We start from the raw sequence: 72,089 nt of genomic DNA, 5'->3' as shown, positions 1-72,089 counted from the left end.
TTCTGCCTCTTTCTTGCCTCTACATGTGAAGAACAGGGTGCTTGTGAGCATATTGTGCAGTTTCACGCAGGTAGCTGGCTTGGAACGGGACCGGTGGGGCAGAGCAATCCTAGCGGCTCGCCCGAGCAGTGGAAGCCGGCGAGGGTGCGCGTTCAGCCGGATGAATGGGGCGCTGTCAGGGCCCCTCTCGTGGAGGATAAAAATCATGCTTTTTCCCTCATTACACATCCCATGCGAGCTTGTAATGATAAAACCTCATCCAAATCACACATTGCAGCTCAATATTCAGTGAGGACAGGGCCTTTTTAAGTCGAAATGTGCAAAAAAGCATCCTATCGCTCTGAAACGGCTGTTTTGCACTCCACCACATTTACTGTCAGACTGGCCGAATTAGACCGATTCTGCCTCTTTCTTGCCTCTACATGTGAAGAACAGGGTGCTTGTGAGCATATTGTGCAGTTTCACGCAGGTAGCTGGCTTGGAACGGGACCGGTGGGGCAGAGCAATCCTAGCGGCTCGCCCGAGCAGTGGAAGCCGGCGAGGGTGCGCGTTCAGCCGGATGAATGGGGCGCTGTCAGGGCCCCTCTCGTGGAGGATAAAAATCATGCTTTTTCCCTCATTACACATCCATTGCGAGCTTGTAATGATAAAACCTCATCCAAATCACACATTGCAGCTCAATATTCAGTGAGGACAGGGCCTTTTTAAGTCGAAATGTGCAAAAAAGCATCCTATCGCTCTGAAACGGCTGTTTTGCTCTCCACCACATTTACTGTCAGACTGGCCGAATTAGACCGATTCTGCCTCTTTCTTGCCTCTACATGTGAAGAACAGGGTGCTTGTGAGCATATTGTGCAGTTTCACGCAGGTAGCTGGCTTGGAACGGGACCGGTGGGGCAGAGCAATCCTAGCGGCTCGCCCGAGCAGTGGAAGCCGGCGAGGGTGCGCGTTCAGCCGGATGAATGGGGCGCTGTCAGGGCCCCTCTCGTGGAGGATAAAAATCATGCTTTTTCCCTCATTACACATCCCATGCGAGCTTGTAATGATAAAACCTCATCCAAATCACACATTGCAGCTCAATATTCAGTGAGGACAGGGCCTTTTTAAGTCGAAATGTGCAAAAAAGCATCCTATCGCTCTGAAACGGCTGTTTTGCTCTCCACCACATTTACTGTCAGACTGGCCGAATTAGACCGATTCTGCCTCTTTCTTGCCTCTGCATGTGAAGAACAGGGTGCTTGTGAGCATATTGTGCAGTTTCACGCAGGTAGCTGCCTTGGAACGGGACCGGTGGGGCAGAGCAATCCTAGCGGCTCGCCCGAGCAGTGGAAGCCGGCGAGGGTGCGCGTTCAGCCGGATGAATGGGGCGCTGTCAGGGCCCCTCTCGTGGAGGATAAAAATCATGCTTTTTCCCTCATTACACATCCCATGCGAGCTTGTAATGATAAAACCTCATCCAAATCACACATTGCAGCTCAATATTCAGTGAGGACAGGGCCTTTTTAAGTCGAAATGTGCAAAAAAGCATCCTATCGCTCTGAAACGGCTGTTTTGCTCTCCACCACATTTACTGTCAGACTGGCCGAATTAGACCGATTCTGCCTCTTTCTTGCCTCTGCATGTGAAGAACAGGGTGCTTGTGAGCATATTGTGCAGTTTCACGCAGGTAGCTGCCTTGGAACGGGACCGGTGGGGCAGAGCAATCCTAGCGGCTCGCCCGAGCAGTGGAAGCCGGCGAGGGTGCGCGTTCAGCCGGATGAATGGGGCGCTGTCAGGGCCCCTCTCGTGGAGGATAAAAATCATGCTTTTTCCCTCATTACACATCCCATGCGAGCTTGTAATGATAAAACCTCATCCAAATCACACATTGCAGCTCAATATTCAGTGAGGACAGGGCCTTTTTAAGTCGAAATGTGCAAAAAAGCATCCTATCGCTCTGAAACGGCTGTTTTGCACTCCACCACATTTACTGTCAGACTGGCCGAATTAGACCGATTCTGCCTCTTTCTTGCCTCTACATGTGAAGAACAGGGTGCTTGTGAGCATATTGTGCAGTTTCAAGCAGGTGGCTGGCTTGGAACGGGACCGGTGGGGCAGAGCAATCCTAGCGGCTCGCCCGAGCAGTGGAAGCCGGCGAGGGTGCGCGTTCAGCCGGATGAATGGGGCGCTGTCAGGGCCCCTCTCGTGGAGGATAAAAATCATGCTTTTTCCCTCATTACACATCCCATGCGAGCTTGTAATGATAAAACCTCATCCAAATCACACATTGCAGCTCAATATTCAGTGAGGACAGGGCCTTTTTAAGTCGAAATGTGCAAAAAAGCATCCTATCGCTCTGAAACGGCTGTTTTGCACTCCACCACATTTACTGTCAGACTGGCCGAATTAGACCGATTCTGCCTCTTTCTTGCCTCTACATGTGAAGAACAGGGTGCTTGTGAGCATATTGTGCAGTTTCAAGCAGGTAGCTGGCTTGGAACGGGACCGGTGGGGCAGAGCAATCCTAGCGGCTCGCCCGAGCAGTGGAAGCCGGCGAGGGTGCGCGTTCAGCCGGATGAATGGGGCGCTGTCAGGGCCCCTCTCGTGGAGGATAAAAATCATGCTTTTTCCCTCATTACACATCCCATGCGAGCTTTTAATGATAAAACCTCATCCAAATCACACATTGCAGCTCAATATTCAGTGAGGACAGGGCCTTTTTAAGTCGAAATGTGCAAAAAAGCATCCTATCGCTCTGAAACGGCTGTTTTGCACTCCACCACATTTACTGTCAGACTGGCCGAATTAGACCGATTCTGCCTCTTTCTTGCCTCTACATGTGAAGAACAGGGTGCTTGTGAGCATATTGTGCAGTTTCAAGCAGGTAGCTGGCTTGGAACGGGACCGGTGGGGCAGAGCAATCCTAGCGGCTCGCCCGAGCAGTGGAAGCCGGCGAGGGTGCGCGTTCAGCCGGATGAATGGGGCGCTGTCAGGGCCCCTCTCGTGGAGGATAAAAATCATGCTTTTTCCCTCATTACACATCCCATGCGAGCTTGTAATGATAAAACCTCATCCAAATCACACATTGCAGCTCAATATTCAGTGAGGACAGGGCCTTTTTAAGTCGAAATGTGCAAAAAAGCATCCTATCGCTCTGAAACTGCTGTTTTGCACTCCACCACATTTACTGTCAGACTGGCCGAATTAGACCGATTCTGCCTCTTTCTTGCCTCTACATGTGAAGAACAGGGTGCTTGTGAGCATATTGTGCAGTTTCAAGCAGGTAGCTGGCTTGGAACGGGACCGGTGGGGCAGAGCAATCCTAGCGGCTCGCCCGAGCAGTGGAAGCCGGCGAGGGTGCGCGTTCAGCCGGATGAATGGGGCGCTGTCAGGGCCCCTCTCGTGGAGGATAAAAATCATGCTTTTTCCCTCATTACACATCCCATGCGAGCTTGTAATGATAAAACCTCATCCAAATCACACATTGCAGCTCAATATTCAGTGAGGACAGGGCCTTTTTAAGTCGAAATGTGCAAAAAAGCATCCTATCGCTCTGAAACGGCTGTTTTGCACTCCACCACATTTACTGTCAGACTGGCCGAATTAGACCGATTCTGCCTCTTTCTTGCCTCTACATGTGAAGAACAGGGTGCTTGTGAGCATATTGTGCAGTTTCACGCAGGTAGCTGGCTTGGAACGGGACCGGTGGGGCAGAGCAATCCTAGCGGCTCGCCCGAGCAGTGGAAGCCGGCGAGGGTGCGCGTTCAGCCGGATGAATGGGGCGCTGTCAGGGCCCCTCTCGTGGAGGATAAAAATCATGCTTTTTCCCTCATTACACATCCATTGCGAGCTTGTAATGATAAAACCTCATCCAAATCACACATTGCAGCTCAATATTCAGTGAGGACAGGGCCTTTTTAAGTCGAAATGTGCAAAAAAGCATCCTATCGCTCTGAAACGGCTGTTTTGCTCTCCACCACATTTACTGTCAGACTGGCCGAATTAGACCGATTCTGCCTCTTTCTTGCCTCTACATGTGAAGAACAGGGTGCTTGTGAGCATATTGTGCAGTTTCACGCAGGTAGCTGGCTTGGAACGGGACCGGTGGGGCAGAGCAATCCTAGCGGCTCGCCCGAGCAGTGGAAGCCGGCGAGGGTGCGCGTTCAGCCGGATGAATGGGGCGCTGTCAGGGCCCCTCTCGTGGAGGATAAAAATCATGCTTTTTCCCTCATTACACATCCCATGCGAGCTTGTAATGATAAAACCTCATCCAAATCACACATTGCAGCTCAATATTCAGTGAGGACAGGGCCTTTTTAAGTCGAAATGTGCAAAAAAGCATCCTATCGCTCTGAAACGGCTGTTTTGCTCTCCACCACATTTACTGTCAGACTGGCCGAATTAGACCGATTCTGCCTCTTTCTTGCCTCTGCATGTGAAGAACAGGGTGCTTGTGAGCATATTGTGCAGTTTCACGCAGGTAGCTGCCTTGGAACGGGACCGGTGGGGCAGAGCAATCCTAGCGGCTCGCCCGAGCAGTGGAAGCCGGCGAGGGTGCGCGTTCAGCCGGATGAATGGGGCGCTGTCAGGGCCCCTCTCGTGGAGGATAAAAATCATGCTTTTTCCCTCATTACACATCCCATGCGAGCTTGTAATGATAAAACCTCATCCAAATCACACATTGCAGCTCAATATTCAGTGAGGACAGGGCCTTTTTAAGTCGAAATGTGCAAAAAAGCATCCTATCGCTCTGAAACGGCTGTTTTGCACTCCACCACATTTACTGTCAGACTGGCCGAATTAGACCGATTCTGCCTCTTTCTTGCCTCTACATGTGAAGAACAGGGTGCTTGTGAGCATATTGTGCAGTTTCAAGCAGGTGGCTGGCTTGGAACGGGACCGGTGGGGCAGAGCAATCCTAGCGGCTCGCCCGAGCAGTGGAAGCCGGCGAGGGTGCGCGTTCAGCCGGATGAATGGGGCGCTGTCAGGGCCCCTCTCGTGGAGGATAAAAATCATGCTTTTTCCCTCATTACACATCCCATGCGAGCTTGTAATGATAAAACCTCATCCAAATCACACATTGCAGCTCAATATTCAGTGAGGACAGGGCCTTTTTAAGTCGAAATGTGCAAAAAAGCATCCTATCGCTCTGAAACGGCAGTTTTGCACTCCACCACATTTACTGTCAGACTGGCCGAATTAGACCGATTCTGCCTCTTTCTTGCCTCTACATGTGAAGAACAGGGTGCTTGTGAGCATATTGTGCAGTTTCAAGCAGGTAGCTGGCTTGGAACGGGACCGGTGGGGCAGAGCAATCCTAGCGGCTCGCCCGAGCAGTGGAAGCCGGCGAGGGTGCGCGTTCAGCCGGATGAATGGGGCGCTGTCAGGGCCCCTCTCGTGGAGGATAAAAATCATGCTTTTTCCCTCATTACACATCCCATGCGAGCTTTTAATGATAAAACCTCATCCAAATCACACATTGCAGCTCAATATTCAGTGAGGACAGGGCCTTTTTAAGTCGAAATGTGCAAAAAAGCATCCTATCGCTCTGAAACGGCTGTTTTGCACTCCACCACATTTACTGTCAGACTGGCCGAATTAGACCGATTCTGCCTCTTTCTTGCCTCTACATGTGAAGAACAGGGTGCTTGTGAGCATATTGTGCAGTTTCAAGCAGGTAGCTGGCTTGGAACGGGACCGGTGGGGCAGAGCAATCCTAGCGGCTCGCCCGAGCAGTGGAAGCCGGCGAGGGTGCGCGTTCAGCCGGATGAATGGGGCGCTGTCAGGGCCCCTCTCGTGGAGGATAAAAATCATGCTTTTTCCCTCATTACACATCCCATGCGAGCTTGTAATGATAAAACCTCATCCAAATCACACATTGCAGCTCAATATTCAGTGAGGACAGGGCCTTTTTAAGTCGAAATGTGCAAAAAAGCATCCTATCGCTCTGAAACGGCTGTTTTGCTCTCCACCACATTTACTGTCAGACTGGCCGAATTAGACCGATTCTGCCTCTTTCTTGCCTCTACATGTGAAGAACAGGGTGCTTGTGAGCATATTGTGCAGTTTCACGCAGGTAGCTGGCTTGGAACGGGACCGGTGGGGCAGAGCAATCCTAGCGGCTCGCCCGAGCAGTGGAAGCCGGCGAGGGTGCGCGTTCAGCCGGATGAATGGGGCGCTGTCAGGGCCCCTCTCGTGGAGGATAAAAATCATGCTTTTTCCCTCATTACACATCCCATGCGAGCTTGTAATGATAAAACCTCATCCAAATCACACATTGCAGCTCAATATTCAGTGAGGACAGGGCCTTTTTAAGTCGAAATGTGCAAAAAAGCATCCTATCGCTCTGAAACGGCTGTTTTGCTCTCCACCACATTTACTGTCAGACTGGCCGAATTAGACCGATTCTGCCTCTTTCTTGCCTCTACATGTGAAGAACAGGGTGCTTGTGAGCATATTGTGCAGTTTCACGCAGGTAGCTGCCTTGGAACGGGACCGGTGGGGCAGAGCAATCCTAGCGGCTCGCCCGAGCAGTGGAAGCCGGCGAGGGTGCGCGTTCAGCCGGATGAATGGGGCGCTGTCAGGGCCCCTCTCGTGGAGGATAAAAATCATGCTTTTTCCCTCATTACACATCCCATGCGAGCTTGTAATGATAAAACCTCATCCAAATCACACATTGCAGCTCAATATTCAGTGAGGACAGGGCCTTTTTAAGTCGAAATGTGCAAAAAAGCATCCTATCGCTCTGAAACGGCTGTTTTGCACTCCACCACATTTACTGTCAGACTGGCCGAATTAGACCGATTCTGCCTCTTTCTTGCCTCTACATGTGAAGAACAGGGTGCTTGTGAGCATATTGTGCAGTTTCAAGCAGGTGGCTGGCTTGGAACGGGACCGGTGGGGCAGAGCAATCCTAGCGGCTCGCCCGAGCAGTGGAAGCCGGCGAGGGTGCGCGTTCAGCCGGATGAATGGGGCGCTGTCAGGGCCCCTCTCGTGGAGGATAAAAATCATGCTTTTTCCCTCATTACACATCCCATGCGAGCTTGTAATGATAAAACCTCATCCAAATCACACATTGCAGCTCAATATTCAGTGAGGACAGGGCCTTTTTAAGTCGAAATGTGCAAAAAAGCATCCTATCGCTCTGAAACGGCTGTTTTGCACTCCACCACATTTACTGTCAGACTGGCCGAATTAGACCGATTCTGCCTCTTTCTTGCCTCTACATGTGAAGAACAGGGTGCTTGTGAGCATATTGTGCAGTTTCAAGCAGGTGGCTGGCTTGGAACGGGACCGGTGGGGCAGAGCAATCCTAGCGGCTCGCCCGAGCAGTGGAAGCCGGCGAGGGTGCGCGTTCAGCCGGATGAATGGGGCGCTGTCAGGGCCCCTCTCGTGGAGGATAAAAATCATGCTTTTTCCCTCATTACACATCCCATGCGAGCTTGTAATGATAAAACCTCATCCAAATCACACATTGCAGCTCAATATTCAGTGAGGACAGGGCCTTTTTAAGTCGAAATGTGCAAAAAAGCATCCTATCGCTCTGAAACGGCAGTTTTGCACTCCACCACATTTACTGTCAGACTGGCCGAATTAGACCGATTCTGCCTCTTTCTTGCCTCTACATGTGAAGAACAGGGTGCTTGTGAGCATATTGTGCAGTTTCAAGCAGGTAGCTGGCTTGGAACGGGACCGGTGGGGCAGAGCAATCCTAGCGGCTCGCCCGAGCAGTGGAAGCCGGCGAGGGTGCGCGTTCAGCCGGATGAATGGGGCGCTGTCAGGGCCCCTCTCGTGGAGGATAAAAATCATGCTTTTTCCCTCATTACACATCCCATGCGAGCTTTTAATGATAAAACCTCATCCAAATCACACATTGCAGCTCAATATTCAGTGAGGACAGGGCCTTTTTAAGTCGAAATGTGCAAAAAAGCATCCTATCGCTCTGAAACGGCTGTTTTGCACTCCACCACATTTACTGTCAGACTGGCCGAATTAGACCGATTCTGCCTCTTTCTTGCCTCTACATGTGAAGAACAGGGTGCTTGTGAGCATATTGTGCAGTTTCAAGCAGGTAGCTGGCTTGGAACGGGACCGGTGGGGCAGAGCAATCCTAGCGGCTCGCCCGAGCAGTGGAAGCCGGCGAGGGTGCGCGTTCAGCCGGATGAATGGGGCGCTGTCAGGGCCCCTCTCGTGGAGGATAAAAATCATGCTTTTTCCCTCATTACACATCCCATGCGAGCTTGTAATGATAAAACCTCATCCAAATCACACATTGCAGCTCAATATTCAGTGAGGACAGGGCCTTTTTAAGTCGAAATGTGCAAAAAAGCATCCTATCGCTCTGAAACGGCTGTTTTGCTCTCCACCACATTTACTGTCAGACTGGCCGAATTAGACCGATTCTGCCTCTTTCTTGCCTCTACATGTGAAGAACAGGGTGCTTGTGAGCATATTGTGCAGTTTCACGCAGGTAGCTGGCTTGGAACGGGACCGGTGGGGCAGAGCAATCCTAGCGGCTCGCCCGAGCAGTGGAAGCCGGCGAGGGTGCGCGTTCAGCCGGATGAATGGGGCGCTGTCAGGGCCCCTCTCGTGGAGGATAAAAATCATGCTTTTTCCCTCATTACACATCCCATGCGAGCTTGTAATGATAAAACCTCATCCAAATCACACATTGCAGCTCAATATTCAGTGAGGACAGGGCCTTTTTAAGTCGAAATGTGCAAAAAAGCATCCTATCGCTCTGAAACGGCTGTTTTGCTCTCCACCACATTTACTGTCAGACTGGCCGAATTAGACCGATTCTGCCTCTTTCTTGCCTCTACATGTGAAGAACAGGGTGCTTGTGAGCATATTGTGCAGTTTCACGCAGGTAGCTGCCTTGGAACGGGACCGGTGGGGCAGAGCAATCCTAGCGTCTCGCCCGAGCAGTGGAAGCCGGCGAGGGTGCGCGTTCAGCCGGATGAATGGGGCGCTGTCAGGGCCCCTCTCGTGGAGGATAAAAATCATGCTTTTTCCCTCATTACACATCCCATGCGAGCTTGTAATGATAAAACCTCATCCAAATCACACATTGCAGCTCAATATTCAGTGAGGACAGGGCCTTTTTAAGTCGAAATGTGCAAAAAAGCATCCTATCGCTCTGAAACGGCTGTTTTGCTCTCCACCACATTTACTGTCAGACTGGCCGAATTAGACCGATTCTGCCTCTTTCTTGCCTCTGCATGTGAAGAACAGGGTGCTTGTGAGCATATTGTGCAGTTTCAAGCAGGTGGCTGGCTTGGAACGGGACCGGTGGGGCAGAGCAATCCTAGCGGCTCGCCCGAGCAGTGGAAGCCGGCGAGGGTGCGCGTTCAGCCGGATGAATGGGGCGCTGTCAGGGCCCCTCTCGTGGAGGATAAAAATCATGCTTTTTCCCTCATTACACATCCCATGCGAGCTTGTAATGATAAAACCTCATCCAAATCACACATTGCAGCTCAATATTCAGTGAGGACAGGGCCTTTTTAAGTCGAAATGTGCAAAAAAGCATCCTATCGCTCTGAAACGGCAGTTTTGCACTCCACCACATTTACTGTCAGACTGGCCGAATTAGACCGATTCTGCCTCTTTCTTGCCTCTACATGTGAAGAACAGGGTGCTTGTGAGCATATTGTGCAGTTTCAAGCAGGTAGCTGGCTTGGAACGGGACCGGTGGGGCAGAGCAATCCTAGCGGCTCGCCCGAGCAGTGGAAGCCGGCGAGGGTGCGCGTTCAGCCGGATGAATGGGGCGCTGTCAGGGCCCCTCTCGTGGAGGATAAAAATCATGCTTTTTCCCTCATTACACATCCCATGCGAGCTTTTAATGATAAAACCTCATCCAAATCACACATTGCAGCTCAATATTCAGTGAGGACAGGGCCTTTTTAAGTCGAAATGTGCAAAAAAGCATCCTATCGCTCTGAAACGGCTGTTTTGCACTCCACCACATTTACTGTCAGACTGGCCGAATTAGACCGATTCTGCCTCTTTCTTGCCTCTACATGTGAAGAACAGGGTGCTTGTGAGCATATTGTGCAGTTTCAAGCAGGTAGCTGGCTTGGAACGGGACCGGTGGGGCAGAGCAATCCTAGCGGCTCGCCCGAGCAGTGGAAGCCGGCGAGGGTGCGCGTTCAGCCGGATGAATGGGGCGCTGTCAGGGCCCCTCTCGTGGAGGATAAAAATCATGCTTTTTCCCTCATTACACATCCCATGCGAGCTTGTAATGATAAAACCTCATCCAAATCACACATTGCAGCTCAATATTCAGTGAGGACAGGGCCTTTTTAAGTCGAAATGTGCAAAAAAGCATCCTATCGCTCTGAAACGGCTGTTTTGCTCTCCACCACATTTACTGTCAGACTGGCCGAATTAGACCGATTCTGCCTCTTTCTTGCCTCTACATGTGAAGAACAGGGTGCTTGTGAGCATATTGTGCAGTTTCACGCAGGTAGCTGGCTTGGAACGGGACCGGTGGGGCAGAGCAATCCTAGCGGCTCGCCCGAGCAGTGGAAGCCGGCGAGGGTGCGCGTTCAGCCGGATGAATGGGGCGCTGTCAGGGCCCCTCTCGTGGAGGATAAAAATCATGCTTTTTCCCTCATTACACATCCCATGCGAGCTTGTAATGATAAAACCTCATCCAAATCACACATTGCAGCTCAATATTCAGTGAGGACAGGGCCTTTTTAAGTCGAAATGTGCAAAAAAGCATCCTATCGCTCTGAAACGGCTGTTTTGCTCTCCACCACATTTACTGTCAGACTGGCCGAATTAGACCGATTCTGCCTCTTTCTTGCCTCTACATGTGAAGAACAGGGTGCTTGTGAGCATATTGTGCAGTTTCACGCAGGTAGCTGCCTTGGAACGGGACCGGTGGGGCAGAGCAATCCTAGCGTCTCGCCCGAGCAGTGGAAGCCGGCGAGGGTGCGCGTTCAGCCGGATGAATGGGGCGCTGTCAGGGCCCCTCTCGTGGAGGATAAAAATCATGCTTTTTCCCTCATTACACATCCCATGCGAGCTTGTAATGATAAAACCTCATCCAAATCACACATTGCAGCTCAATATTCAGTGAGGACAGGGCCTTTTTAAGTCGAAATGTGCAAAAAAGCATCCTATCGCTCTGAAACGGCTGTTTTGCTCTCCACCACATTTACTGTCAGACTGGCCGAATTAGACCGATTCTGCCTCTTTCTTGCCTCTGCATGTGAAGAACAGGGTGCTTGTGAGCATATTGTGCAGTTTCACGCAGGTAGCTGCCTTGTAACGGGACCGGTGGGGCAGAGCAATCCTAGCGGCTCGCCCGAGCAGTGGAAGCCGGCGAGGGTGCGCGTTCAGCCGGATGAATGGGGCGCTGTCAGTGCCCCTCTCGTGGAGGATAAAAATCATGCTTTTTCCCTCATTACACATCCCATGCGAGCTTGTAATGATAAAACCTCATCCAAATCACACATTGCAGCTCAATATTCAGTGAGGACAGGGCCTTTTTAAGTCGAAATGTGCAAAAAAGCATCCTATCGCTCTGAAACGGCTGTTTTGCACTCCACCACATTTACTGTCAGACTGGTCGAATTAGACCGATTCTGCCTCTTTCTTGCCTCTACATGTGAAGAACAGGGTGCTTGTGAGCATATTGTGCAGTTTCAAGCAGGTGGCTGGCTTGGAACGGGACCGGTGGGGCAGAGCAATCCTAGCGGCTCGCCCGAGCAGTGGAAGCCGGCGAGGGTGCGCGTTCAGCCGGATGAATGGGGCGCTGTCAGGGCCCCTCTCGTGGAGGATAAAAATCATGCTTTTTCCCTCATTACACATCCCATGCGAGCTTGTAATGATAAAACCTCATCCAAATCACACATTGCAGCTCAATATTCAGTGAGGACAGGGCCTTTTTAAGTCGAAATGTGCAAAAAAGCATCCTATCGCTCTGAAACGGCTGTTTTGCACTCCACCACATTTACTGTCAGACTGGCCGAATTAGACCGATTCTGCCTCTTTCTTGCCTCTACATGTGAAGAACAGGGTGCTTGTGAGCATATTGTGCAGTTTCAAGCAGGTGGCTGGCTTGGAACGGGACCGGTGGGGCAGAGCAATCCTAGCGGCTCGCCCGAGCAGTGGAAGCCGGCGAGGGTGCGCGTTCAGCCGGATGAATGGGGCGCTGTCAGGGCCCCTCTCGTGGAGGATAAAAATCATGCTTTTTCCCTCATTACACATCCCATGCGAGCTTGTAATGATAAAACCTCATCCAAATCACACATTGCAGCTCAATATTCAGTGAGGACAGGGCCTTTTTAAGTCGAAATGTGCAAAAAAGCATCCTATCGCTCTGAAACGGCTGTTTTGCACTCCACCACATTTACTGTCAGACTGGCCGAATTAGACCGATTCTGCCTCTTTCTTGCCTCTACATGTGAAGAACAGGGTGCTTGTGAGCATATTGTGCAGTTTCAAGCAGGTAGCTGGCTTGGAACGGGACCGGTGGGGCAGAGCAATCCTAGCGGCTCGCCCGAGCAGTGGAAGCCGGCGAGGGTGCGCGTTCAGCCGGATGAATGGGGCGCTGTCAGGGCCCCTCTCGTGGAGGATAAAAATCATGCTTTTTCCCTCATTACACATCCCATGCGAGCTTGTAATGATAAAACCTCATCCAAATCACACATTGCAGCTCAATATTCAGTGAGGACAGGGCCTTTTTAAGTCGAAATGTGCAAAAAAGCATCCTATCGCTCTGAAACGGCTGTTTTGCACTCCACCACATTTACTGTCAGACTGGCCGAATTAGACCGATTCTGCCTCTTTCTTGCCTCTACATGTGAAGAACAGGGTGCTTGTGAGCATATTGTGCAGTTTCAAGCAGGTAGCTGGCTTGGAACGGGACCGGTGGGGCAGAGCAATCCTAGCGGCTCGCCCGAGCAGTGGAAGCCGGCGAGGGTGCGCGTTCAGCCGGATGAATGGGGCGCTGTCAGGGCCCCTCTCGTGGAGGATAAAAATCATGCTTTTTCCCTCATTACACATCCCATGCGAGCTTGTAATGATAAAACCTCATCCAAATCACACATTGCAGCTCAATATTCAGTGAGGACAGGGCCTTTTTAAGTCGAAATGTGCAAAAAAGCATCCTATCGCTCTGAAACGGCTGTTTTGCTCTCCACCACATTTACTGTCAGACTGGCCGAATTAGACCGATTCTGCCTCTTTCTTGCCTCTACATGTGAAGAACAGGGTGCTTGTGAGCATATTGTGCAGTTTCACGCAGGTAGCTGGCTTGGAACGGGACCGGTGGGGCAGAGCAATCCTAGCGGCTCGCCCGAGCAGTGGAAGCCGGCGAGGGTGCGCGTTCAGCCGGATGAATGGGGCGCTGTCAGGGCCCCTCTCGTGGAGGATAAAAATCATGCTTTTTCCCTCATTACACATCCCATGCGAGCTTGTAATGATAAACCCTCATCCAAATCACACATTGCAGCTCAATATTCAGTGAGGACAGGGCCTTTTTAAGTCGAAATGTGCAAAAAAGCATCCTATCGCTCTGAAACGGCTGTTTTGCTCTCCACCACATTTACTGTCAGACTGGCCGAATTAGACCGATTCTGCCTCTTTCTTGCCTCTACATGTGAAGAACAGGGTGCTTGTGAGCATATTGTGCAGTTTCACGCAGGTAGCTGCCTTGGAACGGGACCGGTGGGGCAGAGCAATCCTAGCGGCTCGCCCGAGCAGTGGAAGCCGGCGAGGGTGCGCGTTCAGCCGGATGAATGGGGCGCTGTCAGGGCCCCTCTCGTGGAGGATAAAAATCATGCTTTTTCCCTCATTACACATCCCATGCGAGCTTGTAATGATAAAACCTCATCCAAATCACACATTGCAGCTCAATATTCAGTGAGGACAGGGCCTTTTTAAGTCGAAATGTGCAAAAAAGCATCCTATCGCTCTGAAACGGCTGTTTTGCTCTCCACCACATTTACTGTCAGACTGGCCGAATTAGACCGATTCTGCCTCTTTCTTGCCTCTGCATGTGAAGAACAGGGTGCTTGTGAGCATATTGTGCAGTTTCACGCAGGTAGCTGCCTTGGAACGGGACCGGTGGGGCAGAGCAATCCTAGCGGCTCGCCCGAGCAGTGGAAGCCGGCGAGGGTGCGCGTTCAGCCGGATGAATGGGGCGCTGTCAGTGCCCCTCTCGTGGAGGATAAAAATCATGCTTTTTCCCTCATTACACATCCCATGCGAGCTTGTAATGATAAAACCTCATCCAAATCACACATTGCAGCTCAATATTCAGTGAGGACAGGGCCTTTTTAAGTCGAAATGTGCAAAAAAGCATCCTATCGCTCTGAAACGGCTGTTTTGCACTCCACCACATTTACTGTCAGACTGGCCGAATTAGACCGATTCTGCCTCTTTCTTGCCTCTACATGTGAAGAACAGGGTGCTTGTGAGCATATTGTGCAGTTTCAAGCAGGTGGCTGGCTTGGAACGGGACCGGTGGGGCAGAGCAATCCTAGCGGCTCGCCCGAGCAGTGGAAGCCGGCGAGGGTGCGCGTTCAGCCGGATGAATGGGGCGCTGTCAGGGCCCCTCTCGTGGAGGATAAAAATCATGCTTTTTCCCTCATTACACATCCCATGCGAGCTTGTAATGATAAAACCTCATCCAAATCACACATTGCAGCTCAATATTCAGTGAGGACAGGGCCTTTTTAAGTCGAAATGTGCAAAAAAGCATCCTATCGCTCTGAAACGGCTGTTTTGCTCTCCACCACATTTACTGTCAGACTGGCCGAATTAGACCGATTCTGCCTCTTTCTTGCCTCTGCATGTGAAGAACAGGGTGCTTGTGAGCATATTGTGCAGTTTCACGCAGGTAGCTGCCTTGGAACGGGACCGGTGGGGCAGAGCAATCCTAGCGGCTCGCCCGAGCAGTGGAAGCCGGCGAGGGTGCGCGTTCAGCCGGATGAATGGGGCGCTGTCAGGGCCCCTCTCTTGGAGGATAAAAATCATGCTTTTTCCCTCATTACACATCCCATGCGAGCTTGTAATGATAAAACCTCATCCAAATCACACATTGCAGCTCAATATTCAGTGAGGACAGGGCCTTTTTAAGTCGAAATGTGCAAAAAAGCATCCTATCGCTCTGAAACGGCTGTTTTGCTCTCCACCACATTTACTGTCAGACTGGCCGAATTAGACCGATTCTGCCTCTTTCTTGCCTCTACATGTGAAGAACAGGGTGCTTGTGAGCATATTGTGCAGTTTCACGCAGGTAGCTGGCTTGGAACGGGACCGGTGGGGCAGAGCAATCCTAGCGGCTCGCCCGAGCAGTGGAAGCCGGCGAGGGTGCGCGTTCAGCCGGATGAATGGGGCGCTGTCAGGGCCCCTCTCGTGGAGGATAAAAATCATGCTTTTTCCCTCATTACACATCCCATGCGAGCTTGTAATGATAAAACCTCATCCAAATCACACATTGCAGCTCAATATTCAGTGAGGACAGGGCCTTTTTAAGTCGAAATGTGCAAAAAAGCATCCTATCGCTCTGAAACGGCTGTTTTGCTCTCCACCACATTTACTGTCAGACTGGCCGAATTAGACCGATTCTGCCTCTTTCTTGCCTCTGCATGTGAAGAACAGGGTGCTTGTGAGCATATTGTGCAGTTTCACGCAGGTAGCTGCCTTGGAACGGGACCGGTGGGGCAGAGCAATCCTAGCGGCTCGCCCGAGCAGTGGAAGCCGGCGAGGGTGCGCGTTCAGCCGGATGAATGGGGCGCTGTCAGGGCCCCTCTCGTGGAGGATAAAAATCATGCTTTTTCCCTCATTACGCATCCCATGCGAGCTTGTAATGATAAAACCTCATCCAAATCACACATTGCAGCTCAATATTCAGTGAGGACAGGGCCTTTTTAAGTCGAAATGTGCAAAAAAGCATCCTATCGCTCTGAAACGGCTGTTTTGCACTCCACCACATTTACTGTCAGACTGGCCGAATTAGACCGATTCTGCCTCTTTCTTGCCTCTACATGTGAAGAACAGGGTGCTTGTGAGCATATTGTGCAGTTTCAAGCAGGTAGCTGGCTTGGAACGGGACCGGTGGGGCAGAGCAATCCTAGCGGCTCGCCCGAGCAGTGGAAGCCGGCGAGGGTGCGCGTTCAGCCGGATGAATGGGGCGCTGTCAGGGCCCCTCTCGTGGAGGATAAAAATCATGCTTTTTCCCTCATTACACATCCCATGCGAGCTTGTAATGATAAAACCTCATCCAAATCACACATTGCAGCTCAATATTCAGTGAGGACAGGGCCTTTTTAAGTCGAAATGTGCAAAAAAGCATCCTATCGCTCTGAAACGGCTGTTTTGCTCTCCACCACATTTACTGTCAGACTGGCCGAATTAGACCGATTCTGCCTCTTTCTTGCCTCTACATGTGAAGAACAGGGTGCTTGTGAGCATATTGTGCAGTTTCACGCAGGTAGCTGGCTTGGAACGGGACCGGTGGGGCAGAGCAATCCTAGCGGCTCGCCCGAGCAGTGGAAGCCGGCGAGGGTGCGCGTTCAGCCGGATGAATGGGGCGCTGTCAGGGCCCCTCTCGTGGAGGATAAAAATCATGCTTTTTCCCTCATTACACATCCCATGCGAGCTTGTAATGATAAAACCTCATCCAAATCACACATTGCAGCTCAATATTCAGTGAGGACAGGGCCTTTTTAAGTCGAAATGTGCAAAAAAGCATCCTATCGCTCTGAAACGGCTGTTTTGCTCTCCACCACATTTACTGTCAGACTGGCCGAATTAGACCGATTCTGCCTCTTTCTTGCCTCTGCATGTGAAGAACAGGGTGCTTGTGAGCATATTGTGCAGTTTCACGCAGGTAGCTGCCTTGGAACGGGACCGGTGGGGCAGAGCAATCCTAGCGGCTCGCCCGAGCAGTGGAAGCCGGCGAGGGTGCGCGTTCAGCCGGATGAATGGGGCGCTGTCAGGGCCCCTCTCGTGGAGGATAAAAATCATGCTTTTTCCCTCATTACGCATCCCATGCGAGCTTGTAATGATAAAACCTCATCCAAATCACACATTGCAGCTCAATATTCAGTGAGGACAGGGCCTTTTTAAGTCGAAATGTGCAAAAAAGCATCCTATCGCTCTGAAACGGCTGTTTTGCACTCCACCACATTTACTGTCAGACTGGCCGAATTAGACCGATTCTGCCTCTTTCTTGCCTCTACATGTGAAGAACAGGGTGCTTGTGAGCATATTGTGCAGTTTCAAGCAGGTAGCTGGCTTGGAACGGGACCGGTGGGGCAGAGCAATCCTAGCGGCTCGCCCGAGCAGTGGAAGCCGGCGAGGGTGCGCGTTCAGCCGGATGAATGGGGCGCTGTCAGGGCCCCTCTCGTGGAGGATAAAAATCATGCTTTTTCCCTCATTACACATCCCATGCGAGCTTGTAATGATAAAACCTCATCCAAATCACACATTGCAGCTCAATATTCAGTGAGGACAGGGCCTTTTTAAGTCGAAATGTGCAAAAAAGCATCCTATCGCTCTGAAACGGCTGTTTTGCACTCCACCACATTTACTGTCAGACTGGCCGAATTAGACCGATTCTGCCTCTTTCTTGCCTCTACATGTGAAGAACAGGGTGCTTGTGAGCATATTGTGCAGTTTCACGCAGGTAGCTGGCTTGGAACGGGACCGGTGGGGCAGAGCAATCCTAGCGGCTCGCCCGAGCAGTGGAAGCCGGCGAGGGTGCGCGTTCAGCCGGATGAATGGGGCGCTGTCAGGGCCCCTCTCGTGGAGGATAAAAATCATGCTTTTTCCCTCATTACACATCCATTGCGAGCTTGTAATGATAAAACCTCATCCAAATCACACATTGCAGCTCAATATTCAGTGAGGACAGGGCCTTTTTAAGTCGAAATGTGCAAAAAAGCATCCTATCGCTCTGAAACGGCTGTTTTGCTCTCCACCACATTTACTGTCAGACTGGCCGAATTGGACCGATTCTGCCTCTTTCTTGCCTCTACATGTGAAGAACAGGGTGCTTGTGAGCATATTGTGCAGTTTCACGCAGGTAGCTGGCTTGGAACGGGACCGGTGGGGCAGAGCAATCCTAGCGGCTCGCCCGAGCAGTGGAAGCCGGCGAGGGTGCGCGTTCAGCCGGATGAATGGGGCGCTGTCAGGGCCCCTCTCGTGGAGGATAAAAATCATGCTTTTTCCCTCATTACACATCCCATGCGAGCTTGTAATGATAAAACCTCATCCAAATCACACATTGCAGCTCAATATTCAGTGAGGACAGGGCCTTTTTAAGTCGAAATGTGCAAAAAAGCATCCTATCGCTCTGAAACGGCTGTTTTGCTCTCCACCACATTTACTGTCAGACTGGCCGAATTAGACCGATTCTGCCTCTTTCTTGCCTCTGCATGTGAAGAACAGGGTGCTTGTGAGCATATTGTGCAGTTTCACGCAGGTAGCTGCCTTGGAACGGGACCGGTGGGGCAGAGCAATCCTAGCGGCTCGCCCGAGCAGTGGAAGCCGGCGAGGGTGCGCGTTCAGCCGGATGAATGGGGCGCTGTCAGGGCCCCTCTCGTGGAGGATAAAAATCATGCTTTTTCCCTCATTACACATCCCATGCGAGCTTGTAATGATAAAACCTCATCCAAATCACACATTGCAGCTCAATATTCAGTGAGGACAGGGCCTTTTTAAGTCGAAATGTGCAAAAAAGCATCCTATCGCTCTGAAACGGCTGTTTTGCACTCCACCACATTTACTGTCAGACTGGCCGAATTAGACCGATTCTGCCTCTTTCTTGCCTCTACATGTGAAGAACAGGGTGCTTGTGAGCATATTGTGCAGTTTCAAGCAGGTGGCTGGCTTGGAACGGGACCGGTGGGGCAGAGCAATCCTAGCGGCTCGCCCGAGCAGTGGAAGCCGGCGAGGGTGCGCGTTCAGCCGGATGAATGGGGCGCTGTCAGGGCCCCTCTCGTGGAGGATAAAAATCATGCTTTTTCCCTCATTACACATCCCATGCGAGCTTGTAATGATAAAACCTCATCCAAATCACACATTGCAGCTCAATATTCAGTGAGGACAGGGCCTTTTTAAGTCGAAATGTGCAAAAAAGCATCCTATCGCTCTGAAACGGCTGTTTTGCACTCCACCACATTTACTGTCAGACTGGCCGAATTAGACCGATTCTGCCTCTTTCTTGCCTCTACATGTGAAGAACAGGGTGCTTGTGAGCATATTGTGCAGTTTCAAGCAGGTAGCTGGCTAGGAACGGGACCGGTGGGGCAGAGCAATCCTAGCGGCTCGCCCGAGCAGTGGAAGCCGGCGAGGGTGCGCGTTCAGCCGGATGAATGGGGCGCTGTCAGGGCCCCTCTCGTGGAGGATAAAAATCATGCTTTTTCCCTCATTACACATCCCATGCGAGCTTGTAATGATAAAACCTCATCCAAATCACACATTGCAGCTCAATATTCAGTGAGGACAGGGCCTTTTTAAGTCGAAATGTGCAAAAAAGCATCCTATCGCTCTGAAACGGCTGTTTTGCACTCCACCACATTTACTGTCAGACTGGCCGAATTAGACCGATTCTGCCTCTTTCTTGCCTCTACATGTGAAGAACAGGGTGCTTGTGAGCATATTGTGCAGTTTCACGCAGGTAGCTGGCTTGGAACGGGACCGGTGGGGCAGAGCAATCCTAGCGGCTCGCCCGAGCAGTGGAAGCCGGCGAGGGTGCGCGTTCAGCCGGATGAATGGGGCGCTGTCAGGGCCCCTCTCGTGGAGGATAAAAATCATGCTTTTTCCCTCATTACACATCCCATGCGAGCTTGTAATGATAAAACCTCATCCAAATCACACATTGCAGCTCAATATTCAGTGAGGACAGGGCCTTTTTAAGTCGAAATGTGCAAAAAAGCATCCTATCGCTCTGAAACGGCTGTTTTGCTCTCCACCACATTTACTGTCAGACTGGCCGAATTAGACCGATTCTGCCTCTTTCTTGCCTCTGCATGTGAAGAACAGGGTGCTTGTGAGCATATTGTGCAGTTTCACGCAGGTAGCTGCCTTGGAACGGGACCGGTGGGGCAGAGCAATCCTAGCGGCTCGCCCGAGCAGTGGAAGCCGGCGAGGGTGCGCGTTCAGCCGGATGAATGGGGCGCTGTCAGGGCCCCTCTCGTGGAGGATAAAAATCATGCTTTTTCCCTCATTACACATCCCATGCGAGCTTGTAATGATAAAACCTCATCCAAATCACACATTGCAGCTCAATATTCAGTGAGGACAGGGCCTTTTTAAGTCGAAATGTGCAAAAAAGCATCCTATCGCTCTGAAACGGCTGTTTTGCACTCCACCACATTTACTGTCAGACTGGCCGAATTAGACCGATTCTGCCTCTTTCTTGCCTCTACATGTGAAGAACAGGGTGCTTGTGAGCATATTGTGCAGTTTCAAGCAGGTGGCTGGCTTGGAACGGGACCGGTGGGGCAGAGCAATCCTAGCGGCTCGCCCGAGCAGTGGAAGCCGGCGAGGGTGCGCGTTCAGCCGGATGAATGGGGCGCTGTCAGGGCCCCTCTCGTGGAGGATAAAAATCATGCTTTTTCCCTCATTACACATCCCATGCGAGCTTGTAATGATAAAACCTCATCCAAATCACACATTGCAGCTCAATATTCAGTGAGGACAGGGCCTTTTTAAGTCGAAATGTGCAAAAAAGCATCCTATCGCTCTGAAACGGCTGTTTTGCACTCCACCACATTTACTGTCAGACTGGCCGAATTAGACCGATTCTGCCTCTTTCTTGCCTCTACATGTGAAGAACAGGGTGCTTGTGAGCATATTGTGCAGTTTCAAGCAGGTGGCTGGCTTGGAACGGGACCGGTGGGGCAGAGCAATCCTAGCGGCTCGCCCGAGCAGTGGAAGCCGGCGAGGGTGCGCGTTCAGCCGGATGAATGGGGCGCTGTCAGGGCCCCTCTCGTGGAGGATAAAAATCATGCTTTTTCCCTCATTACACATCCCATGCGAGCTTGTAATGATAAAACCTCATCCAAATCACACATTGCAGCTCAATATTCAGTGAGGACAGGGCCTTTTTAAGTCGAAATGTGCAAAAAAGCATCCTATCGCTCTGAAACGGCTGTTTTGCACTCCACCACATTTACTGTCAGACTGGCCGAATTAGACCGATTCTGCCTCTTTCTTGCCTCTACATGTGAAGAACAGGGTGCTTGTGAGCATATTGTGCAGTTTCACGCAGGTAGCTGGCTTGGAACGGGACCGGTGGGGCAGAGCAATCCTAGCGGCTCGCCCGAGCAGTGGAAGCCGGCGAGGGTGCGCGTTCAGCCGGATGAATGGGGCGCTGTCAGGGCCCCTCTCGTGGAGGATAAAAATCATGCTTTTTCCCTCATTACACATCCCATGCGAGCTTGTAATGATAAAACCTCATCCAAATCACACATTGCAGCTCAATATTCAGTGAGGACAGGGCCTTTTTAAGTCGAAATGTGCAAAAAAGCATCCTATCGCTCTGAAACGGCTGTTTTGCTCTCCACCACATTTACTGTCAGACTGGCCGAATTAGACCGATTCTGCCTCTTTCTTGCCTCTGCATGTGAAGAACAGGGTGCTTGTGAGCATATTGTGCAGTTTCACGCAGGTAGCTGCCTTGGAACGGGACCGGTGGGGCAGAGCAATCCTAGCGGCTCGCCCGAGCAGTGGAAGCCGGCGAGGGTGCGCGTTCAGCCGGATGAATGGGGCGCTGTCAGTGCCCCTCTCGTGGAGGATAAAAATCATGCTTTTTCCCTCATTACACATCCCATGCGAGCTTGTAATGATAAAACCTCATCCAAATCACACATTGCAGCTCAATATTCAGTGAGGACAGGGCCTTTTTAAGTCGAAATGTGCAAAAAAGCATCCTATCGCTCTGAAACGGCTGTTTTGCACTCCACCACATTTACTGTCAGACTGGCCGAATTAGACCGATTCTGCCTCTTTCTTGCCTCTACATGTGAAGAACAGGGTGCTTGTGAGCATATTGTGCAGTTTCAAGCAGGTGGCTGGCTTGGAACGGGACCGGTGGGGCAGAGCAATCCTAGCGGCTCGCCCGAGCAGTGGAAGCCGGCGAGGGTGCGCGTTCAGCCGGATGAATGGGGCGCTGTCAGGGCCCCTCTCGTGGAGGATAAAAATCATGCTTTTTCCCTCATTACACATCCCATGCGAGCTTGTAATGATAAAACCTCATCCAAATCACACATTGCAGCTCAATATTCAGTGAGGACAGGGCCTTTTTAAGTCGAAATGTGCAAAAAAGCATCCTATCGCTCTGAAACGGCTGTTTTGCACTCCACCACATTTACTGTCAGACTGGCCGAATTAGACCGATTCTGCCTCTTTCTTGCCTCTACATGTGAAGAACAGGGTGCTTGTGAGCATATTGTGCAGTTTCAAGCAGGTAGCTGGCTAGGAACGGGACCGGTGGGGCAGAGCAATCCTAGCGGCTCGCCCGAGCAGTGGAAGCCGGCGAGGGTGCGCGTTCAGCCGGATGAATGGGGCGCTGTCAGGGCCCCTCTCGTGGAGGATAAAAATCATGCTTTTTCCCTCATTACACATCCCATGCGAGCTTGTAATGATAAAACCTCATCCAAATCACACATTGCAGCTCAATATTCAGTGAGGACAGGGCCTTTTTAAGTCGAAATGTGCAAAAAAGCATCCTATCGCTCTGAAACGGCTGTTTTGCACTCCACCACATTTACTGTCAGACTGGCCGAATTAGACCGATTCTGCCTCTTTCTTGCCTCTACATGTGAAGAACAGGGTGCTTGTGAGCATATTGTGCAGTTTCACGCAGGTAGCTGGCTTGGAACGGGACCGGTGGGGCAGAGCAATCCTAGCGGCTCGCCCGAGCAGTGGAAGCCGGCGAGGGTGCGCGTTCAGCCGGATGAATGGGGCGCTGTCAGGGCCCCTCTCGTGGAGGATAAAAATCATGCTTTTTCCCTCATTACACATCCATTGCGAGCTTGTAATGATAAAACCTCATCCAAATCACACATTGCAGCTCAATATTCAGTGAGGACAGGGCCTTTTTAAGTCGAAATGTGCAAAAAAGCATCCTATCGCTCTGAAACGGCTGTTTTGCACTCCACCACATTTACTGTCAGACTGGCCGAATTAGACCGATTCTGCCTCTTTCTTGCCTCTACATGTGAAGAACAGGGTGCTTGTGAGCATATTGTGCAGTTTCAAGCAGGTAGCTGGCTTGGAACGGGACCCGGTGGGGCAGAGCAATCCTAGCGGCTCGCCCGAGCAGTGGAAGCCGGCGAGGGTGCGCGTTCAGCCGGATGAATGGGGCGCTGTCAGGGCCCCTCTCGTGGAGGATAAAAATCATGCTTTTTCCCTCATTACACATCCCATGCGAGCTTGTAATGATAAAACCTCATCCAAATCACACATTGCAGCTCAATATTCAGTGAGGACAGGGCCTTTTTAAGTCGAAATGTGCAAAAAAGCATCCTATCGCTCTGAAACGGCTGTTTTGCTCTCCACCACATTTACTGTCAGACTGGCCGAATTAGACCGATTCTGCCTCTTTCTTGCCTCTACATGTGAAGAACAGGGTGCTTGTGAGCATATTGTGCAGTTTCACGCAGGTAGCTGGCTTGGAACGGGACCGGTGGGGCAGAGCAATCCTAGCGGCTCGCCCGAGCAGTGGAAGCCGGCGAGGGTGCGCGTTCAGCCGGATGAATGGGGCGCTGTCAGGGCCCCTCTCGTGGAGGATAAAAATCATGCTTTTTCCCTCATTACACATCCCATGCGAGCTTGTAATGATAAAACCTCATCCAAATCACACATTGCAGCTCAATATTCAGTGAGGACAGGGCCTTTTTAAGTCGAAATGTGCAAAAAAGCATCCTATCGCTCTGAAACGGCTGTTTTGCACTCCACCACATTTACTGTCAGACTGGCCGAATTAGACCGATTCTGCCTCTTTCTTGACTCTACATGTGAAGAACAGGGTGCTTGTGAGCATATTGTGCAGTTTCAAGCAGGTAGCTGGCTTGGAACGGGACCGGTGGGGCAGAGCAATCCTAGCGGCTCGCCCGAGCAGTGGAAGCCGGCGAGGGTGCGCGTTCAGCCGGATGAATGGGGCGCTGTCAGGGCCCCTCTCGTGGAGGATAAAAATCATGCTTTTTCCCTCATTACACATCCCATGCGAGCTTGTAATGATAAAACCTCATCCAAATCACACATTGCAGCTCAATATTCAGTGAGGACAGGGCCTTTTTAAGTCGAAATGTGCAAGAAAGCATCCTATCGCTCTGAAACGGCTGTTTTGCACTCCACCACATTTACTGTCAGACTGGCCGAATTAGACCGATTCTGCCTCTTCTTGCCTCTACATGTGAAGAACAGGGTGCTTGTGAGCATATTGTGCAGTTTCAAGCAGGTGGCTGGCTTGGAACGGGACCGGTGGGGCAGAGCAATCCTAGCGGCTCGCCCGAGCAGTGGAAGCCGGCGAGGGTGCGCGTTCAGCCGGATGAATGGGGCGCTGTCAGGGCCCCTCTCGTGGAGGATAAAAATCATGCTTTTTCCCTCATTACACATCCCATGCGAGCTTGTAATGATAAAACCTCATCCAAATCACACATTGCAGCTCAATATTCAGTGAGGACAGGGCCTTTTTAAGTCGAAATGTGCAAAAAAGCATCCTATCGCTCTGAAACGGCTGTTTTGCACTCCACCACATTTACTGTCAGACTGGCCGAATTAGACCGATTCTGCCTCTTTCTTGCCTCTACATGTGAAGAACAGGGTGCTTGTGAGCATATTGTGCAGTTTCAAGCAGGTAGCTGGCTTGGAACGGGACCGGTGGGGCAGAGCAATCCTAGCGGCTCGCCCGAGCAGTGGAAGCCGGCGAGGGTGCGCGTTCAGCCGGATGAATGGGGCGCTGTCAGGGCCCCTCTCGTGGAGGATAAAAATCATGCTTTTTCCCTCATTACACATCCCATGCGAGCTTGTAATGATAAAACCTCATCCAAATCACACATTGCAGCTCAATATTCAGTGAGGACAGGGCCTTTTTAAGTCGAAATGTGCAAAAAAGCATCCTATCGCTCTGAAACGGCTGTTTTGCTCTCCACCACATTTACTGTCAGACTGGCCGAATTAGACCGATTCTGCCTCTTTCTTGCCTCTACATGTGAAGAACAGGGTGCTTGTGAGCATATTGTGCAGTTTCACGCAGGTAGCTGGCTTGGAACGGGACCGGTGGGGCAGAGCAATCCTAGCGGGCTCGCCCGAGCAGTGGAAGCCGGCGAGGGTGCGCGTTCAGCCGGATGAATGGGGCGCTGTCAGGGCCCCTCTCGTGGAGGATAAAAATCATGCTTTTTCCCTCATTACACATCCCATGCGAGCTTGTAATGATAAAACCTCATCCAAATCACACATTGCAGCTCAATATTCAGTGAGGACAGGGCCTTTTTAAGTCGAAATGTGCAAAAAAGCATCCTATCGCTCTGAAACGGCTGTTTTGCACTCCACCACATTTACTGTCAGACTGGCCGAATTAGACCGATTCTGCCTCTTTCTTGACTCTACATGTGAAGAACAGGGTGCTTGTGAGCATATTGTGCAGTTTCAAGCAGGTAGCTGGCTTGGAACGGGACCGGTGGGGCAGAGCAATCCTAGCGGCTCGCCCGAGCAGTGGAAGCGGCGAGGGTGCGCGTTCAGCCGGATGAATGGGGCGCTGTCAGGGCCCCTCTCGTGGAGGATAAAAATCATGCTTTTTCCCTCATTACACATCCCATGCGAGCTTGTAATGATAAAACCTCATCCAAATCACACATTGCAGCTCAATATTCAGTGAGGACAGGGCCTTTTTAAGTCGAAATGTGCAAAAAAGCATCCTATCGCTCTGAAACGGCTGTTTTGCACTCCACCACATTTACTGTCAGACTGGCCGAATTAGACCGATTCTGCCTCTTTCTTGCCTCTACATGTGAAGAACAGGGTGCTTGTGAGCATATTGTGCAGTTTCAAGCAGGTAGCTGGCTTGGAACGGGACCGGTGGGGCAGAGCAATCCTAGCGGCTCGCCCGAGCAGTGGAAGCCGGCGAGGGTGCGCGTTCAGCCGGATGAATGGGGCGCTGTCAGGGCCCCTCTCGTGGAGGATAAAAATCATGCTTTTTCCCTCATTACACATCCCATGCGAGCTTGTAATGATAAAACCTCATCCAAATCACACATTGCAGCTCAATATTCAGTGAGGACAGGGCCTTTTTAAGTCGAAATGTGCAAAAAAGCATCCTATCGCTCTGAAACGGCTGTTTTGCACTCCACCACATTTACTGTCAGACTGGCCGAATTAGACCGATTCTGCCTCTTTCTTGCCTCTACATGTGAAGAACAGGGTGCTTGTGAGCATATTGTGCAGTTTCACGCAGGTAGCTGGCTTGGAACGGGACCGGTGGGGCAGAGCAATCCTAGCGGCTCGCCCGAGCAGTGGAAGCCGGCGAGGGTGCGCGTTCAGCCGGATGAATGGGGCGCTGTCAGGGCCCCTCTCGTGGAGGATAAAAATCATGCTTTTTCCCTCATTACACATCCCATGCGAGCTTGTAATGATAAAACCTCATCCAAATCACACATTGCAGCTCAATATTCAGTGAGGACAGGGCCTTTTTAAGTCGAAATGTGCAAAAAAGCATCCTATCGCTCTGAAACGGCTGTTTTGCTCTCCACCACATTTACTGTCAGACTGGCCGAATTAGACCGATTCTGCCTCTTTCTTGCCTCTGCATGTGAAGAACAGGGTGCTTGTGAGCATATTGTGCAGTTTCACGCAGGTAGCTGCCTTGGAACGGGACCGGTGGGGCAGAGCAATCCTAGCGGCTCGCCCGAGCAGTGGAAGCCGGCGAGGGTGCGCGTTCAGCCGGATGAATGGGGCGCTGTCAGGGCCCCTCTCGTGGAGGATAAAAATCATGCTTTTTCCCTCATTACACATCCCATGCGAGCTTGTAATGATAAAACCTCATCCAAATCACACATTGCAGCTCAATATTCAGTGAGGACAGGGCCTTTTTAAGTCGAAATGTGCAAAAAAGCATCCTATCGCTCTGAAACGGCTGTTTTGCACTCCACCACATTTACTGTCAGACTGGCCGAATTAGACCGATTCTGCCTCTTTCTTGCCTCTACATGTGAAGAACAGGGTGCTTGTGAGCATATTGTGCAGTTTCAAGCAGGTGGCTGGCTTGGAACGGGACCGGTGGGGCAGAGCAATCCTAGCGGCTCGCCCGAGCAGTGGAAGCCGGCGAGGGTGCGCGTTCAGCCGGATGAATGGGGCGCTGTCAGGGCCCCTCTCGTGGAGGATAAAAATCATGCTTTTTCCCTCATTACACATCCCATGCGAGCTTGTAATGATAAAACCTCATCCAAATCACACATTGCAGCTCAATATTCAGTGAGGACAGGGCCTTTTTAAGTCGAAATGTGCAAAAAAGCATCCTATCGCTCTGAAACGGCTGTTTTGCTCTCCACCACATTTACTGTCAGACTGGCCGAATTAGACCGATTCTGCCTCTTTCTTGCCTCTGCATGTGAAGAACAGGGTGCTTGTGAGCATATTGTGCAGTTTCACGCAGGTGGCTGCCTTGGAACGGGACCGGTGGGGCAGAGCAATCCTAGCGGCTCGCCCGAGCAGTGGAAGCCGGCGAGGGTGCGCGTTCAGCCGGATGAATGGGGCGCTGTCAGGGCCCCTCTCGTGGAGGATAAAAATCATGCTTTTTCCCTCATTACACATCCCATGCGAGCTTGTAATGATAAAACCTCATCCAAATCACACATTGCAGCTCAATATTCAGTGAGGACAGGGCCTTTTTAAGTCGAAATGTGCAAAAAAGCATCCTATCGCTCTGAAACGGCTGTTTTGCACTCCACCACATTTACTGTCAGACTGGCCGAATTAGACCGATTCTGCCTCTTTCTTGCCTCTACATGTGAAGAACAGGGTGCTTGTGAGCATATTGTGCAGTTTCAAGCAGGTGGCTGGCTTGGAACGGGACCGGTGGGGCAGAGCAATCCTAGCGGCTCGCCCGAGCAGTGGAAGCCGGCGAGGGTGCGCGTTCAGCCGGATGAATGGGGCGCTGTCAGGGCCCCTCTCGTGGAGGATAAAAATCATGCTTTTTCCCTCATTACACATCCCATGCGAGCTTGTAATGATAAAACCTCATCCAAATCACACATTGCAGCTCAATATTCAGTGAGGACAGGGCCTTTTTAAGTCGAAATGTGCAAAAAAGCATCCTATCGCTCTGAAACGGCTGTTTTGCACTCCACCACATTTACTGTCAGACTGGCCGAATTAGACCGATTCTGCCTCTTTCTTGCCTCTACATGTGAAGAACAGGGTGCTTGTGAGCATATTGTGCAGTTTCAAGCAGGTAGCTGGCTTGGAACGGGACCGGTGGGGCAGAGCAATCCTAGCGGCTCGCCCGAGCAGTGGAAGCCGGCGAGGGTGCGCGTTCAGCCGGATGAATGGGGCGCTGTCAGGGCCCCTCTCGTGGAGGATAAAAATCATGCTTTTTCCCTCATTACACATCCCATGCGAGCTTGTAATGATAAAACCTCATCCAAATCACACATTGCAGCTCAATATTCAGTGAGGACAGGGCCTTTTTAAGTCGAAATGTGCAAAAAAGCATCCTATCGCTCTGAAACGGCTGTTTTGCACTCCACCACATTTACTGTCAGACTGGCCGAATTAGACCGATTCTGCCTCTTTCTTGCCTCTACATGTGAAGAACAGGGTGCTTGTGAGCATATTGTGCAGTTTCACGCAGGTAGCTGGCTTGGAACGGGACCGGTGGGGCAGAGCAATCCTAGCGGCTCGCCCGAGCAGTGGAAGCCGGCGAGGGTGCGCGTTCAGCCGGATGAATGGGGCGCTGTCAGGGCCCCTCTCGTGGAGGATAAAAATCATGCTTTTTCCCTCATTACACATCCCATGCGAGCTTGTAATGATAAAACCTCATCCAAATCACACATTGCAGCTCAATATTCAGTGAGGACAGGGCCTTTTTAAGTCGAAATGTGCAAAAAAGCATCCTATCGCTCTGAAACGGCTGTTTTGCACTCCACCACATTTACTGTCAGACTGGCCGAATTAGACCGATTCTGCCTCTTTCTTGACTCTACATGTGAAGAACAGGGTGCTTGTGAGCATATTGTGCAGTTTCAAGCAGGTAGCTGGCTTGGAACGGGACCGGTGGGGCAGAGCAATCCTAGCGGCTCGCCCGAGCAGTGGAAGCCGGCGAGGGTGCGCGTTCAGCCGGATGAATGGGGCGCTGTCAGGGCCCCTCTCGTGGAGGATAAAAATCATGCTTTTTCCCTCATTACACATCCCATGCGAGCTTGTAATGATAAAACCTCATCCAAATCACACATTGCAGCTCAATATTCAGTGAGGACAGGGCCTTTTTAAGTCGAAATGTGCAAGAAAGCATCCTATCGCTCTGAAACGGCTGTTTTGCACTCCACCACATTTACTGTCAGACTGGCCGAATTAGACCGATTCTGCCTCTTTCTTGCCTCTACATGTGAAGAACAGGGTGCTTGTGAGCATATTGTGCAGTTTCAAGCAGGTGGCTGGCTTGGAACGGGACCGGTGGGGCAGAGCAATCCTAGCGGCTCGCCCGAGCAGTGGAAGCCGGCGAGGGTGCGCGTTCAGCCGGATGAATGGGGCGCTGTCAGGGCCCCTCTCGTGGAGGATAAAAATCATGCTTTTTCCCTCATTACACATCCCATGCGAGCTTGTAATGATAAAACCTCATCCAAATCACACATTGCAGCTCAATATTCAGTGAGGACAGGGCCTTTTTAAGTCGAAATGTGCAAAAAAGCATCCTATCGCTCTGAAACGGCTGTTTTGCACTCCACCACATTTACTGTCAGACTGGCCGAATTAGACCGATTCTGCCTCTTTCTTGCCTCTACATGTGAAGAACAGGGTGCTTGTGAGCATATTGTGCAGTTTCAAGCAGGTAGCTGGCTTGGAACGGGACCGGTGGGGCAGAGCAATCCTAGCGGCTCGCCCGAGCAGTGGAAGCCGGCGAGGGTGCGCGTTCAGCCGGATGAATGGGGCGCTGTCAGGGCCCCTCTCGTGGAGGATAAAAATCATGCTTTTTCCCTCATTACACATCCCATGCGAGCTTGTAATGATAAAACCTCATCCAAATCACACATTGCAGCTCAATATTCAGTGAGGACAGGGCCTTTTTAAGTCGAAATGTGCAAAAAAGCATCCTATCGCTCTGAAACGGCTGTTTTGCTCTCCACCACATTTACTGTCAGACTGGCCGAATTAGACCGATTCTGCCTCTTTCTTGCCTCTACATGTGAAGAACAGGGTGCTTGTGAGCATATTGTGCAGTTTCACGCAGGTAGCTGGCTTGGAACGGGACCGGTGGGGCAGAGCAATCCTAGCGGCTCGCCCGAGCAGTGGAAGCCGGCGAGGGTGCGCGTTCAGCCGGATGAATGGGGCGCTGTCAGGGCCCCTCTCGTGGAGGATAAAAATCATGCTTTTTCCCTCATTACACATCCCATGCGAGCTTGTAATGATAAAACCTCATCCAAATCACACATTGCAGCTCAATATTCAGTGAGGACAGGGCCTTTTTAAGTCGAAATGTGCAAAAAAGCATCCTATCGCTCTGAAACGGCTGTTTTGCACTCCACCACATTTACTGTCAGACTGGCCGAATTAGACCGATTCTGCCTCTTTCTTGACTCTACATGTGAAGAACAGGGTGCTTGTGAGCATATTGTGCAGTTTCAAGCAGGTAGCTGGCTTGGAACGGGACCGGTGGGGCAGAGCAATCCTAGCGGCTCGCCCGAGCAGTGGAAGCCGGCGAGGGTGCGCGTTCAGCCGGATGAATGGGGCGCTGTCAGGGCCCCTCTCGTGGAGGATAAAAATCATGCTTTTTCCCTCATTACACATCCCATGCGAGCTTGTAATGATAAAACCTCATCCAAATCACACATTGCAGCTCAATATTCAGTGAGGACAGGGCCTTTTTAAGTCGAAATGTGCAAAAAAGCATCCTATCGCTCTGAAACGGCTGTTTTGCACTCCACCACATTTACTGTCAGACTGGCCGAATTAGACCGATTCTGCCTCTTTCTTGCCTCTACATGTGAAGAACAGGGTGCTTGTGAGCATATTGTGCAGTTTCAAGCAGGTGGCTGGCTTGGAACGGGACCGGTGGGGCAGAGCAATCCTAGCGGCTCGCCCGAGCAGTGGAAGCCGGCGAGGGTGCGCGTTCAGCCGGATGAATGGGGCGCTGTCAGGGCCCCTCTCGTGGAGGATAAAAATCATGCTTTTTCCCTCATTACACATCCCATGCGAGCTTGTAATGATAAAACCTCATCCAAATCACACATTGCAGCTCAATATTCAGTGAGGACAGGGCCTTTTTAAGTCGAAATGTGCAAAAAAGCATCCTATCGCTCTGAAACGGCTGTTTTGCTCTCCACCACATTTACTGTCAGACTGGCCGAATTAGACCGATTCTGCCTCTTTCTTGCCTCTACATGTGAAGAACAGGGTGCTTGTGAGCATATTGTGCAGTTTCACGCAGATAGCTGGCTTGGAACGGGACCGGTGGGGCAGAGCAATCCTAGCGGCTCGCACGAGCAGTGGAAGCCGGCGAGGGTGCGCGTTCAGCCGGATGAATGGGGCGCTGTCAGGGCCCCTCTCGTGGAGGATAAAAATCATGCTTTTTCCCTCATTACACATCCCATGCGAGCTTGTAATGATAAAACCTCATCCAAATCACACATTGCAGCTCAATATTCAGTGAGGACAGGGCCTTTTTAAGTCGAAATGTGCAAAAATGCATCCTATCGCTCTGAAACGGCTGTTTTGCTCTCCACCACATTTACTGTCAGACTGGCCGAATTAGACCGATTCTGCCTCTTTCTTGCCTCTACATGTGAAGAACAGGGTGCTTGTGAGCATATTGTGCAGTTTCAAGCAGGTAGCTGGCTTGGAACGGGACCGGTGGGGCAGAGCAATCCTAGCGGCTCGCCCGAGCAGTGGAAGCCGGCGAGGGTGCGCGTTCAGCCGGATGAATGGGGCGCTGTCAGGGCCCCTCTCGTGGAGGATAAAAATCATGCTTTTTCCCTCATTACACATCCCATGCGAGCTTGTAATGATAAAACCTCATCCAAATCACACATTGCAGCTCAATATTCAGTGAGGACAGGGCCTTTTTAAGTCGAAATGTGCAAAAAAGCATCCTATCGCTCTGAAACGGCTGTTTTGCTCTCCACCACATTTACTGTCAGACTGGCCGAATTAGACCGATTCTGCCTCTTTCTTGCCTCTACATGTGAAGAACAGGGTGCTTGTGAGCATATTGTGCAGTTTCACGCAGGTAGCTGGCTTGGAACGGGACCGGTGGGGCAGAGCAATCCTAGCGGCTCGCCCGAGCAGTGGAAGCCGGCGAGGGTGCGCGTTCAGCCGGATGAATGGGGCGCTGTCAGGGCCCCTCTCGTGGAGGATAAAAATCATGCTTTTTCCCTCATTACACATCCCATGCGAGCTTGTAATGATAAAACCTCATCCAAATCACACATTGCAGCTCAATATTCAGTGAGGACAGGGCCTTTTTAAGTCGAAATGTGCAAAAAAGCATCCTATCGCTCTGAAACGGCTGTTTTGCACTCCACCACATTTACTGTCAGACTGGCCGAATTAGACCGATTCTGCCTCTTTCTTGCCTCTACATGTGAAGAACAGGGTGCTTGTGAGCATATTGTGCAGTTTCAAGCAGGTAGCTGGCTTGGAACGGGACCGGTGGGGCAGAGCAATCCTAGCGGCTCGCCCGAGCAGTGGAAGCCGGCGAGGGTGCGCGTTCAGCCGGATGAATGGGGCGCTGTCAGGGCCCCTCTCGTGGAGGATAAAAATCATGCTTTTTCCCTCATTACACATCCCATGCGAGCTTGTAATGATAAAACCTCATCCAAATCACACATTGCAGCTCAATATTCAGTGAGGACAGGGCCTTTTTAAGTCGAAATGTGCAAAAATGCATCCTATCGCTCTGAAACGGCTGTTTTGCTCTCCACCACATTTACTGTCAGACTGGCCGAATTAGACCGATTCTGCCTCTTTCTTGCCTCTACATGTGAAGAACAGGGTGCTTGTGAGCATATTGTGCAGTTTCAAGCAGGTAGCTGGCTTGGAACGGGACCGGTGGGGCAGAGCAATCCTAGCGGCTCGCCCGAGCAGTGGAAGCCGGCGAGGGTGCGCGTTCAGCCGGATGAATGGGGCGCTGTCAGGGCCCCTCTCGTGGAGGATAAAAATCATGCTTTTTCCCTCATTACACATCCCATGCGAGCTTGTAATGATAAAACCTCATCCAAATCACACATTGCAGCTCAATATTCAGTGAGGACAGGGCCTTTTTAAGTCGAAATGTGCAAAAAAGCATCCTATCGCTCTGAAACGGCTGTTTTGCACTCCACCACATTTACTGTCAGACTGGCCGAATTAGACCGATTCTGCCTCTTTCTTGCCTCTACATGTGAAGAACAGGGTGCTTGTGAGCATATTGTGCAGTTTCAAGCAGGTAGCTGGCTTGGAACGGGACCGGTGGGACAGAGCAATCCTAGCGGCTCGCCCGAGCAGTGGAAGCCGGCGAGGGTGCGCGTTCAGCCGGATGAATGGGGCGCTGTCAGGGCCCCTCTCGTGGAGGATAAAAATCATGCTTTTTCCCTCATTACACATCCCATGCGAGCTTGTAATGATAAAACCTCATCCAAATCACACATTGCAGCTCAATATTCAGTGAGGACAGGGCCTTTTTAAGTCGAAATGTGCAAAAAAGCATCCTATCGCTCTGAAACGGCTGTTTTGCTCTCCACTACATTTACTGTCAGACTGGCCGAATTAGACCGATTCTGCCTCTTTCTTGCCTCTACATGTGAAGAACAGGGTGCTTGTGAGCATATTGTGCAGTTTCACGCAGGTAGCTGGCTTGGAACGGGACCGGTGGGGCAGAGCAATCCTAGCGGCTCGCCCGGCAGTGGAAGCCGGCGAGGGTGCGCGTTCAGCCGGATGAATGGGGCGCTGTCAGGGCCCCTCTCGTGGAGGATAAAAATCATGCTTTTTCCCTCATTACACATCCCATGCGAGCTTGTAATGATAAAACCTCATCCAAATCACACATTGCAGCTCAATATTCAGTGAGGACAGGGCCTTTTTAAGTCGAAATGTGCAAAAAAGCATCCTATCGCTCTGAAACGGCTGTTTTGCACTCCACCACATTTACTGTCAGACTGGCCGAATTAGACCGATTCTGCCTCTTTCTTGCCTCTACATGTGAAGAACAGGGTGCTTGTGAGCATATTGTGCAGTTTCACGCAGGTAGCTGGCTTGGAACGGGACCGGTGGGGCAGAGCAATCCTAGCGGCTCGCCCGAGCAGTGGAAGCCGGCGAGGGTGCGCGTTCAGCCCAATGAATGGGGCGCTGTCAGGGCCCCTCTCGTGGAGGATAAAAATCATGCTTTTTCCCTCATTACACATCCCATGCGAGCTTGTAATGATAAAACCTCATCCAAATCACACATTGCAGCTCAATATTCAGTGAGGACAGGGCCTTTTTAAGTCGAAATGTGCAAAAAAGCATCCTATCGCTCTGAAACGGCTGTTTTGCTCTCCACCACATTTACTGTCAGACTGGCCGAATTAGACCGATTCTGCCTCTTTCTTGCCTCTGCATGTGAAGAACAGGGTGCTTGTGAGCATATTGTGCAGTTTCACGCAGGTAGCTGCCTTGGAACGGGACCGGTGGGGCAGAGCAATCCTAGCGGCTCGCCCGAGCAGTGGAAGCCGGCGAGGGTGCGCGTTCAGCCGGATGAATGGGGCGCTGTCAGGGCCCCTCTCGTGGAGGATAAAAATCATGCTTTTTCCCTCATTACACATCCCATGCGAGCTTGTAATGATAAAACCTCATCCAAATCACACATTGCAGCTCAATATTCAGTGAGGACAGGGCCTTTTTAAGTCGAAATGTGCAAAAAAGCATCCTATCGCTCTGAAACGGCTGTTTTGCACTCCACCACATTTACTGTCAGACTGGCCGAATTAGACCGATTCTGCCTCTTTCTTGCCTCTACATGTGAAGAACAGGGTGCTTGTGAGCATATTGTGCAGTTTCAAGCAGGTGGCTGGCTTGGAACGGGACCGGTGGGGCAGAGCAATCCTAGCGGCTCGCCCGAGCAGTGGAAGCCGGCGAGGGTGCGCGTTCAGCCGGATGAATGGGGCGCTGTCAGGGCCCCTCTCGTGGAGGATAAAAATCATGCTTTTTCCCTCATTACACATCCCATGCGAGCTTGTAATGATAAAACCTCATCCAAATCACACATTGCAGCTCAATATTCAGTGAGGACAGGGCCTTTTTAAGTCGAAATGTGCAAAAAAGCATCCTATCGCTCTGAAACGGCTGTTTTGCACTCCACCACATTTACTGTCAGACTGGCCGAATTAGACCGATTCTGCCTCTTTCTTGCCTCTACATGTGAAGAACAGGGTGCTTGTGAGCATATTGTGCAGTTTCACGCAGGTAGCTGGCTTGGAACGGGACCGGTGGGGCAGAGCAATCCTAGCGGCTCGCCCGAGCAGTGGAAGCCGGCGAGGGTGCGCGTTCAGCCGGATGAATGGGGCGCTGTCAGGGCCCCTCTCGTGGAGGATAAAAATCATGCTTTTTCCCTCATTACACATCCCATGCGAGCTTGTAATGATAAAACCTCATCCAAATCACACATTGCAGCTCAATATTCAGTGAGGACAGGGCCTTTTTAAGTCGAAATGTGCAAAAAAGCATCCTATCGCTCTGAAACGGCTGTTTTGCACTCCACCACATTTACTGTCAGACTGGCCGAATTAGACCGATTCTGCCTCTTTCTTGCCTCTACATGTGAAGAACAGGGTGCTTGTGAGCATATTGTGCAGTTTCACGCAGGTAGCTGGCTTGGAACGGGACCGGTGGGGCAGAGCAATCCTAGCGGCTCGCCCGAGCAGTGGAAGCCGGCGAGGGTGCGCGTTCAGCCGGATGAATGGGGCTCTGTCAGGGCCCCTCTCGTGGAGGATAAAAATCATGCTTTTTCCCTCATTACACATCCCATGCGAGCTTGTAATGATAAAACCTCATCCAAATCACACATTGCAGCTCAATATTCAGTGAGGACAGGGCCTTTTTAAGTCGAAATGTGCAAAAAAGCATCCTATCGCTCTGAAACGGCTGTTTTGCACTCCACCACATTTACTGTCAGACTGGCCGAATTAGACCGATTCTGCCTCTTTCTTGCCTCTACATGTGAAGAACAGGGTGCTTGTGAGCATATTGTGCAGTTTCAAGCAGGTGGCTGGCTTGGAACGGGACCGGTGGGGCAGAGCAATCCTAGCGGCTCGCCCGAGCAGTGGAAGCCGGCGAGGGTGCGCGTTCAGCCGGATGAATGGGGCGCTGTCAGGGCCCCTCTCGTGGAGGATAAAAATCATGCTTTTTCCCTCATTACACATCCCATGCGAGCTTGTAATGATAAAACCTCATCCAAATCACACATTGCAGCTCAATATTCAGTGAGGACAGGGCCTTTTTAAGTCGAAATGTGCAAAAAAGCATCCTATCGCTCTGAAACGGCTGTTTTGCACTCCACCACATTTACTGTCAGACTGGCCGAATTAGACCGATTCTGCCTCTTTCTTGCCTCTACATGTGAAGAACAGGGTGCTTGTGAGCATATTGTGCAGTTTCAAGCAGGTAGCTGGCTAGGAACGGGACCGGTGGGGCAGAGCAATCCTAGCGGCTCGCCCGAGCAGTGGAAGCCGGCGAGGGTGCGCGTTCAGCCGGATGAATGGGGCGCTGTCAGGGCCCCTCTCGTGGAGGATAAAAATCATGCTTTTTCCCTCATTACACATCCCATGCGAGCTTGTAATGATAAAACCTCATCCAAATCACACATTGCAGCTCAATATTCAGTGAGGACAGGGCCTTTTTAAGTCGAAATGTGCAAAAAAGCATCCTATCGCTCTGAAACGGCTGTTTTGCACTCCACCACATTTACTGTCAGACTGGCCGAATTAGACCGATTCTGCCTCTTTCTTGCCTCTACATGTGAAGAACAGGGTGCTTGTGAGCATATTGTGCAGTTTCACGCAGGTAGCTGGCTAGGAACGGGACCGGTGGGGCAGAGCAATCCTAGCGGCTCGCCCGAGCAGTGGAAGCCGGCGAGGGTGCGCGTTCAGCCGGATGAATGGGGCGCTGTCAGGGCCCCTCTCGTGGAGGATAAAAATCATGCTTTTTCCCTCATTACACATCCCATGCGAGCTTGTAATGATAAAACCTCATCCAAATCACACATTGCAGCTCAATATTCAGTGAGGACAGGGCCTTTTTAAGTCGAAATGTGCAAAAAAGCATCCTATCGCTCTGAAACGGCTGTTTTACACTCCACCACATTTACTGTCAGACTGGCCGAATTAGACCGATTCTGCCTCTTTCTTGCCTCTACATGTGAAGAACAGGGTGCTTGTGAGTATATTGTGCAGTTTCAAGCAGGTAGCTGGCTTGGAACGGGACCGGTGGGGCAGAGCAATCCTAGCGGCTCGCCCGAGCAGTGGAAGCCGGCGAGGGTGCGCGTTCAGCTGGATGAATGGGGCGCTGTCAGGGCCCCTCTCGTGGAGGATAAAAATCATGCTTTTTCCCTCATTACACATCCCATGCGAGCTTGTAATGATAAAACCTCATCCAAATCACACATTGCAGCTCAATATTCAGTGAGGACAGGGCCTTTTTAAGTCGAAATGTGCAAAAAAGCATCCTATCGCTCTGAAACGGCTGTTTTGCTCTCCACCACATTTACTGTCAGACTGGCCGAATTAGACCGATTCTGCCTCTTTCTTGCCTCTACATGTGAAGAACAGGGTGCTTGTGAGCATATTGTGCAGTTTCACGCAGGTAGCTGCCTTGGAACGGGACCGGTGGGGCAGAGCAATCCTAGCGGCTCGCCCGAGCAGTGGAAGCCGGCGAGGGTGCGCGTTCAGCCGGATGAATGGGGCGCTGTCAGGGCCCCTCTCGTGGAGGATAAAAATCATGCTTTTTCCCTCATTACACATCCCATGCGAGCTTGTAATGATAAAACCTCATCCAAATCACACATTGCAGCTCAATATTCAGTGAGGACAGGGCCTTTTTAAGTCGAAATGTGCAAAAAAGCATCCTATCGCTCTGAAACGGCTGTTTTGCTCTCCACCACATTTACTGTCAGACTGGCCGAATTAGACCGATTCTGCCTCTTTCTTGCCTCTGCATGTGAAGAACAGGGTGCTTGTGAGCATATTGTGCAGTTTCACGCAGGTGGCTGCCTTGGAACGGGACCGGTGGGGCAGAGCAATCCTAGCGGCTCGCCCGAGCAGTGGAAGCCGGCGAGGGTGCGCGTTCAGCCGGATGAATGGGGCGCTGTCAGGGCCCCTCTCGTGGAGGATAAAAATCATGCTTTTTCCCTCATTACACATCCCATGCGAGCTTGTAATGATAAAACCTCATCCAAATCACACATTGCAGCTCAATATTCAGTGAGGACAGGGCCTTTTTAAGTCGAAATGTGCAAAAAAGCATCCTATCGCTCTGAAACGGCTGTTTTGCACTCCACCACATTTACTGTCAGACTGGCCGAATTAGACCGATTCTGCCTCTTTCTTGCCTCTACATGTGAAGAACAGGGTGCTTGTGAGCATATTGTGCAGTTTCAAGCAGGTGGCTGGCTTGGAACGGGACCGGTGGGGCAGAGCAATCCTAGCGGCTCGCCCGAGCAGTGGAAGCCGGCGAGGGTGCGCGTTCAGCCGGATGAATGGGGCGCTGTCAGGGCCCCTCTCGTGGAGGATAAAAATCATGCTTTTTCCCTCATTACACATCCCATGCGAGCTTGTAATGATAAAACCTCATCCAAATCACACATTGCAGCTCAATATTCAGTGAGGACAGGGCCTTTTTAAGTCGAAATGTGCAAAAAAGCATCCTATCGCTCTGAAACGGCTGTTTTGCACTCCACCACATTTACTGTCAGACTGGCCGAATTAGACCGATTCTGCCTCTTTCTTGCCTCTACATGTGAAGAACAGGGTGCTTGTGAGCATATTGTGCAGTTTCAAGCAGGTGGCTGGCTTGGAACGGGACCGGTGGGGCAGAGCAATCCTAGCGGCTCGCCCGAGCAGTGGAAGCCGGCGAGGGTGCGCGTTCAGCCGGATGAATGGGGCGCTGTCAGGGCCCCTCTCGTGGAGGATAAAAATCATGCTTTTTCCCTCATTACACATCCCATGCGAGCTTGTAATGATAAAACCTCATCCAAATCACACATTGCAGCTCAATATTCAGTGAGGACAGGGCCTTTTTAAGTCGAAATGTGCAAAAAAGCATCCTATCGCTCTGAAACGGCTGTTTTGCTCTCCACCACATTTACTGTCAGACTGGCCGAATTAGACCGATTCTGCCTCTTTCTTGCCTCTACATGTGAAGAACAGGGTGCTTGTGAGCATATTGTGCAGTTTCACGCAGGTAGCTGGCTTGGAACGGGACCGGTGGGGCAGAGCAATCCTAGCGGCTCGCCCGAGCAGTGGAAGCCGGCGAGGGTGCGCGTTCAGCCGGATGAATGGGGCGCTGTCAGGGCCCCTCTCGTGGAGGATAAAAATCATGCTTTTTCCCTCATTACACATCCCATGCGAGCTTGTAATGATAAAACCTCATCCAAATCACACATTGCAGCTCAATATTCAGTGAGGACAGGGCCTTTTTAAGTCGAAATGTGCAAAAAAGCATCCTATCGCTCTGAAACGGCTGTTTTGCACTCCACCACATTTACTGTCAGACTGGCCGAATTAGACCGATTCTGCCTCTTTCTTGACTCTACATGTGAAGAACAGGGTGCTTGTGAGCATATTGTGCAGTTTCAAGCAGGTAGCTGGCTTGGAACGGGACCGGTGGGGCAGAGCAATCCTAGCGGCTCGCCCGAGCAGTGGAAGCCGGCGAGGGTGCGCGTTCAGCCGGATGAATGGGGCGCTGTCAGGGCCCCTCTCGTGGAGGATAAAAATCATGCTTTTTCCCTCATTACACATCCCATGCGAGCTTGTAATGATAAAACCTCATCCAAATCACACATTGCAGCTCAATATTCAGTGAGGACAGGGCCTTTTTAAGTCGAAATGTGCAAAAAAGCATCCTATCGCTCTGAAACGGCTGTTTTGCACTCCACCACATTTACTGTCAGACTGGCCGAATTAGACCGATTCTGCCTCTTTCTTGCCTCTACATGTGAAGAACAGGGTGCTTGTGAGCATATTGTGCAGTTTCACGCAGGTAGCTGGCTTGGAACGGGACCGGTGGGGCAGAGCAATCCTAGCGGCTCGCCCGAGCAGTGGAAGCCGGCGAGGGTGCGCGTTCAGCCGGATGAATGGGGCGCTGTCAGGGCCCCTCTCGTGGAGGATAAAAATCATGCTTTTTCCCTCATTACACATCCCATGCGAGCTTGTAATGATAAAACCTCATCCAAATCACACATTGCAGCTCAATATTCAGTGAGGACAGGGCCTTTTTAAGTCGAAATGTGCAAAAAAGCATCCTATCGCTCTGAAACGGCTGTTTTGCTCTCCACCACATTTACTGTCAGACTGGCCGAATTAGACCGATTCTGCCTCTTTCTTGCCTCTGCATGTGAAGAACAGGGTGCTTGTGAGCATATTGTGCAGTTTCACGCAGGTAGCTGCCTTGGAACGGGACCGGTGGGGCAGAGCAATCCTAGCGGCTCGCCCGAGCAGTGGAAGCCGGCGAGGGTGCGCGTTCAGCCGGATGAATGGGGCGCTGTCAGGGCCCCTCTCGTGGAGGATAAAAATCATGCTTTTTCCCTCATTACACATCCCATGCGAGCTTGTAATGATAAAACCTCATCCAAATCACACATTGCAGCTCAATATTCAGTGAGGACAGGGCCTTTTTAAGTCGAAATGTGCAAAAAAGCATCCTATCGCTCTGAAACGGCTGTTTTGCACTCCACCACATTTACTGTCAGACTGGCCGAATTAGACCGATTCTGCCTCTTTCTTGCCTCTACATGTGAAGAACAGGGTGCTTGTGAGCATATTGTGCAGTTTCAAGCAGGTGGCTGGCTTGGAACGGGACCGGTGGGGCAGAGCAATCCTAGCGGCTCGCCCGAGCAGTGGAAGCCGGCGAGGGTGCGCGTTCAGCCGGATGAATGGGGCGCTGTCAGGGCCCCTCTCGTGGAGGATAAAAATCATGCTTTTTCCCTCATTACACATCCCATGCGAGCTTGTAATGATAAAACCTCATCCAAATCACACATTGCAGCTCAATATTCAGTGAGGACAGGGCCTTTTTAAGTCGAAATGTGCAAAAAAGCATCCTATCGCTCTGAAACGGCTGTTTTGCTCTCCACCACATTTACTGTCAGACTGGCCGAATTAGACCGATTCTGCCTCTTTCTTGCCTCTGCATGTGAAGAACAGGGTGCTTGTGAGCATATTGTGCAGTTTCACGCAGGTGGCTGCCTTGGAACGGGACCGGTGGGGCAGAGCAATCCTAGCGGCTCGCCCGAGCAGTGGAAGCCGGCGAGGGTGCGCGTTCAGCCGGATGAATGGGGCGCTGTCAGGGCCCCTCTCGTGGAGGATAAAAATCATGCTTTTTCCCTCATTACACATCCCATGCGAGCTTGTAATGATAAAACCTCATCCAAATCACACATTGCAGCTCAATATTCAGTGAGGACAGGGCCTTTTTAAGTCGAAATGTGCAAAAAAGCATCCTATCGCTCTGAAACGGCTGTTTTGCACTCCACCACATTTACTGTCAGACTGGCCGAATTAGACCGATTCTGCCTCTTTCTTGCCTCTACATGTGAAGAACAGGGTGCTTGTGAGCATATTGTGCAGTTTCAAGCAGGTGGCTGGCTTGGAACGGGACCGGTGGGGCAGAGCAATCCTAGCGGCTCGCCCGAGCAGTGGAAGCCGGCGAGGGTGCGCGTTCAGCCGGATGAATGGGGCGCTGTCAGGGCCCCTCTCGTGGAGGATAAAAATCATGCTTTTTCCCTCATTACACATCCCATGCGAGCTTGTAATGATAAAACCTCATCCAAATCACACATTGCAGCTCAATATTCAGTGAGGACAGGGCCTTTTTAAGTCGAAATGTGCAAAAAAGCATCCTATCGCTCTGAAACGGCTGTTTTGCACTCCACCACATTTACTGTCAGACTGGCCGAATTAGACCGATTCTGCCTCTTTCTTGCCTCTACATGTGAAGAACAGGGTGCTTGTGAGCATATTGTGCAGTTTCAAGCAGGTAGCTGGCTTGGAACGGGACCGGTGGGGCAGAGCAATCCTAGCGGCTCGCCCGAGCAGTGGAAGCCGGCGAGGGTGCGCGTTCAGCCGGATGAATGGGGCGCTGTCAGGGCCCCTCTCGTGGAGGATAAAAATCATGCTTTTTCCCTCATTACACATCCCATGCGAGCTTGTAATGATAAAACCTCATCCAAATCACACATTGCAGCTCAATATTCAGTGAGGACAGGGCCTTTTTAAGTCGAAATGTGCAAAAAAGCATCCTATCGCTCTGAAACGGCTGTTTTGCTCTCCACCACATTTACTGTCAGACTGGCCGAATTAGACCGATTCTGCCTCTTTCTTGCCTCTACATGTGAAGAACAGGGTGCTTGTGAGCATATTGTGCAGTTTCACGCAGGTAGCTGGCTTGGAACGGGACCGGTGGGGCAGAGCAATCCTAGCGGCTCGCCCGAGCAGTGGAAGCCGGCGAGGGTGCGCGTTCAGCCGGATGAATGGGGCGCTGTCAGGGCCCCTCTCGTGGAGGATAAAAATCATGCTTTTTCCCTCATTACACATCCCATGCGAGCTTGTAATGATAAAACCTCATCCAAATCACACATTGCAGCTCAATATTCAGTGAGGACAGGGCCTTTTTAAGTCGAAATGTGCAAAAAAGCATCCTATCGCTCTGAAACGGCTGTTTTGCACTCCACCACATTTACTGTCAGACTGGCCGAATTAGACCGATTCTGCCTCTTTCTTGACTCTACATGTGAAGAACAGGGTGCTTGTGAGCATATTGTGCAGTTTCAAGCAGGTAGCTGGCTTGGAACGGGACCGGTGGGGCAGAGCAATCCTAGCGGCTCGCCCGAGCAGTGGAAGCCGGCGAGGGTGCGCGTTCAGCCGGATGAATGGGGCGCTGTCAGGGCCCCTCTCGTGGAGGATAAAAATCATGCTTTTTCCCTCATTACACATCCCATGCGAGCTTGTAATGATAAAACCTCATCCAAATCACACATTGCAGCTCAATATTCAGTGAGGACAGGGCCTTTTTAAGTCGAAATGTGCAAGAAAGCATCCTATCGCTCTGAAACGGCTGTTTTGCACTCCACCACATTTACTGTCAGACTGGCCGAATTAGACCGATTCTGCCTCTTTCTTGCCTCTACATGTGAAGAACAGGGTGCTTGTGAGCATATTGTGCAGTTTCAAGCAGGTGGCTGGCTTGGAACGGGACCGGTGGGGCAGAGCAATCCTAGCGGCTCGCCCGAGCAGTGGAAGCCGGCGAGGGTGCGCGTTCAGCCGGATGAATGGGGCGCTGTCAGGGCCCCTCTCGTGGAGGATAAAAATCATGCTTTTTCCCTCATTACACATCCCATGCGAGCTTGTAATGATAAAACCTCATCCAAATCACACATTGCAGCTCAATATTCAGTGAGGACAGGGCCTTTTTAAGTCGAAATGTGCAAAAAAGCATCCTATCGCTCTGAAACGGCTGTTTTGCACTCCACCACATTTACTGTCAGACTGGCCGAATTAGACCGATTCTGCCTCTTTCTTGCCTCTACATGTGAAGAACAGGGTGCTTGTGAGCATATTGTGCAGTTTCAAGCAGGTAGCTGGCTTGGAACGGGACCGGTGGGGCAGAGCAATCCTAGCGGCTCGCCCGAGCAGTGGAAGCCGGCGAGGGTGCGCGTTCAGCCGGATGAATGGGGCGCTGTCAGGGCCCCTCTCGTGGAGGATAAAAATCATGCTTTTTCCCTCATTACACATCCCATGCGAGCTTGTAATGATAAAACCTCATCCAAATCACACATTGCAGCTCAATATTCAGTGAGGACAGGGCCTTTTTAAGTCGAAATGTGCAAAAAAGCATCCTATCGCTCTGAAACGGCTGTTTTGCACTCCACCACATTTACTGTCAGACTGGCCGAATTAGACCGATTCTGCCTCTTTCTTGCCTCTACATGTGAAGAACAGGGTGCTTGTGAGCATATTGTGCAGTTTCAAGCAGGTGGCTGGCTTGGAACGGGACCGGTGGGGCAGAGCAATCCTAGCGGCTCGCCCGAGCAGTGGAAGCCGGCGAGGGTGCGCGTTCAGCCGGATGAATGGGGCGCTGTCAGGGCCCCTCTCGTGGAGGATAAAAATCATGCTTTTTCCCTCATTACACATCCCATGCGAGCTTGTAATGATAAAACCTCATCCAAATCACACATTGCAGCTCAATATTCAGTGAGGACAGGGCCTTTTTAAGTCGAAATGTGCAAAAAAGCATCCTATCGCTCTGAAACGGCTGTTTTGCTCTCCACCACATTTACTGTCAGACTGGCCGAATTAGACCGATTCTGCCTCTTTCTTGCCTCTACATGTGAAGAACAGGGTGCTTGTGAGCATATTGTGCAGTTTCACGCAGATAGCTGGCTTGGAACGGGACCGGTGGGGCAGAGCAATCCTAGCGGCTCGCACGAGCAGTGGAAGCCGGCGAGGGTGCGCGTTCAGCCGGATGAATGGGGCGCTGTCAGGGCCCCTCTCGTGGAGGATAAAAATCATGCTTTTTCCCTCATTACACATCCCATGCGAGCTTGTAATGATAAAACCTCATCCAAATCACACATTGCAGCTCAATATTCAGTGAGGACAGGGCCTTTTTAAGTCGAAATGTGCAAAAATGCATCCTATCGCTCTGAAACGGCTGTTTTGCTCTCCACCACATTTACTGTCAGACTGGCCGAATTAGACCGATTCTGCCTCTTTCTTGCCTCTACATGTGAAGAACAGGGTGCTTGTGAGCATATTGTGCAGTTTCAAGCAGGTAGCTGGCTTGGAACGGGACCGGTGGGGCAGAGCAATCCTAGCGGCTCGCCCGAGCAGTGGAAGCCGGCGAGGGTGCGCGTTCAGCCGGATGAATGGGGCGCTGTCAGGGCCCCTCTCGTGGAGGATAAAAATCATGCTTTTTCCCTCATTACACATCCCATGCGAGCTTGTAATGATAAAACCTCATCCAAATCACACATTGCAGCTCAATATTCAGTGAGGACAGGGCCTTTTTAAGTCGAAATGTGCAAAAAAGCATCCTATCGCTCTGAAACGGCTGTTTTGCTCTCCACCACATTTACTGTCAGACTGGCCGAATTAGACCGATTCTGCCTCTTTCTTGCCTCTACATGTGAAGAACAGGGTGCTTGTGAGCATATTATGCAGTTTCACGCAGGTAGCTGGCTTGGAACGGGACCGGTGGGGCAGAGCAATCCTAGCGGCTCGCCCGAGCAGTGGAAGCCGGCGAGGGTGCGCGTTCAGCCGGATGAATGGGGCGCTGTCAGGGCCCCTCTCGTGGAGGATAAAAATCATGCTTTTTCCCTCATTACACATCCCATGCGAGCTTGTAATGATAAAACCTCATCCAAATCACACATTGCAGCCTAATATTCAGTGAGGACAGGGCCTTTTTAAGTCGAAATGTGCAAGAAAGCATCCTATCGCTCTGAAACGGCTGTTTTGCACTCCACCACATTTACTGTCAGACTGGCCGAATTAGACCGATTCTGCCTCTTTCTTGCCTCTACATGTGAAGAACAGGGTGCTTGTGAGCATATTGTGCAGTTTCAAGCAGGTGGCTGGCTTGGAACGGGACCGGTGGGGCAGAGCAATCCTAGCGGCTCGCCCGAGCAGTGGAAGCCGGCGAGGGTGCGCGTTCAGCCGGATGAATGGGGCGCTGTCAGGGCCCCTCTCGTGGAGGATAAAAATCATGCTTTTTCCCTCATTACACATCCCATGCGAGCTTGTAATGATAAAACCTCATCCAAATCACACATTGCAGCTCAATATTCAGTGAGGACAGGGCCTTTTTAAGTCGAAATGTGCAAAAAAGCATCCTATCGCTCTGAAACGGCTGTTTTGCACTCCACCACATTTACTGTCAGACTGGCCGAATTAGACCGATTCTGCCTCTTTCTTGCCTCTACATGTGAAGAACAGGGTGCTTGTGAGCATATTGTGCAGTTTCAAGCAGGTAGCTGGCTTGGAACGGGACCGGTGGGGCAGAGCAATCCTAGCGGCTCGCCCGAGCAGTGGAAGCCGGCGAGGGTGCGCGTTCAGCCGGATGAATGGGGCGCTGTCAGGGCCCCTCTCGTGGAGGATAAAAATCATGCTTTTTCCCTCATTACACATCCCATGCGAGCTTGTAATGATAAAACCTCATCCAAATCACACATTGCAGCTCAATATTCAGTGAGGACAGGGCCTTTTTAAGTCGAAATGTGCAAAAAAGCATCCTATCGCTCTGAAACGGCTGTTTTGCTCTCCACCACATTTACTGTCAGACTGGCCGAATTAGACCGATTCTGCCTCTTTCTTGCCTCTACATGTGAAGAACAGGGTGCTTGTGAGCATATTGTGCAGTTTCAAGCAGGTAGCTGGCTTGGAACGGGACCGGTGGGGCAGAGCAATCCTAGCGGCTCGCCCGAGCAGTGGAAGCCGGCGAGGGTGCGCGTTCAGCCGGATGAATGGGGCGCTGTCAGGGCCCCTCTCGTGGAGGATAAAAATCATGCTTTTTCCCTCATTACACATCCCATGCGAGCTTGTAATGATAAAACCTCATCCAAATCACACATTGCAGCTCAATATTCAGTGAGGACAGGGCCTTTTTAAGTCGAAATGTGCAAAAATGCATCCTATCGCTCTGAAACGGCTGTTTTGCTCTCCACCACATTTACTGTCAGACTGGCCGAATTAGACCGATTCTGCCTCTTTCTTGCCTCTGCATGTGAAGAACAGGGTGCTTGTGAGCATATTGTGCAGTTTCACGCAGGTAGCTGCCTTGGAACGGGACCGGTGGGGCAGAGCAATCCTAGCGGCTCGCCCGAGCAGTGGAAGCCGGCGAGGGTGCGCGTTCAGCCGGATGAATGGGGCGCTGTCAGGGCCCCTCTCGTGGAGGATAAAAATCATGCTTTTTCCCTCATTACACATCCCATGCGAGCTTGTAATGATAAAACCTCATCCAAATCACACATTGCAGCTCAATATTCAGTGAGGACAGGGCCTTTTTAAGTCGAAATGTGCAAAAAAGCATCCTATCGCTCTGAAACGGCTGTTTTGCACTCCACCACATTTACTGTCAGACTGGCCGAATTAGACCGATTCTGCCTCTTTCTTGCCTCTACATGTGAAGAACAGGGTGCTTGTGAGCATATTGTGCAGTTTCAAGCAGGTAGCTGGCTTGGAACGGGACCGGTGGGGCAGAGCAATCCTAGCGGCTCGCCCGAGCAGTGGAAGCCGGCGAGGGTGCGCGTTCAGCCGGATGAATGGGGCGCTGTCAGGGCCCCTCTCGTGGAGGATAAAAATCATGCTTTTTCCCTCATTACACATCCCATGCGAGCTTGTAATGATAAAACCTCATCCAAATCACACATTGCAGCTCAATATTCAGTGAGGACAGGGCCTTTTTAAGTCGAAATGTGCAAAAAAGCATCCTATCGCTCTGAAACGGCTGTTTTGCACTCCACCACATTTACTGTCAGACTGGCCGAATTAGACCGATTCTGCCTCTTTCTTGCCTCTACATGTGAAGAACAGGGTGCTTGTGAGCATATTGTGCAGTTTCAAGCAGGTAGCTGGCTTGGAACGGGACCGGAGGGACAGAGCAATCCTAGCGGCTCGCCCGAGCAGTGGAAGCCGGCGAGGGTGCGCGTTCAGCCGGATGAATGGGGCGCTGTCAGGGCCCCTCTCGTGGAGGATAAAAATCATGCTTTTTCCCTCATTACACATCCCATGCGAGCTTGTAATGATAAAACCTCATCCAAATCACACATTGCAGCTCAATATTCAGTGAGGACAGGGCCTTTTTAAGTCGAAATGTGCAAAAAAGCATCCTATCGCTCTGAAACGGCTGTTTTGCTCTCCACCACATTTACTGTCAGACTGGCCGAATTAGACCGATTCTGCCTCTTTCTTGCCTCTACATGTGAAGAACAGGGTGCTTGTGAGCATATTGTGCAGTTTCACGCAGATAGCTGGCTTGGAACGGGACCGGTGGGGCAGAGCAATCCTAGCGGCTCGCCCGAGCAGTGGAAGCCGGCGAGGGTGCGCGTTCAGCCGGATGAATGGGGCGCTGTCAGGGCCCCTCTCGTGGAGGATAAAAATCATGCTTTTTCCCTCATTACACATCCCATGCGAGCTTGTAATGATAAAACCTCATCCAAATCACACATTGCAGCTCAATATTCAGTGAGGACAGGGCCTTTTTAAGTCGAAATGTGCAAAAATGCATCCTATCGCTCTGAAACGGCTGTTTTGCTCTCCACCACATTTACTGTCAGACTGGCCGAATTAGACCGATTCTGCCTCTTTCTTGCCTCTACATGTGAAGAACAGGGTGCTTGTGAGCATATTGTGCAGTTTCACGCAGATAGCTGGCTTGGAACGGGACCGGTGGGGCAGAGCAATCCTAGCGGCTCGCCCGAGCAGTGGAAGCCGGCGAGGGTGCGCGTTCAGCCGGATGAATGGGGCGCTGTCAGGGCCCCTCTCGTGGAGGATAAAAATCATGCTTTTTCCCTCATTACACATCCCATGCGAGCTTGTAATGATAAAACCTCATCCAAATCACACATTGCAGCTCAATATTCAGTGAGGACAGGGCCTTTTTAAGTCGAAATGTGCAAAAATGCATCCTATCGCTCTGAAACGGCTGTTTTGCTCTCCACCACATTTACTGTCAGACTGGCCGAATTAGACCGATTCTGCCTCTTTCTTGCCTCTACATGTGAAGAACAGGGTGCTTGTGAGCATATTGTGCAGTTTCAAGCAGGTAGCTGGCTTGGAACGGGACCGGTGGGGCAGAGCAATCCTAGCGGCTCGCCCGAGCAGTGGAAGCCGGCGAGGGTGCGCGTTCAGCCGGATGAATGGGGCGCTGTCAGGGCCCCTCTCGTGGAGGATAAAAATCATGCTTTTTCCCTCATTACACATCCCATGCGAGCTTGTAATGATAAAACCTCATCCAAATCACACATTGCAGCTCAATATTCAGTGAGGACAGGGCCTTTTTAAGTCGAAATGTGCAAAAATGCATCCTAATCGCTCTGAAACGGCTGTTTTGCTCTCCACCACATTTACTGTCAGACTGGCCGAATTAGACCGATTCTGCCTCTTTCTTGCCTCTACATGTGAAGAACAGGGTGCTTGTGAGCATATTGTGCAGTTTCAAGCAGGTAGCTGGCTTGGAACGGGACCGGTGGGGCAGAGCAATCCTAGCGGCTCGCCCGAGCAGTGGAAGCCGGCGAGGGTGCGCGTTCAGCCGGATGAATGGGGCGCTGTCAGGGCCCCTCTCGTGGAGGATAAAAATCATGCTTTTTCCCTCATTACACATCCCATGCGAGCTTGTAATGATAAAACCTCATCCAAATCACACATTGCAGCTCAATATTCAGTGAGGACAGGGCCTTTTTAAGTCGAAATGTGCAAAAAAGCATCCTATCGCTCTGAAACGGCTGTTTTGCACTCCACCACATTTACTGTCAGACTGGCCGAATTAGACCGATTCTGCCTCTTTCTTGCCTCTACATGTGAAGAACAGGGTGCTTGTGAGCATATTGTGCAGTTTCAAGCAGGTAGCTGGCTTGGAACGGGACCGGTGGGGCAGAGCAATCCTAGCGGCTCGCCCGAGCAGTGGAAGCCGGCGAGGGTGCGCGTTCAGCCGGATGAATGGGGCGCTGTCAGGGCCCCTCTCGTGGAGGATAAAAATCATGCTTTTTCCCTCATTACACATCCCATGCGAGCTTGTAATGATAAAACCTCATCCAAATCACACATTGCAGCTCAATATTCAGTGAGGACAGGGCCTTTTTGAGTCGAAATGTGCAAAAAAGCATCCTATCGCTCTGAAACGGCTGTTTTGCTCTCCACCACATTTACTGTCAGACTGGTCGAATTAGACCGATTCTGCCTCTTTCTTGCCTCTACATGTGAAGAACAGGGTGCTTGTGAGCATATTGTGCAGTTTCACGCAGATAGCTGGCTTGGAACGGGACCGGTGGGGCAGAGCAATCCTAGCGGCTCGCCCGAGCAGTGGAAGCCGGCGAGGGTGCGCGTTCAGCCGGATGAATGGGGCGCTGTCAGGGCCCCTCTCGTGGAGGATAAAAATCATGCTTTTTCCCTCATTACACATCCCATGCGAGCTTGTAATGATAAAACCTCATCCAAATCACACATTGCAGCTCAATATTCAGTGAGGACAGGGCCTTTTTAAGTCGAAATGTGCAAAAAAGCATCCTATCGCTCTGAAACGGCTGTTTTGCTCTCCACCACATTTACTGTCAGACTGGCCGAATTAGACCGATTCTGCCTCTTTCTTGCCTCTACATGTGAAGAACAGGGTGCTTGTGAGCATATTGTGCAGTTTCACGCAGGTAGCTGGCTTGGAACGGGACCGGTGGGGCAGAGCAATCCTAGCGGCTCGCCCGAGCAGTGGAAGCCGGCGAGGGTGCGCGTTCAGCCGGATGAATGGGGCGCTGTCAGGGCCCCTCTCGTGGAGGATAAAAATCATGCTTTTTCCCTCATTACACATCCCATGCGAGCTTGTAATGATAAAACCTCATCCAAATCACACATTGCAGCTCAATATTCAGTGAGGACAGGGCCTTTTTAAGTCGAAATGTGCAAAAAAGCATCCTATCGCTCTGAAACGGCTGTTTTGCACTCCACCACATTTACTGTCAGACTGGCCGAATTAGACCGATTCTGCCTCTTTCTTGCCTCTACATGTGAAGAACAGGGTGCTTGTGAGCATATTGTGCAGTTTCAAGCAGGTAGCTGGCTTGGAACGGGACCGGTGGGGCAGAGCAATCCTAGCGGCTCGCCCGAGCAGTGGAAGCCGGCGAGGGTGCGCGTTCAGCCGGATGAATGGGGCGCTGTCAGGGCCCCTCTCGTGGAGGATAAAAATCATGCTTTTTCCCTCATTACACATCCCATGCGAGCTTGTAATGATAAAACCTCATCCAAATCACACATTGCAGCTCAATATTCAGTGAGGACAGGGCCTTTTTAAGTCGAAATGTGCAAAAAAGCATCCTATCGCTCTGAAACGGCTGTTTTGCACTCCACCACATTTACTGTCAGACTGGCCGAATTAGACCGATTCTGCCTCTTTCTTGCCTCTACATGTGAAGAACAGGGTGCTTGTGAGCATATTGTGCAGTTTCAAGCAGGTAGCTGGCTTGGAACGGGACCGGTGGGGCAGAGCAATCCTAGCGGCTCGCCCGAGCAGTGGAAGCCGGCGAGGGTGCGCGTTCAGCCGGATGAATGGGGCGCTGTCAGGGCCCCTCTCGTGGAGGATAAAAATCATGCTTTTTCCCTCATTACACATCCCATGCGAGCTTGTAATGATAAAACCTCATCCAAATCACACATTGCAGCTCAATATTCAGTGAGGACAGGGCCTTTTTAAGTCGAAATGTGCAAAAAAGCATCCTATCGCTCTGAAACGGCTGTTTTGCACTCCACCACATTTACTGTCAGACTGGCCGAATTAGACCGATTCTGCCTCTTTCTTGCCTCTACATGTGAAGAACAGGGTGCTTGTGAGCATATTGTGCAGTTTCAAGCAGGTAGCTGGCTTGGAACGGGACCGGTGGGGCAGAGCAATCCTAGCGGCTCGCCCGAGCAGTGGAAGCCGGCGAGGGTGCGCGTTCAGCCGGATGAATGGGGCGCTGTCAGGGCCCCTCTCGTGGAGGATAAAAATCATGCTTTTTCCCTCATTACACATCCCATGCGAGCTTGTAATGATAAAACCTCATCCAAATCACACATTGCAGCTCAATATTCAGTGAGGACAGGGCCTTTTTAAGTCGAAATGTGCAAAAAAGCATCCTATCGCTCTGAAACGGCTGTTTTGCACTCCACCACATTTACTGTCAGACTGGCCGAATTAGACCGATTCTGCCTCTTTCTTGCCTCTACATGTGAAGAACAGGGTGCTTGTGAGCATATTGTGCAGTTTCAAGCAGGTAGCTGGCTTGGAACGGGACCGGTGGGGCAGAGCAATCCTAGCGGCTCGCCCGAGCAGTGGAAGCCGGCGAGGGTGCGCGTTCAGCCGGATGAATGGGGCGCTGTCAGGGCCCCTCTCGTGGAGGATAAAAATCATGCTTTTTCCCTCATTACACATCCCATGCGAGCTTGTAATGATAAAACCTCATCCAAATCACACATTGCAGCTCAATATTCAGTGAGGACAGGGCCTTTTTAAGTCGAAATGTGCAAAAAAGCATCCTATCGCTCTGAAACGGCTGTTTTGCACTCCACCACATTTACTGTCAGACTGGCCGAATTAGACCGATTCTGCCTCTTTCTTGCCTCTACATGTGAAGAACAGGGTGCTTGTGAGCCTATTGTGCAGTTTCAAGCAGGTAGCTGGCTTGGAACGGGACCGGTGGGGCAGAGTTATCCTAGCGGCTCGCCCGAGCAGTGGAAGCCGGCGAGGGTGCACGTTCAGCCGGATGAATGGGGCGCTGTCAGGGCCCCTCTCGTGGAGGATAAAAATCATGCTTTTTCCCTCATTACACATCCCATGCGAGCTTGTAATGATAAAACCTCATCCAAATCACACATTGCAGCTCAATATTCAGTGAGGACAGGGCCTTTTTAAGTCGAAATGTGCAAAAAAGCATCCTATCGCTCTGAAACGGCTGTTTTGCTCTCCACCACATTTACTGTCAGACTGGCCGAATTAGACCGATTCTGCCTCTTTCTTGCCTCTACATGTGAAGAACAGGGTGCTTGTGAGCATATTGTGCAGTTTCACGCAGGTAGCTGGCTTGGAACGGGACCGGTGGGGCAGAGCAATCCTAGCGGCTCGCCCGAGCAGTGGAAGCCGGCGAGGGTGCGCGTTCAGCCGGATGAATGGGGCGCTGTCAGGGCCCCTCTCGTGGAGGATAAAAATCATGCTTTTTCCCTCATTACACATCCCATGCGAGCTTGTAATGATAAAACCTCATCCAAATCACACATTGCAGCTCAATATTCAGTGAGGACAGGGCCTTTTTAAGTCGAAATGTGCAAAAAAGCATCCTATCGCTCTGAAACGGCTGTTTTGCTCTCCACCACATTTACTGTCAGACTGGCCGAATTAGACCGATTCTGCCTCTTTCTTGCCTCTGCATGTGAAGAACAGGGTGCTTGTGAGCATATTGTGCAGTTTCACGCAGGTAGCTGCCTTGGAACGGGACCGGTGGGGCAGAGCAATCCTAGCGGCTCGCCCGAGCAGTGGAAGCCGGCGAGGGTGCGCGTTCAGCCTGATGAATGGGGCGCTGTCAGGGCCCCTCTCGTGGAGGATAAAAATCATGCTTTTTCCCTCATTACACATCCCATGCAAGCTTGTAATGATAAAACCTCATCCAAATCACACATTGCAGCTCAATATTCAGTGAGGACAGGGCCTTTTTAAGTCGAAATGTGCAAAAAAGCATCCTATCGCTCTGAAACGGCTGTTTTGCACTCCACCACATTTACTGTCAGACTGGCCGAATTAGACCGATTCTGCCTCTTTCTTGCCTCTACATGTGAAGAACAGGGTGCTTGTGAGCATATTGTGCAGTTTCAAGCAGGTGGCTGGCTTGGAACGGGACCGGTGGGGCAGAGCAATCATAGCGGCTCGCCCGAGCAGTGGAAGCCGGCGAGGGTGCGCGTTCAGCCGGATGAATGGGGCGCTGTCAGGGCCCCTCTCGTGGAGGATAAAAATCATGCTTTTTCCCTCATTACACATCCCATGCGAGCTTGTAATGATAAAACCTCATCCAAATCACACATTGCAGCTCAATATTCAGTGAGGACAGGGCCTTTTTAAGTCGAAATGTGCAAAAAAGCATCCTATCGCTCTGAAACGGCTGTTTTGCACTCCACCACATTTACTGTCAGACTGGCCGAATTAGACCGATTCTGCCTCTTTCTTGCCTCTACATGTGAAGAACAGGGTGCTTGTGAGCATATTGTGCAGTTTCAAGCAGGTAGCTGGCTTGGAACGGGACCGGTGGGGCAGAGCAATCCTAGCGGCTCGCCCGAGCAGTGGAAGCCGGCGAGGGTGCGCGTTCAGCCGGATGAATGGGGCGCTGTCAGGGCCCCTCTCGTGGAGGATAAAAATCATGCTTTTTCCCTCATTACACATCCCATGCGAGCTTGTAATGATAAAACCTCATCCAAATCACACATTGCAGCTCAATATTCAGTGAGGACAGGGCCTTTTTAAGTCGAAATGTGCAAAAAAGCATCCTATCGCTCTGAAACGGCTGTTTTGCTCTCCACCACATTTACTGTCAGACTGGCCGAATTAGACCGATTCTGCCTCTTTCTTGCCTCTGCATGTGAAGAACAGGGTGCTTGTGAGCATATTGTGCAGTTTCACGCAGGTAGCTGCCTTGGAACGGGACCGGTGGGGCAGAGCAATCCTAGCGGCTCGCCCGAGCAGTGGAAGCCGGCGAGGGTGCGCGTTCAGCCGGATGAATGGGGCGCTGTCAGGGCCCCTCTCGTGGAGGATAAAAATCATGCTTTTTCCCTCATTACACATCCCATGCGAGCTTGTAATGATAAAACCTCATCCAAATCACACATTGCAGCTCAATATTCAGTGAGGACAGGGCCTTTTTAAGTCGAAATGTGCAAAAAAGCATCCTATCGCTCTGAAACGGCTGTTTTGCACTCCACCACATTTACTGTCAGACTGGCCGAATTAGACCGATTCTGCCTCTTTCTTGCCTCTACATGTGAAGAACAGGGTGCTTGTGAGCATATTGTGCAGTTTCAAGCAGGTAGCTGGCTTGGAACGGGACCGGTGGGGCAGAGCAATCCTAGCGGCTCGCCCGAGCAGTGGAAGCCGGCGAGGGTGCGCGTTCAGCCGGATGAATGGGGCGCTGTCAGGGCCCCTCTCGTGGAGGATAAAAATCATGCTTTTTCCCTCATTACACATCCCATGCGAGCTTGTAATGATAAAACCTCATCCAAATCACACATTGCAGCTCAATATTCAGTGAGGACAGGGCCTTTTTAAGTCGAAATGTGCAAAAAAGCATCCTATCGCTCTGAAACGGCTGTTTTGCACTCCACCACATTTACTGTCAGACTGGCCGAATTAGACCGATTCTGCCTCTTTCTTGCCTCTACATGTGAAGAACAGGGTGCTTGTGAGCATATTGTGCAGTTTCAAGCAGGTAGCTGGCTTGGAACGGGACCGGTGGGGCAGAGCAATCCTAGCGGCTCGCCCGAGCAGTGGAAGCCGGCGAGGGTGCGCGTTCAGCCGGATGAATGTGGCGCTGTCAGGGCCCCTCTCGTGGAGGATAAAAATCATGCTTTTTCCCTCATTACACATCCCATGCGAGCTTGTAATGATAAAACCTCATCCAAATCACACATTGCAGCTCAATATTCAGTGAGGACAGGGCCTTTTTAAGTCGAAATGTGCAAAAAAGCATCCTATCGCTCTGAAACGGCTGTTTTGCACTCCACCACATTTACTGTCAGACTGGCCGAATTAGACCGATTCTGCCTCTTTCTTGCCTCTACATGTGAAGAACAGGGTGCTTGTGAGCATATTGTGCAGTTTCACGCAGGTAGCTGGCTTGGAACGGGACCGGTGGGGCAGAGCAATCCTAGCGGCTCGCCCGAGCAGTGGAAGCCGGCGAGGGTGCGCGTTCAGCCGGATGAATGGGGCGCTGTCAGGGCCCCTCTCGTGGAGGATAAAAATCATGCTTTTTCCCTCATTACACATCCCATGCGAGCTTGTAATGATAAAACCTCATCCAAATCACACATTGCAGCTCAATATTCAGTGAGGACAGGGCCTTTTTAAGTCGAAATGTGCAAAAAAGCATCCTATCGCTCTGAAACGGCTGTTTTGCACTCCACCACATTTACTGTCAGACTGGCCGAATTAGACCGATTCTGCCTCTTTCTTGCCTCTACATGTGAAGAACAGGGTGCTTGTGAGCATATTGTGCAGTTTCACGCAGGTAGCTGGCTTGGAACGGGACCGGTGGGGCAGAGCAATCCTAGCGGCTCGCCCGAGCAGTGGAAGCCGGCGAGGGTGCGCGTTCAGCCGGATGAATGGGGCGCTGTCAGGGCCCCTCTCGTGGAGGATAAAAATCATGCTTTTTCCCTCATTACACATCCCATGCGAGCTTGTAATGATAAAACCTCATCCAAATCACACATTGCAGCTCAATATTCAGTGAGGACAGGGCCTTTTTAAGTCGAAATGTGCAAAAAAGCATCCTATCGCTCTGAAACGGCTGTTTTGCACTCCACCACATTTACTGTCAGACTGGCCGAATTAGACCGATTCTGCCTCTTTCTTGCCTCTACATGTGAAGAACAGGGTGCTTGTGAGCATATTGTGCAGTTTCAAGCAGGTAGCTGGCTTGGAACGGGACCGGTGGGGCAGAGCAATCCTAGCGGCTCGCCCGAGCAGTGGAAGCCGGCGAGGGTGCGCGTTCAGCCGGATGAATGGGGCGCTGTCAGGGCCCCTCTCGTGGAGGATAAAAATCATGCTTTTTCCCTCATTACACATCCCATGCGAGCTTGTAATGATAAAACCTCATCCAAATCACACATTGCAGCTCAATATTCAGTGAGGACAGGGCCTTTTTAAGTCGAAATGTGCAAAAAAGCATCCTATCGCTCTGAAACGGCTGTTTTGCACTCCACCACATTTACTGTCAGACTGGCCGAATTAGACCGATTCTGCCTCTTTCTTGCCTCTACATGTGAAGAACAGGGTGCTTGTGAGCATATTGTGCAGTTTCAAGCAGGTAGCTGGCTTGGAACGGGACCGGTGGGGCAGAGCAATCCTAGCGGCTCGCCCGAGCAGTGGAAGCCGGCGAGGGTGCGCGTTCAGCCGGATGAATGGGGCGCTGTCAGGGCCCCTCTCGTGGAGGATAAAAATCATGCTTTTTCCCTCATTACACATCCCATGCGAGCTTGTAATGATAAAACCTCATCCAAATCACACATTGCAGCTCAATATTCAGTGAGGACAGGGCCTTTTTGAGTCGAAATGTGCAAAAAAGCATCCTATCGCTCTGAAACGGCTGTTTTGCTCTCCACCACATTTACTGTCAGACTGGTCGAATTAGACCGATTCTGCCTCTTTCTTGCCTCTACATGTGAAGAACAGGGTGCTTGTGAGCATATTGTGCAGTTTCACGCAGATAGCTGGCTTGGAACGGGACCGGTGGGGCAGAGCAATCCTAGCGGCTCGCCCGAGCAGTGGAAGCCGGCGAGGGTGCGCGTTCAGCCGGATGAATGGGGCGCTGTCAGGGCCCCTCTCGTGGAGGATAAAAATCATGCTTTTTCCCTCATTACACATCCCATGCGAGCTTGTAATGATAAAACCTCATCCAAATCACACATTGCAGCTCAATATTCAGTGAGGACAGGGCCTTTTTAAGTCGAAATGTGCAAAAAAGCATCCTATCGCTCTGAAACGGCTGTTTTGCACTCCACCACATTTACTGTCAGACTGGCCGAATTAGACCGATTCTGCCTCTTTCTTGCCTCTACATGTGAAGAACAGGGTGCTTGTGAGCATATTGTGCAGTTTCAAGCAGGTAGCTGGCTTGGAACGGGACCGGTGGGGCAGAGCAATCCTAGCGGCTCGCCCGAGCAGTGGAAGCCGGCGAGGGTGCGCGTTCAGCCGGATGAATGGGGCGCTGTCAGGGCCCCTCTCGTGGAGGATAAAAATCATGCTTTTTCCCTCATTACACATCCCATGCGAGCTTGTAATGATAAAACCTCATCCAAATCACACATTGCAGCTCAATATTCAGTGAGGACAGGGCCTTTTTAAGTCGAAATGTGCAAAAAAGCATCCTATCGCTCTGAAACGGCTGTTTTGCACTCCACCACATTTACTGTCAGACTGGCCGAATTAGACCGATTCTGCCTCTTTCTTGCCTCTACATGTGAAGAACAGGGTGCTTGTGAGCATATTGTGCAGTTTCAAGCAGGTAGCTGGCTTGGAACGGGACCGGTGGGGCAGAGCAATCCTAGCGGCTCGCCCGAGCAGTGGAAGCCGGCGAGGGTGCGCGTTCAGCCGGATGAATGGGGCGCTGTCAGGGCCCCTCTCGTGGAGGATAAAAATCATGCTTTTTCCCTCATTACACATCCCATGCGAGCTTGTAATGATAAAACCTCATCCAAATCACACATTGCAGCTCAATATTCAGTGAGGACAGGGCCTTTTTAAGTCGAAATGTGCAAAAAAGCATCCTATCGCTCTGAAACGGCTGTTTTGCTCTCCACCACATTTACTGTCAGACTGGCCGAATTAGACCGATTCTGCCTCTTTCTTGCCTCTACATGTGAAGAACAGGGTGCTTGTGAGCATATTGTGCAGTTTCAAGCAGGTAGCTGGCTTGGAACGGGACCGGTGGGGCAGAGCAATCCTAGCGGCTCGCCCGAGCAGTGGAAGCCGGCGAGGGTGCGCGTTCAGCCGGATGAATGGGGCGCTGTCAGGGCCCCTCTCGTGGAGGATAAAAATCATGCTTTTTCCCTCATTACACATCCCATGCGAGCTTGTAATGATAAAACCTCATCCAAATCACACATTGCAGCTCAATATTCAGTGAGGACAGGGCCTTTTTAAGTCGAAATGTGCAAAAAAGCATCCTATCGCTCTGAAACGGCTGTTTTGCACTCCACCACATTTACTGTCAGACTGGCCGAATTAGACCGATTCTGCCTCTTTCTTGCCTCTACATGTGAAGAACAGGGTGCTTGTGAGCATATTGTGCAGTTTCAAGCAGGTAGCTGGCTTGGAACGGGACCGGTGGGGCAGAGCAATCCTAGCGGCTCGCCCGAGCAGTGGAAGCCGGCGAGGGTGCGCGTTCAGCCGGATGAATGTGGCCGCTGTCAGGGCCCCTCTCGTGGAGGATAAAAATCATGCTTTTTCCCTCATTACACATCCCATGCGAGCTTGTAATGATAAAACCTCATCCAAATCACACATTGCAGCTCAATATTCAGTGAGGACAGGGCCTTTTTAAGTCGAAATGTGCAAAAAGCATCCTATCGCTCTGAAACGGCTGTTTTGCACTCCACCACATTTACTGTCAGACTGGCCGAATTAGACCGATTCTGCCTCTTTCTTGCCTCTACATGTGAAGAACAGGGTGCTTGTGAGCATATTGTGCAGTTTCAAGCAGGTAGCTGGCTTGGAACGGGGACCGGTGGGGCAGAGCAATCCTAGCGGCTCGCCCCGAGCAGTGGAAGCCGGCGAGGGTGCGCGTTCAGCCGGATGAATGGGGCGCTGTCAGGGCCCCTCTCGTGGAGGATAAAAAATCATGCTTTTTCCTCATTACACATCCCATGCGAGCTTGTAATGATAAAACCTCATCCAAATCACACATTGCAGCTCAATATTCAGTGAGGACAGGGCCTTTTTAAGTCGAAATGTGCAAAAAAGCATCCTATCGCTCTGAAACGGCTGTTTTGCACTCCACCACATTTACTGTCAGACTGGCCGAATTAGACCGATTCTGCCTCTTTCTTGCCTCTACATGTGAAGAACAGGGTGCTTGTGAGCATATTGTGCAGTTTCAAGCAGGTAGCTGGCTTGGAACGGGACCGGTGGGGCCGAGCAATCCTAGCGGCTCGCCCGAGCAGTGGAAGCCGGCGAGGGTGCGCGTTCAGCCGGATGAATGGGGCGCTGTCAGGGCCCCTCTCGTGGAGGATAAAAATCATGCTTTTTCCCTCATTACACATCCCATGCGAGCTTGTAATGATAAAACCTCATCCAAATCACACATTGCAGCTCAATATTCAGTGAGGACAGGGCCTTTTTAAGTCGAAATGTGCAAAAAAGCATCCTATCGCTCTGAAACGGCTGTTTTGCACTCCACCACATTTACTGTCAGACTGGTCGAATTAGACCGATTCTGCCTCTTTCTTGCCTCTACATGTGAAGAACAGGGTGCTTGTGAGCATATTGTGCAGTTTCAAGCAGGTAGCTGGCTTGGAACGGGACCGGTGGGGCAGAGCAATCTAGCGGCTCGCCCGAGCAGTGGAAGCCGGCGAGGGTGCGCGTTCAGCCGGATGAATGGGGCGCTGTCAGGGCCCCTCTCGTGGAGGATAAAAAATCATGCTTTTTCCCTCATTACACATCCCATGCGAGCTTGTAATGATAAAACCTCATCCAAATCACACATTGCAGCTCAATATTCAGTGAGGACAGGGCCTTTTTAAGTCGAAATGTGCAAAAAAGCATCCTATCGCTCTGAAACGGCTGTTTTGCACTCCACCACATTTACTGTCAGACTGGCCGAATTAGACCGATTCTGCCTCTTTCTTGCCTCTACATGTGAAGAACAGGGTGCTTGTGAGCATATTGTGCAGTTTCAAGCAGGTAGCTGGCTTGGAACGGGACCGGTGGGGCAGAGCAATCCTAGCGGCTCGCCCCGAGCAGTGGAAGCCGGCGAGGGTGCGCGTTCAGCCGGATGAATGGGGCGCTGTCAGGGCCCCTCTCGTGGAGGATAAAAATCATGCTTTTTCCCTCATTACACATCCCATGCGAGCTTGTAATGATAAAACCTCATCCAAATCACACATTGCAGCTCAATATTCAGTGAGGACAGGGCCTTTTTGAGTCGAAATGTGCAAAAAAGCATCCTATCGCTCTGAAACGGCTGTTTTGCTCTCCACCACATTTACTGTCAGACTGGTCGAATTAGACCGATTCTGCCTCTTTCTTGCCTCTACATGTGAAGAACAGGGTGCTTGTGAGCATATTGTGCAGTTTCACGCAGATAGCTGGCTTGGAACGGGACCGGTGGGGCAGAGCAATCCTAGCGGCTCGCCCGAGCAGTGGAAGCCGGCGAGGGGTGCGCGTTCAGCCGGATGAATGGGGCGCTGTCAGGGCCCCTCTCGTGGAGGATAAAAATCATGCTTTTTCCCTCATTACACATCCATGCGAGCTTGTAATGATAAAACCTCATCCAAATCACACATTGCAGCTCAATATTCAGTGAGGACAGGGCCTTTTTAAGTCGAAATGTGCAAAAAAAGCATCCTATCGCTCTGAAACGGCTGTTTTGCACTCCACCACATTTACTGTCAGACTGGCCGAATTAGACCGATTCTGCCTCTTTCTTGCCTCTACATGTGAAGAACAGGGTGCTTGTGAGCATATTGTGCAGTTTCAAGCAGGTAGCTGGCTTGGAACGGGACCGGTGGGGCAGAGCAATCCTAGCGGCTCGCTCCGAGATAGTGGAAGCCGGCGAGGGTGCGCGTTCAGCCGGATGAATGTGGCGCTGTCAGGGCCCCTCTCGTGGAGGATAAAAATCATGCTTTTTCCCTCATTACACATCCCATGCGAGCTTGTAATGATAAAACCTCATCCAAATCACACATTGCAGCTCAATATTCATTGAGAGACAGGGCCTTTTTAAGTCGAAATGTGCAAAAAAGCATCCTATCGCTCTGAAACGGCTGTTTTGCACTCCACCACATTTACTGTCAGACTGGCCGAATTAGACCGATTCTACCTCTTTCTTGCCTCTACATGTGAAGAACAGGGTGCTTGTGAGCATATTGTGCAGTTTCAAGCAGGTAGCTGGCTTGGAACGGGACCGGTGGGGCAGAGCAATCCTAGCGGCTCGCCCGAGCAGTGGAAGCCGGCGAGGGTGCGCGTTCAGCCGGATGAATGGGGCGCTGTCAGGGCCCCTCTCGTGGAGGATAAAAATCATGCTTTTTCCCTCATTACACATCCATGCGAGCTTGTAATGATAAAACCTCATCCAAATCACACATTGCAGCTCAATATTCAGTGAGGACAGGGCCTTTTTAAGTCGAAATGTGCAAAAAAGCATCCTATCGCTCTGAAACGGCTGTTTTGCACTCCACCACATTTACTGTCAGACTGGCCGAATTAGACCGATTCTGCCTCTTTCTTGCCTCTACATGTGAAGAACAGGGGTGCTTGTGAGCATATTGTGCAGTTTCAAGCAGGTAGCTGGCTTGGAACGGGACCGGTGGGGCAGAGCAATCCTAGCGGCTCGCCCGAGCAGTGGAAGCCGGCGAGGGTGCGCGTTCAGCCGGAATGAATGGGGCGCTGTCAGGGCCCCTCTCGTGGAGGATAAAAATCATGCTTTTTCCCTCATTACACATCCCATGCGAGCTTGTAATGATAAAACCTCATCCAAATCACACATTGCAGCTCAATATTCAGTGAGGACAGGCCTTTTTAAGTCGAAATGTGCAAAAAAGCATCCTATCGCTCTGAAACGGCTGTTTTGCACTCCACCACATTTACTGTCAGACTGGCCGAATTAGACCGATTCTGCCTCTTTCTTGCCTCTACATGTGAAGAACAGGGTGCTTGTGAGCATATTGTGCAGTTTCAAGCAGGTAGCTGGCTTGGAACGGGACCGGTGGGGCAGAGCAATCCTAGCGGCTCGCCCGAGCAGTGGAAGCCGGCGAGGGTGCGCGTTCAGCCGGATGAATGTGGCGCTGTCAGGGCCCCTCTCGTGGAGGATAAAAATCATGCTTTTTCCCTCATTACACATCCCATGCGAGCTTGTAATGATAAAACCTCATCCAAATCACACATTGCAGCTCAATATTCAGTGAGGACAGGGCCTTTTTAAGTCGAAATGTGCAAAAAAGCATCCTATCGCTCTGAAACGGCTGTTTTGCACTCCACCACATTTACTGTCAGACTGGCCGAATTAGACCGATTCTGCCTCTTTCTTGCCTCTACATGTGAAGAACAGGGTGCTTGTGAGCATATTGTGCAGTTTCAAGCAGGTAGCTGGCTTGGAACGGGACCGGTGGGGCAGAGCAATCCTAGCGGCTCGCCCGAGCAGTGGAAGCCGGCGAGGGTGCGCGTTCAGCCGGATGAATGTGGCGCTGTCAGGGCCCCTCTCGTGGAGGATAAAAATCATGCTTTTTTCCCTCATTACACATCCCATGCGAGCTTGTAATGATAAAACCTCATCCAAATCACACATTGCAGCTCAATATTCAGTGAGGACAGGGGCCTTTTTAAGTCGAAATGTGCAAAAAAAGCATCCTATCGCTCTGAAACGGCTGTTTTGCACTCCACCACATTTACTGTCAGACTGGGCCGAATTAGACCGATTCTGCCTCTTTCTTGCCTCTACATGTGAAGAACAGGGTGCTTGTGAGCATATTGTGCAGTTTCAAGCAGGTAGCTGGCTTGGAACGGGACCGGTGGGGCAGAGCAATCCTAGCGGCTCGCCCGAGCAGTGGAAGCCGGCGAGGGTGCGCGTTCAGCCGGATGAATGGGGCGCTGTCAGGGCCCCTCTCGTGGAGGATAAAAATCATGCTTTTTCCCTCATTACACATCCCATGCGAGCTTGTAATGATAAAACCTCATCCAAATCACACATTGCAGCTCAATATTCAGTGAGGACAGGGCCTTTTTAAGTCGAAATGTGCAAAAAAGCATCCTATCGCTCTGAAACGGCTGTTTTGCTCTCCACCACATTTACTGTCAGACTGGTCGAATTAGACCGATTCTGCCTCTTTCTTGCCTCTACATGTGAAGAACAGGGTGCTTGTGAGCATATTGTGCAGTTTCACGCAGATAGCTGGCTTGGAACGGGACCGGTGGGGCAGAGCAATCCTAGCGGCTCGCCCGAGCAGTGGAAGCCGGCGAGGGTGCGCGTTCAGCCGGATGAATGGGGCGCTGTCAGGGCCCCTCTCGTGGAGGATAAAAATCATGCTTTTTCCCTCATTACACATCCCATGCGAGCTTGTAATGATAAAACCTCATCCAAATCACACATTGCAGCTCAATATTCAGTGAGGACAGGGCCTTTTTAAGTCGAAATGTGCAAAAAAGCATCCTATCGCTCTGAAACGGCTGTTTTGCACTCCACCACATTTACTGTCAGACTGGCCGAATTAGACCGATTCTGCCTCTTTCTTGCCTCTACATGTGAAGAACAGGGTGCTTGTGAGCATATTGTGCAGTTTCAAGCAGGTAGCTGGCTTGGAACGGGACCGGTGGGGCAGAGCAATCCTAGCGGCTCGCCCGAGCAGTGGAAGCCGGCGAGGGGTGCGCGTTCAGCCGGATGAATGGGGCGCTGTCAGGGCCCCTCTCGTGGAGGATAAAAATCATGCTTTTTCCCTCATTACACATCCCATGCGAGCTTGTAATGATAAAACCTCATCCAAATCACACATTGCAGCTCAATATTCAGTGAGGACAGGGCCTTTTTAAGTCGAAATGTGCAAAAAAGCATCCTATCGCTCTGAAACGGCTGTTTTGCTCTCCACCACATTTACTGTCAGACTGGGCCGAATTAGACCGATTCTGCCTCTTTCTTGCCTCTACATGTGAAGAACAGGGTGCTTGTGAGCATATTGTGCAGTTTCACGCAGGTAGCTGGCTTGAACGGGACCGGTGGGGCAGAGCAATCTAGCGGCTCGCCCGAGCAGTGGAAGCCGGCGAGGGTGCGCGTTCAGCCGGATGAATGGGGCGCTGTCAGGGCCCCTCTCTGTGGAGGATAAAAATCATGCTTTTTCCCTCATTACACATCCCATGCGAGCTTGTAATGATAAAACCTCATCCAAATCACACATTGCAGCTCAATATTCAGTGAGGACAGGGCCTTTTTAAGTCGAAATGTGCAAAAAAGCATCCTATCGCTCTGAAACGGCTGTTTTGCACTCCACCACATTTACTGTCAGACTGGCCGAATTAGACCGATTCTGCCTCTTCTTGCCTCTACATGTGAAGAACAGGGTGCTTGTGAGCATATTGTGCAGTTTCAAGCAGGTAGCTGGCTTGGAACGGGACCGGTGGGGCAGAGCAATCCTAGCGGCTCGCCGCGAGCAGTGGAAGCCGGCGAGGGTGCGCGTTCAGCCGGATGAATGTGGCGCTGTCAGGGCCCCTCTCGTGGAGGATAAAAATCATGCTTTTTCCCTCATTACACATCCCATGCGAGCTTGTAATGATAAAACCTCATCCAAATCACACATTGCAGCTCAATATTCAGTGAGGACAGGGCCTTTTTAAGTCGAAATGTGCAAAAAAAGCATCCTATCGCTCTGAAACGGCTGTTTTGCTCTCCACCACATTTACTGTCAGACTGGCCGAATTAGACCGATTCTGCCTCTTTCTTGCCTCTACATGTGAAGAACAGGGTGCTTGTGAGCATATTGTGCAGTTTCACGCAGATAGCTGGCTTGGAACGGGACCGGTGGGGCAGAGCAATCCTAGCGGCTCGCCCGAGCAGTGGAAGCCGGCGAGGGTGCGCGTTCAGCCGGATGAATGGGGCGCTGTCAGGGCCCCTCTCGTGGAGGATAAAAATCATGCTTTTTCCCTCATTACACATCCCATGCGAGCTTGTAATGATAAAACCTCATCCAAATCACACATTGCAGCTCAATATTCAGTGAGGACAGGGCCTTTTTAAGTCGAAATGTGCAAAAAAGCATCCTATCGCTCTGAAACGGCTGTTTTGCACTCCACCACATTTACTGTCAGACTGGCCGAATTAGACCGATTCTGCCTCTTTCTTGCCTCTACATGTGAAGAACAGGGTGCTTGTGAGCATATTGTGCAGTTTCAAGCAGGTAGCTGGCTTGGAACGGGACCGGTGGGGCAGAGCAATCCTAGCGGCTCGCCCGAGCAGTGGAAGCCGGCGAGGGTGCGTTCAGCCGGATGAATGGGGCGCTGTCAGGGCCCCTCTCGTGGAGGATAAAAATCATGCTTTTTCCCTCATTACACATCCCATGCGAGCTTGTAATGATAAAACCTCATCCAAATCACACATTGCAGCTCAATATTCAGTGAGGACAGGGCCTTTTTAAGTCGAAATGTGCAAAAAAAGCATCCTATCGCTCTGAAACGGCTGTTTTGCACTCCACCACATTTACTGTCAGACTGGCCGAATTAGACCGATTCTGCCTCTTTCTTGCCTCTACATGTGAAGAACAGGGTGCTTGTGAGCATATTGTGCAGTTTCAAGCAGGTAGCGGGACCGGTGGGGCAGAGCAATCCTAGCGGCTCGCCCGAGCAGTGGAAGCCGGCGAGGGTGCGCGTTCAGCCGGATGAATGGGGCGCTGTCAGGGCCCCTCTCGTGGAGGATAAAAATCATGCTTTTTCCCTCATTACACATCCCATGCGAGCTTGTAATGATAAAACCTCATCCAAATCACACATTGCAGCTCAATATTCAGTGAGGACAGGGCCTTTTTAAGTCGAAATGTGCAAAAAAGCATCCTATCGCTCTGAAACGGCTGTTTTGCTCTCCACCACATTTACTGTCAGACTGGCCGAATTAGACCGATTCTGCCTCTTTCTTGCCTCTACATGTGAAGAACAGGGTGCTTGTGAGCATATTGTGCAGTTTCACGCAGATAGCTGGCTTGGAACGGGACCGGTGGGGCAGAGCAATCCTAGCGGCTCGCCCGAGCAGTGGAAGCCGGCGAGGGTGCGCGTTCAGCCGGATGAATGGGGCGCTGTCAGGGCCCCTCTCGTGGAGGATAAAAATCATGCTTTTTCCCTCATTACACATCCCATGCGAGCTTGTAATGATAAAACCTCATCCAAATCACACATTGCAGCTCAATATTCAGTGAGGACAGGGCCTTTTTAAGTCGAAATGTGCAAAAAAGCATCCTATCGCTCTGAAACGGCTGTTTTGCACTCCACCACATTTACTGTCAGACTGGCCGAATTAGACCGATTCTGCCTCTTTCTTGCCTCTACATGTGAAGAACAGGGTGCTTGTGAGCATATTGTGCAGTTTCAAGCAGGTAGCTGGCTTGGAACGGGACCGGTGGGGCAGAGCAATCCTAGCGGCTCGCCCGAGCAGTGGAAGCCGGCGAGGGTGCGCGTTCAGCCGGATGAATGTGGCGCTGTCAGGGCCCCTCTCGTGGAGGATAAAAATCATGCTTTTTCCCTCATTACACATCCCATGCGAGCTTGTAATGATAAAACCTCATCCAAATCACACATTGCAGCTCAATATTCAGTGAGGACAGGGCCTTTTTAAGTCGAAATGTGCAAAAAAGCATCCTATCGCTCTGAAACGGCTGTTTTGCACTCCACCACATTTACTGTCAGACTGGCCGAATTAGACCGATTCTGCCTCTTTCTTGCCTCTACATGTGAAGAACAGGGTGCTTGTGAGCATATTGTGCAGTTTCAAGCAGGTAGCTGGCTTGGAACGGGACCGGTGGGGCAGAGCAATCCTAGCGGCTCGCCCGAGCAGTGGAAGCCGGCGAGGGTGCGCGTTCAGCCGGATGAATGGGGCGCTGTCAGGGCCCCTCTCGTGGAGGATAAAAATCATGCTTTTTCCCTCATTACACATCCCATGCGAGCTTGTAATGATAAAACCTCATCCAAATCACACATTGCAGCTCAATATTCAGTGAGGACAGGGCCTTTTTAAGTCGAAATGTGCAAAAAAGCATCCTATCGCTCTGAAACGGCTGTTTTGCACTCCACCACATTTACTGTCAGACTGGCCGAATTAGACCGATTCTGCCTCTTTCTTGCCTCTACATGTGAAGAACAGGGTGCTTGTGAGCATATTGTGCAGTTTCAAGCAGGTAGCTGGCTTGGAACGGGACCGGTGGGGCAGAGCAATCCTAGCGGCTCGCCCGAGCAGTGGAAGCCGGCGAGGGTGCGCGTTCAGCCGGATGAATGGGGCGCTGTCAGGGCCCCTCTCGTGGAGGATAAAAATCATGCTTTTTCCCTCATTACACATCCCATGCGAGCTTGTAATGATAAAACCTCATCCAAATCACACATTGCAGCTCAATATTCAGTGAGGACAGGGCCTTTTTAAGTCGAAATGTGCAAAAAAGCATCCTATCGCTCTGAAACGGCTGTTTTGCACTCCACCACATTTACTGTCAGACTGGCCGAATTAGACCGATTCTGCCTCTTTCTTGCCTCTACATGTGAAGAACAGGGTGCTTGTGAGCATATTGTGCAGTTTCAAGCAGGTAGCTGGCTTGGAACGGGACCGGTGGGGCAGAGCAATCCTAGCGGCTCGCCCGAGCAGTGGAAGCCGGCGAGGGTGCGCGTTCAGCCGGATGAATGGGGCGCTGTCAGGGCCCCTCTCGTGGAGGATAAAAATCATGCTTTTTCCCTCATTACACATCCCATGCGAGCTTGTAATGATAAAACCTCATCCAAATCACACATTGCAGCTCAATATTCAGTGAGGACAGGGCCTTTTTAAGTCGAAATGTGCAAAAAAGCATCCTATCGCTCTGAAACGGCTGTTTTGCACTCCACCACATTTACTGTCAGACTGGCCGAATTAGACCGATTCTGCCTCTTTCTTGCCTCTACATGTGAAGAACAGGGTGCTTGTGAGCATATTGTGCAGTTTCACGCAGATAGCTGGCTTGGAACGGGACCGGTGGGGCAGAGCAATCCTAGCGGCTCGCCCGAGCAGTGGAAGCCGGCGAGGGTGCGCGTTCAGCCGGATGAATGGGGCGCTGTCAGGGCCCCTCTCGTGGAGGATAAAAATCATGCTTTTTCCCTCATTACACATCCCATGCGAGCTTGTAATGATAAAACCTCATCCAAATCACACATTGCAGCTCAATATTCAGTGAGGACAGGGCCTTTTTAAGTCGAAATGTGCAAAAAAGCATCCTATCGCTCTGAAACGGCTGTTTTGCACTCCACCACATTTACTGTCAGACTGGCCGAATTAGACCGATTCTGCCTCTTTCTTGCCTCTACATGTGAAGAACAGGGTGCTTGTGAGCATATTGTGCAGTTTCAAGCAGGTAGCTGGCTTGGAACGGGACCGGTGGGGCAGAGCAATCCTAGCGGCTCGCCCGAGCAGTGGAAGCCGGCGAGGGTGCGCGTTCAGCCGGATGAATGTGGCGCTGTCAGGGCCCCTCTCGTGGAGGATAAAAATCATGCTTTTTCCCTCATTACACATCCCATGCGAGCTTGTAATGATAAAACCTCATCCAAATCACACATTGCAGCTCAATATTCAGTGAGGACAGGGCCTTTTTAAGTCGAAATGTGCAAAAAAGCATCCTATCGCTCTGAAACGGCTGTTTTGCACTCCACCACATTTACTGTCAGACTGGCCGAATTAGACCGATTCTGCCTCTTTCTTGCCTCTACATGTGAAGAACAGGGTGCTTGTGAGCATATTGTGCAGTTTCAAGCAGGTAGCTGGCTTGGAACGGGACCGGTGGGGCAGAGCAATCCTAGCGGCTCGCCCGAGCAGTGGAAGCCGGCGAGGGTGCGCGTTCAGCCGGATGAATGGGGCGCTGTCAGGGCCCCTCTCGTGGAGGATAAAAATCATGCTTTTTCCCTCATTACACATCCCATGCGAGCTTGTAATGATAAAACCTCATCCAAATCACACATTGCAGCTCAATATTCAGTGAGGACAGGGCCTTTTTAAGTCGAAATGTGCAAAAAAGCATCCTATCGCTCTGAAACGGCTGTTTTGCACTCCACCACATTTACTGTCAGACTGGCCGAATTAGACCGATTCTGCCTCTTTCTTGCCTCTACATGTGAAGAACAGGGTGCTTGTGAGCATATTGTGCAGTTTCAAGCAGGTAGCTGGCTTGGAACGGGACCGGTGGGGCAGAGCAATCCTAGCGGCTCGCCCGAGCAGTGGAAGCCGGCGAGGGTGCGCGTTCAGCCGGATGAATGGGGCGCTGTCAGGGCCCCTCTCGTGGAGGATAAAAATCATGCTTTTTCCCTCATTACACATCCCATGCGAGCTTGTAATGATAAAACCTCATCCAAATCACACATTGCAGCTCAATATTCAGTGAGGACAGGGCCTTTTTAAGTCGAAATGTGCAAAAAAGCATCCTATCGCTCTGAAACGGCTGTTTTGCTCTCCACCACATTTACTGTCAGACTGGCCGAATTAGACCGATTCTGCCTCTTTCTTGCCTCTACATGTGAAGAACAGGGTGCTTGTGAGCATATTGTGCAGTTTCACGCAGGTAGCTGGCTTGGAACGGGACCGGTGGGGCAGAGCAATCCTAGCGGCTCGCCCGAGCAGTGGAAGCCGGCGAGGGTGCGCGTTCAGCCGGATGAATGGGGCGCTGTCAGGGCCCCTCTCGTGGAGGATAAAAATCATGCTTTTTCCCTCATTACACATCCCATGCGAGCTTGTAATGATAAAACCTCATCCAAATCACACATTGCAGCTCAATATTCAGTGAGGACAGGGCCTTTTTAAGTCGAAATGTGCAAAAAAGCATCCTATCGCTCTGAAACGGCTGTTTTGCACTCCACCACATTTACTGTCAGACTGGCCGAATTAGACCGATTCTGCCTCTTTCTTGCCTCTACATGTGAAGAACAGGGTGCTTGTGAGCATATTGTGCAGTTTCAAGCAGGTAGCTGGCTTGGAACGGGACCGGTGGGGCAGAGCAATCCTAGCGGCTCGCCCGAGCAGTGGAAGACGGCGAGGGTGCGCGTTCAGCCGGATGAATGTGGCGCTGTCAGGGCCCCTCTCGTGGAGGATAAAAATCATGCTTTTTCCCTCATTACACATCCCATGCGAGCTTGTAATGATAAAACCTCATCCAAATCACACATTGCAGCTCAATATTCAGTGAGGACAGGGCCTTTTTAAGTCGAAATGTGCAAAAAAGCATCCTATCGCTCTGAAACGGCTGTTTTGCTCTCCACCACATTTACTGTCAGACTGGCCGAATTAGACCGATTCTGCCTCTTTCTTGCCTCTACATGTGAAGAACAGGGTGCTTGTGAGCATATTGTGCAGTTTCACGCAGATAGCTGGCTTGGAACGGGACCGGTGGGGCAGAGCAATCCTAGCGGCTCGCCCGAGCAGTGGAAGCCGGCGAGGGTGCGCGTTCAGCCGGATGAATGGGGCGCTGTCAGGGCCCCTCTCGTGGAGGATAAAAATCATGCTTTTTCCCTCATTACACATCCCATGCGAGCTTGTAATGATAAAACCTCATCCAAATCACACATTGCAGCTCAATATTCAGTGAGGACAGGGCCTTTTTAAGTCGAAATGTGCAAAAAAGCATCCTATCGCTCTGAAACGGCTGTTTTGCACTCCACCACATTTACTGTCAGACTGGCCGAATTAGACCGATTCTGCCTCTTTCTTGCCTCTACATGTGAAGAACAGGGTGCTTGTGAGCATATTGTGCAGTTTCAAGCAGGTAGCTGGCTTGGAACGGGACCGGTGGGGCAGAGCAATCCTAGCGGCTCGCCCGAGCAGTGGAAGCCGGCGAGGGTGCGCGTTCAGCCGGATGAATGGGGCGCTGTCAGGGCCCCTCTCGTGGAGGATAAAAATCATGCTTTTTCCCTCATTACACATCCCATGCGAGCTTGTAATGATAAAACCTCATCCAAATCACACATTGCAGCTCAATATTCAGTGAGGACAGGGCCTTTTTAAGTCGAAATGTGCAAAAAAGCATCCTATCGCTCTGAAACGGCTGTTTTGCACTCCACCACATTTACTGTCAGACTGGCCGAATTAGACCGATTCTGCCTCTTTCTTGCCTCTACATGTGAAGAACAGGGTGCTTGTGAGCATATTGTGCAGTTTCAAGCAGGTAGCTGGCTTGGAACGGGACCGGTGGGGCAGAGCAATCCTAGCGGCTCGCCCGAGCAGTGGAAGCCGGCGAGGGTGCGCGTTCAGCCGGATGAATGGGGCGCTGTCAGGGCCCCTCTCGTGGAGGATAAAAATCATGCTTTTTCCCTCATTACACATCCCATGCGAGCTTGTAATGATAAAACCTCATCCAAATCAC

The sequence above is a fragment of the Chelon labrosus genome (assembly GCF_963514085.1).
Source record: "Chelon labrosus genome assembly, contig: SCAFFOLD_36, whole genome shotgun sequence".
Lineage (NCBI taxonomy): Eukaryota > Metazoa > Chordata > Actinopteri > Mugiliformes > Mugilidae > Chelon > Chelon labrosus.
This window is presented reverse-complemented; position numbering follows the sequence as displayed.